Raw genomic sequence first — 72,089 nt, 5'->3', positions numbered from 1 at the left:
ACATTCCTCGTGCCAAAACATACATGAACTGTGCTGCTTTGCAGATCTCCACCTTTCAGGCTACTCATACTGTTACAGATGTTCTCTATGCATTTGGTGCACCAAGGGATACCTATGACCAAAACCCTTTGGCTGAAGAGAAGAGGCATTCTTACAAACTCACTCATGCAATGAAAAACATGGAAATTGTGGGAAGTTGCAAGCCTTCACTTCTGTACCATGTAAGTGAAGAGTATGTTTGACGGCAAGGGTAACCAATGTGGTGCTATCCAGATGTTGTGGACTACAACTCCCACCATTCCTTGTGCTTGGGCATGCTTCCTTTGGCACTGTTAATCTTTATGCTGTTGGCAAAATATGCAATCAACCTTCAGTATGCATAGCAGGTGCTCTGCACCTGAGCTTCAGACCCTTCCCAGACAAGGAGATTGAAATCAACATGTCAGAACCCACATCTAGCCAAATCAGTGTACAGGATATGCTGTCCAGTCAAAGGCAGGGAGTGATAGTTTTTTTAAAAAAATTGTTTGGTTGTTGTTTTTTTACATTCTGCTATCACCTTCACTTTTTACTCTGAAACTGCAAGGTCTAAAGCCATCCAGGTTTGTGCAGCAGCCATGGCTCTCCATCTTTCACCCTTATTTAGATTAACCATTGCAGGGACTAATAGGATTGGTCCGCAAGAGTGGAGAAGAGATTTTTCAACAAGCTAAGCATTAGTACATAATTGCATCAGGAGAAGGTGCGTTGTAATGTCATTAAGAACAGATCCCTCATTCGGGAAACCCAGCAGCGCATATAATATATGGCACGGGAGTCGTGGCAAGGTGCGGTGCTCGATGTCAAGGAGAAAGCTGCTTTCTAATGACTCAGACAAAGGCCTGTCTGCCAAGGGGGCTCTCATCCTTGAAACACTGTGGTGTAATGAGTAATCAGAACAGCAGTGTCGTAATGACAGCACATTCATATATACTAGAAGCACTTTGAGTTTATGGGCCAGAGGAGACTGGAGCAGAAAATGGTACCTGGTATTACTTTTTGCGCATTTATATTCACTGGCTACAAACATAAATCCCTCTCCTATCCTCTTTGAGACCGTCCTTCCTCCTACACCAAAGCCAGCCAGGGTAAACGACAACTTGACGTGCCTCATTTTAAATATGGCACTCACAATGATGGCCACCAACAAAGATGGTTTGAAAAGAGGATTAGACAAATGCATGGAGAAGAGGGCTTTTGATGGCTACTAGCCACAATGGCTGTGCTCTGTCTCCACAATGGAAGAAATGCTCCTGAAGACCAGTTGCTGGAAACCACAGGAGGGGAGAGGGCTCTGGTGCTCTAGTCATGCTATCAGGCTTCCCACAGATATGTGGTTGACCACTGTGAGAACAGGATCCTGGACTAGATGGGCCATTGACCTGATCCAGCAAACTTTTCTTATGTCTTTGTGCAGGGGCGTCTTTACCTGGTGTGAAAGGGGTGCAGGGCACCTGGGCACCGAATTCTGGGGGGCACCAGGAGCCCGCCGCTGAAGTCGCCTAAGCTCTTAACTATCTACCTGTTATGAAATAATAAATAATTGAGATCAAGCTAGAAAAACAAAATACATATATAACTTGTTGTTGTTTGGTCGTTTAGTCGTGTCCAACTCTTTGTGACCCCATGGACCAGAGCATGCCAGGCACTCCTATCTTCCATTGCCTCCCGCAGTTTGGACAAACTCATTCTGGTAGCTTCGAAGACACTATCCAAACATTTCGTCTTCTGTCGTCCCCTTCTCCTTGTGCCCTCCATCTTTCCCAACATCAGGGTCTTTTCCAGGGAGTCTTCTCTTCTCATGAGGTGGCCAAAGTACTGGAGCCTCAGCTTCAGGATCTGTCCTTCCAGTGAGCCCTCAGGGCTGATTTCCTTCAGAATGGATAGGTTTGATCTTCTTGCAGTTCCATATATACCTAGGTATTACCAAAATGTATACCTACTGTTTCACTAAAGGACCTTCGACTTTGTGCGCTCATTTACCAAAGACACGTGTACTGCGTCGGCGGAGGCACCTGTCAGACTCAATGACAGCACTTGTCAGACTCAAACTAAATTTGGGAGCACTGTCGGCATTTGGAGGGCTGGGAGGCCGGCTGATAAGCCCCAGCTGTGCTGTCTCCATCCATCAGCCCATGCTCTGATGTAAAGCCAGGGCAAGCAATTAGCAGAGTGTACCTACAGAAGTCAGGGGACGCGGGTGGTGCTGTGGGTAAAACCTCAGCGCCTAGGACTTGCTGATCACATGGTCGGCGGTTCGAATCCCCGCGGCGGGGTGCGCTCCCGTCCTTCGGTCCCAGCGCCTGCCAACCTAGCAGTTCGAAAGCACCCCCGCGTGCAAGTAGATAAATAGGGACCGCATACCAGCGGGAAGGTAAACGGCGTTCCGTGTGCTGCGCTGGCTCGCCAGATGCAGCTTGTCACGCTGGCCACGTGACCCGGAAGTGTCTGCGGACAGCGCTGGCTCCCGGCCTATAGAGTGAGATGAGCACACAACCCTAGAGTCTGTCAAGACTGGCCTGTACGGGCAGGTGTACCTTTACCTTTACCTTTTTACCTACAGAAGTAGGTATGAGGCTGTGAAAACATACTATTACTACAGAGTTATTACTCGTAAATCAGAACAAAGAAACATGTCGTCTCTCTCTCATGTCATCTCGGAGAGAACAGCAGAAGCTAAAGCAATACCCAAAAGGAAGTTCCCAGCATGCTGTCCTGGAATGTAAACAGACATGTGACACACAACAATTCCACATGCCTGTTCCTTAAGTTGAAATGGAAATGTCAACAGGCACTGGGCGGATCTTTGCACCCTGGCGGTGCATATGCTACAGACAGCCCTGTCATTGTGTTCTTAAAACAGTGCTTCCCGCTCCCAATGCCCCACCACTACCTTTGATGCATTAAACCTGCGAAAGGGGAATGATAGCATTGAAGACATTTCTCCCATTTTAAGTATTTTTAGGCCAAGCCAGGAACAGGGAAGGAGGAAAGGGAAGAAGTGCCAAGCTTCCACACGCGGTACTTTAACCAAGCTCTAATGGGAAAGAGCTGCCGAGTGCTGAGGGGCATGTGAGCTCTTCCATCCGGCTGCTGCCAAGGGCTCCCAACTCAGCTAAAGTAGGCCAAATGTTAGAAAGCTTTATTTCATTTCATTTCTGCTGTCCTCAGACAGTAATTTGTGAAATGGACTGTGGGAAACAGGGAGCGAAAGGACGTCACTGGAATTTAGATGTTTATTAAAGCTGAAAATTCTCCAAAGTACCAATAATTGACTGGAGGGGTTGGGGGGGGGATGACAGAGAGCTACCAGACACTTTCCTCAGTTGTCCCCCTCTCCCAGTGTCTCCTGCCAATGCTGCCCAACAACAGATTGGCTGGCACATGTATGGCTACCCACCACATTTTCGAAATGGTGTGGAAATATCCACGGGCATCTCACATTCACAAAGCGCCCAGCTAGAAGTTGTGGTGATTTTTAAATTCAGGTTCCCTCATGGAGCTTGGCAGGCTGAAGAAATGCTGAGCTGGCAAATTTTGCTTTCTTTTGGTTTCTCCTTTCCTCCTTTCCCCTGGTGTTTGGTGGTGTTTAAAAATGGGTATATTTAATCTCCCGTATCAATTGCGTGGACAAGTGGATGAAATGATATCCCCAAGAAGAGGCCTACACTGTACCACTGGAAGCTGATGCCCATAACCACCAGCTGTTGAAGGCTTGTGGGAGATGGACACTTTCAGGGGACACTAGATTCTCATTGACAGTTACCATTTCAGAGCACAAATCAAAGCAGATGATCTTCTCAGTGTCTTCCGATATTATGCTCATCCCCACGCAAATACATCATGTTACCACCTACAATGTACTTGCATGCTTTATGTGTCTCTCTAGCCAAGATAGCCCCCTGTTGATGGTAAAGTTTATCTTTGCTGATGCACTTGAGTACATGCCATTTGACTATACTGTTTTTGCTTGAAGTTCAAGCATTCGTCTTGGTACTTGAAAGAATCGCTTGTGTTCATGAAGTTTAAAATGTAACAGCAGGAAAGCCTAGGAAGTTAGAATGACCTTTAGATCTAAGATGGAACCCAGCTGTGTGTCACATTTGAGGCTGTCCATGAAATGCCAAAACTGTTGAGATAGCTGCCCATTTCTTGCAGGCATCCACAATATTCTCCAGTGAAAAACACTTTTCTCATAATCATTTATAACATATTCTTTTTAAAGCTGGTTATTCTTCTTGTAAAGAATCTGGTAAAATGCGGTCTTGACTATGCTACCACTCAATGGATTTGTAACTGGCTGACTGACCGAACCCAAAGGGTGCTCATCAATGGTTCCTCTTCATCCTGGAGAAGAGTGACTAGTGGGGTGCCACAGGGTTCTGTCTTGGGCCCGGTCTTATTCAACATCTTTATCAACGACTTGGATGATGGACTCAAGGGCATCCTGATCAAGTTTGCAGATGACACCAAACTGGGAGGGGTGGCTAACACCCCAGAGGACAGAATCACACTTCAAAACGACCTTGACAGATTAGAGAACTGGGCAAAAACAAACAGGATGAATTTTAACAGGGAGAAATGTAAAGTATTGCACTTGGGCAAAAAAAATGAGAGTCACAAAAACAAGACAGGTGACACCTGGCTTGAGAGCAGTACATGTGAAAAGGATCTAGGAGTCTTGGTTGACCACAAACTTGACATGAGCCAACAGTGTGATGCGGCAGCTAAAAAAGCCAATGCAATTCTGGGCTGCATCAATAGGAGTATAGCATCTAGATCAAGGGAAGTTATAGTGCCACTGTATTCTGCTCTGGTCAGACCTCACCTGGAGTACTGTGTCCAGTTCTGGGCACCACAGTTCAAGAAGGACACTGACAAACTGGAACGTGTCCAGAGGAGGGCAACCAAAATGGTCAAAGGCCTGGAAATGATGCCTTATGAGGAACAGCTAAGGGAGCTGGGCATGTTTAGCCTGGAGAAGAGGAGGTTAAGGGGTGATATGATAGCCATGTTCAAATATATAAAAGGATGTCACATAGAGGAGGGAGAAAGGTTGTTTTCTGCTGCTCCAGAGAAGCGGACACGGAGCAATGGATCCAAACTACAAGAAAGAAGATTCCACCTAAAGATTAGGAAGAACTTCCTGACAGTAAGAGCTGTTCGACAGTGGAATTTGCTGCCAAGGAGTGTGGTGGAGTCTCCTTCTTTGGAGGTCTTTAAGCAGAGGCTTGACAACCATATGTCAGGAGTGGTCTGATGGTGGTTCCTGCTTGGCAGGGGGTTGGACTCGATGGCCCTTGTGGTCTCTTCCAACTCTATGATTCTATGATTCTATGATTCTCAAATGACTCACAACCCCCACATAGCTCTACTGTTCTCATTAGTCTCACATGGTATCCACTCCTACCAGAATGGGGAACAACACATCTTCTGACCAAAGGACCAGTTCAGGGATGGGGAACTTGTGGCCCTCCAGATGTTGTCCATTGTCTCTGGAGGGTGATGGGAGTTGGAGTCCTACAACATCTGGAGGGCTACAAATTCCCCCTCCCTGATAAAGTTGAATGTGAGAGTGATGGGGTCCTTTCATAAAATGAGTGTTTAAATTTTCAATGTGTATCTGTATGCAAGTACCCATAAATGTGAAACTGGGGAGAAGAAGAGGAGAAACAGCTGGCTTCAAGCTTCAGACACTTCTGCCACCACAGGAACATTGGCAATGATAAATAATAGACAGATGTTCTCACTCTCTGAAAGAAAAACAGAGATGATGAGGGAACCAATCGTAACCACTTTCTTTGCTTACTGACAATAATCATCCATCTCCCTAACATAGTCTAAAACATTCAACTTTGGCCCAATTTCAAAGTGCAAGGTACAATTTGCTTTGTTCTTTAGCTAGCAGCTTGTCTTGTCTGTTTGAGTTTGCTCATCCTCTCTCTTCTTCAGGCACCTTTGTGGGTGGGCTTGCCTTCTGCTTCCACCACACTGTGCTTAAAACTTTTTTTAAAGTGCAGAAGAAGGGGAACAACACCTCGTCCAAACGTCACTAAGATAAGGAATGACAGAACGTCACCCCACCCTCAACATTTCTGAGAAATTTCTTCCACCTACGACTTTCCTTTTGTGAGGCAGCCCCCACAAACAGTTGCAAGCAGCTGGACCAAAACTTCAAGCCAACAATACCCTCTGGGAAATCTCACTAGTTTTACCAAAATCTTTTGTTTGCTTCCCTTAAGACCTTTCCAATGTTTATGTGCAGCACAAATCTCCCCAATTCATTGTGAAATTTCACATGGCTGGCATCTTAGGCATGCACAGAATTCTTTGAGAACTTTGACTAATCTGATAAATCATCATATCACCTTGCTCAAAGGTTCTTTTGATGTTTCACCTGAGGGGAAACTCCAGATTCACCATGAAATTATAGGGGCAACTCAAAAGCTACAGTTCCCTGCTCTAAAAACACACCATTTTCGCATTTCATTAAAACATGGGTATAATTTGTATGGAAAGTCTCTTGCTCATCTATCACACCCTAGGAACAGGCAAGACTCAAATCATCTCAATTTTTGGTACCACCTCTCATGAACTCATTTCAGTCAAGCATATTCAGAATAAAGTCTTTGTTGGCTGCACTTAGTGTCCTAAGCTGTTCAGGTAAATTTGTAAAGATATAGGCATTTAAATTTTGCCCATATGACAAAATGACCATTTTAATGAGCTGATGCAGACTATTCATCTCCTCTAACAGTCCTAAAGGCCAATCTTGACTAATTTTCTGTTAATAAATGAAGACACTCCCTTTAATTGCCATGGTACTTCATCTGCAGATAATATGTCTCTCTATTATCACCATATATTAAGACCTCCATGGTAGCTGGGGGGCCATACATAGACATAGTCTATTCTTCTTTTGTTAGAATAGATGTGTTTATTGTTTTCTGAGGAACAAAACTATGAATCATCATTAGAGAAGAAAGGTTATCTAACAAGAGGAAGAGAAAGAAGAAAAAAGGGAAACTAAGAAGTCTTATTTGATGTCAGACCAGACAAGCGGAGGCTGGTCTCTGGGGCAAATTGGGGTGTAGCCCTCCCATGTTGCACATGGTTGTAAGTGGGGCTTTTTCCAGCAGGAACTCACTAGAGGTCAATTCCGGCACCTCTCAGGTAGGTGCATGTTTCAGTAACTCATATAGTCACCCTTTCTGTGAACTGTAAGGGAGACACAGAGATCTAAATAGAGACTGTTATTTGTGGCCCGACATCTCTTTTGCTTGTATTTATTCTTTATTCAGATTTGTCTGGGCCAATGGCTAGTACAATAAAGTTATTTGGATTGGAACAAGGGAGGCATTCATGGTGAGTTTTGGCACCTCTTTTTCTAGAAAAATAGCACTGGTTGTAAGTATGATTACCGCAGCTCTGGTGAATGCAAGTACAACCCTAAGACTGATTTCTTAGGGAGTGTACATAGCATTAAAACTCTACCCTGTTAGGAAATACATTGCCCTGGGAACAGTGCTGGCGCCAGGCTGTTTTGCAGCCTTGGCAAGGCTAACTGCTTGCACCCACCACCCAGCTGCTAACTTCAATTTTCAAAACCAAATGTCTTGTAGAAAAAAACAAAGATCTGCCTTCAGGTGTCTTCTAAAAGTCAGGTAGTTGTTGATTTCCTTGACATCTGATGGGAGGGCATTCCGCAGGGCAGGTGCTACTACTGAGAAGGCCTTCTGTGTGGTTCCCTGTAAACTCACTTCTCACAATGAGGGAACCACCAGAAGGCCCTCGGAGCTGGATCTCAGTGTACAGGCTGAACAATGGGGGTGAGAATTCTCCTTCAGGTATGTTGCTGTTGTTGTTGTTTAGTCGTTTAGTCATATCCGACTCTTCGTGACCCCATGGACCAGAGCACGCCAGGCACTCCTGTCTTCCACTGCCTCCCACAGTTTGCTCAAACTCATGCTGGTAGCTTCGAGAACACTATCCAACCATCTCGTCCTCTGTCGTCCCCTTCTCCTTCTGCCCTCCATCTTTCCCAACATCAGGGTCTTTTCCAGGGAGTCTTCTCTTCTCATGAGGTGGCCAAAGTATTGGAGCCTGAGCTTCAGCATCTGTCCTTCCAGTGAGCACTCAGGGCTGATTTCCTTCAGAATGGATAGGTTTGATATTCCTTCAGGTATACAGGGCTCCTGAATTATGCTCAAGAAGTTATAGCTTTATTCAAAACGTTCTGGCAATCAGCCCAAGATCTGGGCTCTTACACAAACACAGTGGCAACTGGCTCAAAGGTTACAAACTGCTTGGGCTGTTGCTTTTCTGGTCAGCTCTAGGAATCCCTGATAATCTGCCAAAACACAATTTGAGACTTGCTCCATTCAGTCAAAGTTTGGCCTTTGCAAAATGTGTGCTGAGGCATTCTTGCTTTAAGCATTTTAAGACTAAAAAATGCTTTAAAAACACATTCATCCCTTGACTAATTGTTGTGATTTTTAGATATATCATGCACGCATCACTTCAGGCAATCTGCTCTAACAGTTATTATTATTTTTCTCTCCTTCTGCTGACTTTCAGGCTTTTCTGCAATTCACAAGCAAGCCAAAAAAAGTATGGGCCAGGGTGTGGGGTAAAGGACCCTGTCCAAAAAACTGGAACCTTTCCCCTCAAGAACAAAGGCATCTGAATCCACCTAGAAGGTAATGATAGAAAGCTGTAACATTCAAACATCTGTCCCATAAGATATTGTAAGGTCATTGCAGGATGTTAGTCTGTTTCCTAATTGACAAGCATTCACATTACAAGTGACACCATCCCAACTGCCACTCCGGCTGACATTCCCAGGATTGAATTAACTACAGCCTTATCCCTCAGAGGTGGCACCTGCATGTGAAGGTTAAGATTTGTTAGCAGAGTGATGGACACTGCCTTTGACAGTACTAGGCCTATCCCTGCTTTTCCTAAACAGCAAAGAGATGCAGTCATGAGCCTATCAGACAGCCTAACGCTAATGTGAAAGGATTTGTGTGCTTTGAAATTTCAGCCGGGCTGGCCAATATTTGCTTAGCACTGATGTACTCTGGAATCAGAAGGGAACAAGAATACATTTCTCTCTGTGTGTGTCTCTGCCGTTTTCTGCCATTCCATCACCCATTATTTCTTCTTGTTTTTGTTTTATATACCGCTTAGTTGCCAAAATGGCCATACATAAAAATATATCCACACATAATTAAAATACACAGTCAAAACATTGGGTGGTATCAAACGAATGTGTTCTGTCAGCACAAGGATTGCATGCCAAGGCCCTGCAACCCACAGTTCCCTAGTAGATAATAAACACACATACACAAGTATTTTGGTTTATGGGTTCAAATAGGCCACAACTTTATGGGTTACAGTTACAGTTTGAGCAGTTTGACTGAGGCATTGGATGAAGCCAGGCTATATCTCAACTCCTGCCCATCTAAGGGGAATTCACCAATAGGGGGAGCCCTATGACTTATATCAAATAGGGGCACCCTGATGGGTCCCCATTGGGGTTGTGGCATGGCCCTAGCCCATGTCCAAGCATCAGACAGAATCCACAACCCCGGATCCCTTTATGAGGAGGAGCAGGAGAGGGCTACAACCTCCCCTCCATCCAAACAAAGGCTTGCCCAATGCCTAACCTTACAAAGCTGTGACGATTGCTATCAGGTAGGCGAAAACCAAACAGCTGGTGCCAATTTGCCAAGTGGAAAAAAATTCCTACCTGGCCCCAACAATATGGCGGCCAGCAGTTGTCCATAGCAAGGTCATATATGAACAAAGCACAGCAGTCTTTCTGGTTGCATGGTGGAACACCCCCTCAGCCTCTCCACACCCCTAAAACCTTTCTGGGGATTCCCTCAGAGGTGTATTTGGGGCAGCGCAACCAGCTCTGCTGACAGGGCACTGAGCCTAGGAGGCGCAGGGTGCTGCATCTATGCTGTAGTGATTGGGCAGAATGGAAAGCAAGAGGCAAGGGGCAGCAAATTTTGGTCTTGCACAGGGTGCCACTGAAATTTGAAAGACCAAAGTCTGCCCTTGATTCCCTCAACCCTCCAGAGCAGATCTGGGCAGAGTGCAGGACACACACATGGAGAGGAGTGGGGAAGTTCCTGGTTGGAATTCATTAGTTGGACACTACCCATTAAAAACACCCATAATTAAAATGTACAATAAAACAAGCCCATTAAGAGAGCATAGCAATGAAGACAGCTAAAACAGTGCATTCAGTTGAGGCTGTGTACATGAAAGCAGGCCTGAGTCACTCCCAGTTTCATGGTGCCTCCAGAGGTTCCTCACTTGTTTTCTCCCAAAAGATGTGAATGGTTGTCATGCATTCCCCTGTGGGAAAGTGCTTAAGCCAGTGTGGCGTAGTGGTTAAGAGCAGTGGACTTGTAATCTGGTGAACCAGGTTTGCGTCCCCGCTCCTCCACATGCAGCTGCTGGGTGACCTTGGGCTAGTCACCCTTCTCTGACGTCTCTCAGCCTCACTCACCTCACATAGTGTTTGTTGTGGGGGAGGAAGGGAAAGGAGAATGTTAGCCGCTTTGAGACTTCTTAGGGTAGTGATAAAGCAGGGTATCAAATCCAAACTCCTCCTCCTCCTCCTCCTCCTCCTCCTCCTCCTCCTCCTCCTCCTCTTCTTCTTCTTCTTCTGCACTTGGGTGACTAAGAGCATACAGCAAAGACTGGGGAGAAAGAATTTCAAATTTCCCTATAGTGATGAATCTCACTGGCTGACCATATCTCAGCCTAACCTGCCTCATGGGGTTGTTGTGAGAATAATATAGTGATGGGGAGGTGGCCTTGAGCTCTTTGAAGAAAAGGTGGAATTTTGATGCAAAACTGGCACTGTGACCCTAACAGTGGGTGGACTGGTCCCCCATAGGGTGGATGCTGCAGGGTGGAAGCCACTTACCTACTGCATGGTCTTCAAAGCAGCATCACTGTTGGTGGCAAACATCAGCAGGATTATACTACAACACAAGGCAGTGCATGTTTTGCTAGTTGGGTTGTTTGTTTATAATTTTCTAAAGCCAATATCGTGCACAGTCAAGTTCCCCATCACAATGCTACCATCTCATTTATAGTTTATGGGTTAAGTAATTAAAATGTATTGTAAGCAAACTTTGAAGTGGTCACAGATCATGATAAAACATATATAGAGGGCTGAGTTATACTCTAAATGCTCTCATGTTATTTCCTCTTTAAGGTAAAAAAAAAATCACTTGCATTCACATTCTAATGTACGAGCACTTTTGGAATGTATAAACTTGCTGTTAAGAGAATCAGAGGGCTATTCATAGTGCTCATTAAGGTTCATAAACATGATCCTTCCTTTCAGCGTTTTTTGAGCAGAGTCACGTTCTCTGAATCAACATAAATGTCATATAATTACAGAGCAGCCATCTGCAGCTATGGGAAAATATTACTATTTACAGGATGCAGTTCGGTTTGTGAATATGATTTTCTCTGAGGATGAATGCAGGAATGGCTCGTTCATTGTTGTAAACTGTGGCTGGCCTACCGACAGCAAGGGGGCCTCAAGTGGCAAATGATGGAAGTGATTATTATCTGAGAAGTTAGGAGCTATTGCCAAAAAGTGCCCCCTGTCTCCTATTCCTCCTCTTTTCCTGTGTAGAACAAAGTACAATAAAACGTATGCTATGATGTCACGGTGTTCCACCTCCTGCCTCCTTTAAAAAAACAGCCTTCTGAAGGGGAGAAATGTAGATGTCATATATTTTGTTTTACTCTTTACTATAGAGTCTATATTCCCCCCCACCCAAAAGAGAGAGGAAAAGGAGGTGTGCAGTATAAGAAATCAGAAGAGCCCCATGTTAATGATATAAGTTTAATATGCATAAAATGTAATGCTTGTATGCACTGTGTTTGAAAACTTATGTAAAGAAGTTTGCATTCGGCAAGAGGTTTCACTCTGACAAATGCAGCATAAAAAGTTGGATGTTTCTGTTTGAGTCTTAGGTTCATTGATGACTCATCCCAGAAACCCAAGATACAGATTTTTCACTGCAGGAGGTGAAACCCGAGATATCAGCATCATCGTCAGCAATGGAGGCAATAGCAGCAGTGGTGGCTAAGTTCCAGGGTGGTGAACAAGGAAGTGGCTTAGTCTCTCTCTCTCTCTCTCTCTCTCTGGGACCAGAGAGTGGAAAGTCACTGACCTGTTTGAAAGACTTAGAGAAGACAGGATTAACCCTGTATTAAATATATTGAGGCAATTGCTTTATTGCAGGATGGAATGGATGGCATCCCGGTTCTCTTCCAACTATAACATTCTATGGCTAAAGGAAGCGGTTGACTTAACACTCTATGTCATCTCCCTTTATTTACATCGTCCTCAGTGTGGCTATTAGCCATGAGGTGTCTGTGGGGAGCATATAGGCCCCATGTCATGTATTTTCCCATCCACGTGTAATAGTAACTTGAGCACAGTGACCATCAAAGAAACATCACAGGGCAAAGGATTAAAAAGTAATCTCAGGGCTATGGCTCCGATCCAACACCCTGCCTCCCAGGCATTTTCATTTAAGAAAACAAAAAGAGCTTGGGAGATCTGATCATGTCATCTCTAGTTTGGCCCTGAGTGGGAGGCAAATGGTTCTTGACATGCAAATAAATGGATGAACACACATGGACAGAAAATGCCAACTCACAGTTTAATATCTCAATATTTTAATTAATTGGAGGTTTGCAGCAGTAGAATGCCTTGCCAATTACTTTATATGTAAGTCACGAAAGCAAACTGTGGATTATGAGTTATCAGTTTCAAGGTACAAATTGAGATAGAATTTTGACTTTCCCCTTTTCAACCATACAACTGAATCCTGCCAGCCAGTGCCCCCATGGCCTCTACATCCAGTATCTGGAACCATGAATTATCTATGGCCAATAACTAATAAAAGCATCACCATGTAGCACTGCTTGTGATGCAAGCAGAATGGTGATTGGCGGATACAATGCACATGGCCCAGCTTGTGGAAGCAGCACCAATGGAGTTTCAGCCATTAAAAAATAGAAGTGGTGAAAGGAATCTGGTTGCTGTTGTGGAAGAAATTGCAGATCGCTCAGTCGGTTGAGTTTGAGACTCAGGGTCATGGGTTTGAGCCTCTAGTTGGGCGAAAGATTCCTGTATTTCATAGATGACCCACACGGTCTCTTCCAGCTCTACAATTCTATGATTTTATGAAAGAGCCTATAGCAAGTGGTCATGGTGACAGCCATTTCAATGGAACTTTTGGGGTTGGGAAATTTAGATATCTGTTTGCTGAGACAAAATATGAAATATTTGCAAGACCCTGCTAAATATTCAGACCAAACTTTGAAGAAAAATTTAGTTAGAGAGGGATTCCAAGTTAGAAATCACTAGGTGGCAATTCTTGACTTGGGCATTAACAAAGTCAAATTAAGATTTTGTGATGTACTATTGATTCAGAACCTATGCAACTATCAGGTAAACTATCCTAATAGCACCTAAGTCCAAGTCTTTAGAGGCAGTAACAGTAGAGCAAGTAATGAGGTTTTTTGGGGGTGCGGGAGATGTACAGAGTAGTACAAGCGAGGTCACAATAAAATGGCTGAGTGAAGGGAATGCTGAAAGGAGGGAGGGAGATAATGGAGGAGATAAAGAAATTAGCATGAGAGAACTTTGAGGAAAATTTGGAAGAATAAATTAGTTCCATGTGCACATAACTGCATTGCAGCAGGGAGGAGTTAATCATGGTAGCTTGCTGAGGCAAAAGTGTTGGAGAAGGCTAGCCTTCACAACTTCTCTCTGTCACAAAATTGGTAAAGGCATAGCAACCTTTTCTTTTTAAGTCTGATATTGTCAGCCCTCTTCGTTTTCCCTCAGCTAAATCTCATGCCTCTAAAAGAACACAATTTTATCTCTTCTGAATACCCGCATGGATTTTCCTCTCCTTCGGTCTTATTAAAGATTGATATAAACGTTCAGTTACTTCAGGGCTGAGATTAAGGGCTCTGGGAGTATTAGCGCTTGACTATTATATCAGTGGATATACATGTCCTTCATATAAAAAGTCCAAATCCCTTCTAAGTTCCTCATAAGCTCTTGACCGCACTGCTAGCCCTAGGGGGGCTTTTGTGACTGACAGAAAACAGTAAGCAGTGAGAGGAAGTACATGACAATGAAGCAAACTATTCCAATTTCTGCTTAATTAAACATGCTGAGCATGAACTTGAAAGCTTGAGGTCTAGTGCCAAGATTTAGCCTGGAAGGCTGTGCAACCCTTGTAATTTCCTTTAAGTATAGAAGGCCCATAAGGAAGCAGCATCTACCACATTATGTTGCAGTGTGTTCCTCTCACCTCCTAATAAGTGCAGAAGTGGCTTGCTGTTGTTTACTGGAAGGAAGACAGAGAGGTCAGTGTGGTGCAAATGCACAAGCGGAGCCATTTTGGCACTCCTGAGAATGTGTTTGCACCACGCCATACTCCCCACTTGCCTTGTACCTCTCCCTGCCAGTAAGCAAAAGCCATGCCCCCTTCCATTACACACCATTACACACAAGTAGTTTTTCATTCTTCTTATCCAAGTGATATTCAGCATCCCACGGCTACTATGCATGCCCAGTCCTCATTAGGCTATTTTTTGTGGGGATCATATCACGTTGTGTTTTAGGGTAGTTGTTTTTTAAAAGATTTCTTCATACTACTGCAAATCTTGGGGTTCCCCCAAACATGCTGGTGCCTTATTTATTTTTCTCAATGAGCCCATTTTGGTTCTGCTTTTGTTGGCTCTCACCACCAGAGTTCATAATTATTAGTAATAAAAAAATTGTTAGCGGTAAGCGCTATGAAGATTGTTTAGGCATGGTATATAAATATTAGATACTAAATATAGACAGGGCATATAAATATGTGGTAAATCAGTATTAGTCATCTTTTGCCTTGCTAAAAGATAGTGTCTGCTTCACTCAGGAGCCACCTGTTTGATGTTTCTCGCTACTCCACATTCTCCAGATGAAGATACAGGCCCCATCTACACTATAAACTTAAAGCAGTATCAGAACACTTTCAACAGCTATGGCTCCCATCAAAGAACCCTGGAAATGGCAGTTTGTTAAGGGTTCTTAAAGTTGCTCAAAAATTTCTATTCCCTTCACAGAGCTACAATTCGCAGTGTGGTTAATCAATTTCTCTTCCTGTGGAACTATGAATGATAGCTCTCTGGAAGGGAATGGGAGTCTCCTAACAACTCTCAGCCTCTTAAACTACAGTTCCCAGGATTCTTTGAGGGAAGCCATTGCTGTCTAAAGTGCTATTATACTGCTTTAGATGACTAGTGCAGATGGGACTTTAGGAAAAGGTAAAGGGACCCCTGACTGTTAGGTCCAGTCATGGATGACTCTGGGGTTGTGGCACTCATCTTGTTTTATTGGCCGAGGGAGCCAGCGTATAGCTTCCGGGTCATGTGGCCAGCATGACTAAGTCACTTCTCGCAAACCAGAGCAGCGCATGGAAACGCCGTTTACCTTCCCGCCAGAGTGGTACCTATTTATCTACTTGCACTTTGATATGCTTTCAAACAGCTAGGTTGGCAGGAGCTGGAACCGAGCAATGGGAGCTCACCCCATCGCGGGTATTTGAACCCCTGACCTTCTTCTTAAAGCCCGAAGTGTTGGTTAGGCTCCTCTTCTGCCGAGAAGAAAAAGGACCAAAATGCAGAAGGTTGATATTCCTTGACAAGAGAGAAGGAAAACAACAGAGACAAAACGTTTCTTTTGCAAACTCATAAAAGGGGGGGGGGGGAATAGAGCTAGAAGTACAGTATATTGAAGGGATAAGTGAAATTAAAACAAAGTTATTTGTTCCCAATCCCACCTTCAGTATTGTTACAGAGTTGGAAAGTTGGGCTGTTTTGTGTAAATATGGATTCACTGTGGGACAGTGTTCAACGGAAGCTCTTTTGAGCGACAACACTAGGGTGTAATGGCTGCATTGAAAAGACTACAGAACTGGAAACAAAGGAGGGGTGGGAGGTCTTAAATAATGCAGCATGTGTCTTTTGCACAAGCCCCGTGGCAACATTCAAGCAAACAAACAAACACACAGGCTCTTCAGAAGTTTTTTCCCCCTTTTTATTCGCTGGTGGGTATCTTCAAGGTAGTTAAAAGGCTGCCACAGTCATGAGGTGAAGTTCAGTCATTTATTTATTTATGGGGCATGTGTGTATAGAGACACAGAGACCAATTAATGCTCCAGGAGGCCCCTTTTGGGGGCACACGAAGATGGCAAGGTCCTTTTTGGTCCACTGCTTCTGATATATATAGAACTGCAAACTCTGAACATGCCCACAGTATTCCTCTGTCCTGACAGAGCACCATGTCTAGCACCACCATTCTTCTTCTTCTGTTGCCTCCTGAAGATGTATCTCTTTGCCTTCAACAGTTGATTATTATTATTTTTTGTGGGACCAGCCTCTTGTGTTTGGCTTAACCTATGATGCGCTGCTTTTGTCGTAAAATGGTTTCACTTGTTTTTATAATTGTGTAAACCATTTCCCTTGTTTTATGTGTTCTGAATTGTATGATCACGTTGCCACCCTGGAACCTTATGCTGAAGGGTGGACAAGAAATCTCATTTATCAACAAATGATTCTTCCATTCTGCCTTCTAATGAGAGCAGGCACCAGCAGAACACAGTTACGATTTGGCTGTCTTGCACTGTTCCTGCAGTTAATGCGCACCCTTCCTTCTTTCCAAGTCCTTAATAAGCTTTTCTCTTTAACAAATATTTTAACACAGTATGTGAATGCTGATTATGCTGGTGTGTGTGTGCGCGCGCGCTTACACACACACACACGGTTTAATTGTTTGGGGGTTTTTAGTCTGTTGTTTTAATGAACTGTCTGTTTAAAATGCTGTTCACACTTCTAAAGTTTTAAATTATGTATTTATATCATGTATATGTTGTTTACATTTTGCATTTGCTGGACTGAAAATAAAAATCTAAATGGCAGGATGGAAGGGCATTAGACAGAGGAAAGAAATATAGGTCTTCCACCAGAGGGAAGATATGTTTGTCTCAAGTGAAATTGGCATAGGAAAAGCCCCAAGATCACTTATGCTTCTTTGCAGCTTGTTAAAGTGATGTAAATCCATTTTGGAACAAACAAAATGTCCATCAACTTCTCCTGCCTGTTGGGTTGTAGGACTTGCTTGAGTCATCTAGGTTTTTACAGTTTAACTTGTCCACTGGGCATCGCAAACTACACCTGCTAAAATCCTGCGCAACTATTAAAGATGCAGGAATCTTGTCCTCCCTTTCGTTCTAAGGGCATCACTGTCATAGCTCACACCCAAGAAGATTACCCTTCATGAATCTGGTAGACATTCATCAGTTTATTTAGATTATTAATATACTATCATTTGTATGAGCCACGGGCAAAACTTTACCCCAAAATCAAATAAGATAAAGATTAATATATAAAATACATAGAAATAGGGTTGCCATATCTCCAAAAGTGAAAATCAAGAAAGAGCTTTTTCTTTTCTTTTTTGCCTGAAGTTGTTGATATTTTTTGTTTTTTGATTGTTTTTTGATTTTTGGCTTTGGTTTTGGTTTTTAGGAGGGTCAAAGTTCTTGAGCTTTTTTTTTTTTTAGTAAAAACTACAAGAATCTTGGGGTTTTGGAACTTTTTAAGGCATTTTCAGCGTGATTTAACCACCGCTGCCAGTTTTCTAGAACATTCCAAAAAAAAATCCACGATGCCATCTTCAGAGGGAAATTCCTGGAAAATCAGAATGTATGGCAGCCCTAATAGAGAGAACACTCCTTAAAATACAGAACACAACAATGAGAATGTAATTCACACTTTCTGGAGCAATACAGTGGTACCTCAGGTTACATACGCTTCAGGTTACAGACTCTGCTAACCCGGAAATATTACCTCCTGTTAAGTACTTTGCTTTAGGATGAGAACAGAAATTTTGCTCCGGCAGCACGGCAGCAGCAGGAGGCCCATTAGCTAAAGTGGTGCTTCAGGTTAAGAACAATTTCACTTTAAGAACGGACCTCCGGAACGAATTAAGTTCTTAACCTGAGGTACCACTGTACACAAGCAGAAACCCAGCTACCTGTCACATTTGCACTTCTCCGAATATTGTGATGCGATACTCCAATGGAAAGATAGAGAAAGAGCAAATATTGGAAGAAATCACACATCAAAATGCATCTGTTGGTGAAAATAACACACAGATATGCATTACCAAACTTCTTGCAAACATTGTTGCATTAGGAGAAAGGTGTGCTAAAACACTGCCAGATGTTTGTGAGGCCTTTTAAAATATCAAAGGAATGCAGCTTGAGGCAGAGACATGGTGAACTGGATTTAAGCTTGGAAAAATAAACTCGGGGAAACTGAAATGAATGGATTCATCCATCCCCACTCTCAGCTGGGGAAGCATCTCTACAGTTCTCAGTATATAGGGATGCAGACAAAAAATAAATTTAAAAAAAGCGTTCATGTGGGCAGAGGAGCACAATTCATTTGACTTCCTTCTCTTCATCAGTGGAACTTGCTGCATCAGTCACTGTTTCCTGAGGTAGTGTAGGGCTGGTTGTTGTTGTTGTTTAGTCGTTTAGTCATGTCCGACTCTTCGTGACCCCATGGACCAGAGCACGCCAGGCATTCCTGTCTTCCACTGCCTCCCGCAGTTTCATCAAACTCATGCTGGTAGCTTTGAGAACACTGTCCAACCATCTCGTCCTCTGTCGTCCTCTTCTCCTTGTGCCCTCCATCTTTCCCAACATCAGGGTCTTTTCCAGTGAGTCTTCTCTTCTCATGAGGTGGCCAAAGTATTGGAGTCTCAGCTTCAGGATCTGTCCTTCCAGTGAGCACTTATTGAGCACCATTTCCTTAAGAATGGATAGGTTTGATCTTCTTGCAGTCCATGGGACTCTCAAGAGTCTCCTCCAGCACCATAATTCAAAAGCATCAATTCAGTCTTCGTCAATCTGGTTTCCTCCAAATACTATGGTTGTGACTCCAATAAGCCCCCAGCTCAGTGCCAAATTTATGTATAAGCTAAACAAACTATAGCTTAGGGCCCCTCTCTCTTGGGGGTCCCAAAAAACATTAAAGGGGAAAAAAAACAGATGTACATTTCCAAAATATAAGAAAAAAATAAAATAAAACCTACATACAGCAACAGTGTGTTGTGTTGGCTCCTATGATGTAAGTAATGGGCCCCGCCTGCTTGTATTAACTACAATTGCATTGTACAGGTTATAACAGTTCATATTAATAAAGCTATTTATAATTATTAGTAGTTTGCATCATATATCATTTCATGTTATAGCAAGTTTCTAGAGACTAGATTATGACTCTTTGTAAATTGGGTTTCTAAAGGAAGTTTTGTTATTGCCAAATGCCAATGTGTTTGCATTGTTAAGTTTGTTATGAATAAAAAATCATTTTAAGTTAGAGCTTGATAATTAATTCACTATTAATATACTTCTTCTTAATTGTATTTCAGTTCAACAATTACTTTGATAAAATACATTTTTTGTTATGTGCAAATGGCTTTACATACCTATTAGGTCCACAAATTACCATATAGCATATATTCAACACAAAAAACAGCAACAATTTGTTGTTGACAAAGGACAGCTGGACATATCAAGGGCCCCATTACATTCAGTAGCTTAGGGCCCGATCAAACCTAAATCTGGCCCTGCCCCAGCCTCCATGACCTTGCTGGCCTAGGGGACAGGTCTCCTTCATTGTCATCCCTCCCCCCCCCCCGCCAGCTATAAGTAAAGGGTAAAGGGACCCCTGACCATTAGGTCCAGTCGTGGCCGACTCTGGGGTTGCGGCGCTCATCTCGCTTTATTGGCTGAGGGAGCCGGCGTACAGCTTCGGGGTCATGTGGCCAGCATGACTAAGCCGCTTCTGGCGAACCAGAGCAACGCATGGAAACGCCGTTTACCTTCTCGCTGGAGCGGTACGTATTTATCTACTTGCACTTTGACGTGCTTTCAAACTGCTAGGTTGGCAGGAGCAGGGACTGAGCAACAGGAGCCCACCCCGTCGCGGGGATTCGAATCGCCAACCTTCTGATCGGCAAGTCCTAGGCTCTCTGGTTTAACCCACAGTGCTACCCACGTCCCTTTTAATAGGTTTACTTTGGTACAAAAACAGACAAATTAGAAGATGAAACAGGCTAAGTGTTTCATTGTTTCCTCTAAGAATCTGCACTCCCAAATTGCCCTTTGTTTCCATAAGAGCTAAAGGGAGGGAGATAATTGTGTTTAGAGCAATCTCTAAACAGTAAAGACCTTTTGTTGTTGTCGTCTTCAACAAGAAATCTGGTTTTCCAGGCAATTGAGTCCTCTTGGGAACATTTAGACAAATAAATCATTTTCCTATTGAAATGATGCTTATAAAAAAGAGATAATTTTGCAGAAACTTTTCTGACTTGAAGAGAAGCATAGGAGGCAAGTTATTTTTCGGAGTTTGTTTTTTATAGAAAAAGTAATATTGCTTGGATTCTTCATATACTTCATATATATGGTCTGGGCCTATTGCTCCAAATCAGTCCACTTTGTTTAAAAAGTAATGTGCATTTTAATCACACAGATCTGCTATGAGGTGTAGCCTGTTCGTTAAAGCTGTGTTGAGTCATTTGTTAGAACATGTGAACAGAAAAATTGGGGGGGAGCAGACTGGAAGCACATGCAAGCCTCATCCTCAACATCCTTGGATATTCTGACAGCTTTTCAGATATTCACACAATTAGTGGAAAGATCTGAAGGGTCTTTATTTTTAAAAGTATACTCATTTGAACACACTTAGCAAAACTCCATGTGTGATCAGAAACCTCTACTGCCTCCAGATTGTCAAGATATTGCAGGTGTTATTTTACTATATACCAGCAAGTTAAGGTTGCTCAATTAACCTGTTTTTTTTTTGTTTTTGTTTTTGAAAAGAAAAAGTTTTATTGGGGATAAGAAAAGCAGTAGGAAAAAGCACTAGAATGTGCACAATAAATATGAGGTTAGGTGACATCATTTTTAAATTTAATTTTACAAAATGTGTATGAATGAAACCATTAAGTTTCAGCTCAATGAAAAGGTTTCTTTTTAAATTATTTTTTATTAAACAGTTTCAACATAGCAAATTATCAATCCAAATAATCAAATACATTACTTTTTTCCCTTTCCCCCCTCCATCCCTCCCTCCCCCCCAAGCCCCCCTCTCTGATCTCTCTGCACATATTGTTCTCTGCATGTTATAAAATTGTACATATCCTTGCCTTATCTATCATGTATTCAACCAATAAATTTGTGGATGTTTATTCAAAACCTGCCAAGGAGCCCAGTTCATTTTGCTGCATTTTTAGGTACTTTGTAAAAAGTTCCCATTCTTCTTAAAGTCGCAGTTGTCCTTATCATGCAGTTTGTATGTCAGTTTAGCCAATTCCTCATAACTCATCAGTTTTTCTCACCACTGTTCTTTCGTTGGGATTTCCTCCTTCTTCCATCCTTGCGCTAGCAAGGCTCTTGCCGCTGTTGTAGCAAAGGTTTCTAACTGTACAAAGTTGCACAAACGGGGGGGGGGGGGGCATTCACATGTTCGTTCTAATCAGCTAAAGATTGGGGCACGGACAGTGGGGCAAGCCAAGGCATGGTATGCTGTGTGGAGCCTCTGCTCAGCCTCCCCCTCAGTTGTAGGGCGGCTGAGGTGGTGGGCAGACGCAAACCCCACACTGCTTGATGAAGCAGCGCAGCGCTTGCAGGCAATACACCCACCTGCCATCTCCCAAATTCCCTTGGAATTTGCTGCCAAGGAGTGTGGTGGAGTCTCCTTCTTTGGAGGTCTTTAAGCAGAGGCTTGACAACCATATGTCAGGAGTGCTCTGATGGTGTTTCCTGCTTGGCAGGGGGTTGGACTCAATGGCCCTTGTGGTCTCTTCCAACTCTATGATTCTATGATTCTATGAGATGCATGGCTCAGGCACGCTGCAGGACCCGCAGTGTGGCACCTCACCTAGCTACCATTGGCATAGGATGGGGGGTGCGGTGGGTGCAGGAGTTGGGGGTTTTTTTTCCAAAAAAGGGTGTTGTGAGCCCTTTTTAAAAAAACAAAAAACAAGAACAGATTTTTGCCACTTTGTCACCCCCCTCAGTGATGACACCCGAGGCAGACCGCACCCACCACACACCCCTTCCTACACCACGGGGCACTGAGGGTGGGGTTTGCTATGGATCCCGGCCTGCATTCTGTTTAACCCTTCCTGCGTTAGGGCAAATACCTGGACATGGCTCCATGACTCCAATAATTCCTTCACCTGATTTTGGAACACTTTTCAAGTATGTAGTAATTAAAAGGGAGCAATAGTTGTAATTTGAGAATGCTCTAATCCCTATCAGCAGGTGATGGTTACTCAAAAAAGGTATTTAATAATAATAATAATAATAATAATAATAATAATAATAATAATAATAATAATTTATTTATACCTTGCCCATCTGGCTGGGTTTCCACATCCACTCTGGGTGGCTCCCAACAGAATATTAAAAACACCATAAAACATCAAACATTAAAAACTTCCCTAAACAGGGCTGCCTTCAGATGTCTTCTAAAAGTCGGATAGTTGTTTATTTCCTTTACATCTGATGGGAGGGCATTTCACAGGGCAGGCACCACTACCAAGATGGCCCTCTGCCTGGTTCCCCGTAACCTCACTCCTCACAGAGATGGAACCTCCAGAAGGCCCTGGCCCTGGACCTCAGTATCTGGGCTGGACAATGGGGCTGGACGATGGGCGGAGGCCGTTTAGGGCTTTAAAGATCAGCACCAACCCTTTGAATTGTGCTCAGAAACGTACTGGGAGCCAATGTAGGTCTTTCAGGACTGGTGTTATGTGGTCTTGGTAGCCACAGTGAGGGAATTTAGAAGTATATCCTTTACTCATGTGAAGGCTCTGATTCATGGAGACATCATGTGAGGGCCACTGACTGTATGAAGCAGCAGGGCGTACTGGTTAAATTTTGGTTCTTTCACACTGTCGATCTCATATTCCATATCAAATATGTATAAATGGTTGAATAAGTTGTCTTTATTGGCAATGAGAAGATGGATGGAGCATCAGAAACTGGGATAATTGGAACCTTGCAATTAATTCTTCCTCATCCAATCTTCACCGCTACCCTCTATTTTCCTGTTCTGCTCTCTCATTAGTCTTGCATTTTGTGTCTTGAAAACATTATTTGTAATTTAATGGGGGAAATATGCCTAGGGGGAGTTATACTGCATTTTTTATGAACACACTTTTATTATTCTTTCTATAAATGCTTGTACGTTTACCTACAAATCTCCATAAATTGGAAGAAAATTCCATGTACTATAAATAACACAAATTAATTTAGGCACAAAATTGATGCATATCTCTCTCTGTGTACCCCCACCCCCACCCACGTACAGGTGTGTGTGTGTACATGCTGCTACATCACTTGTTTTTTACGTTTGGCTTTGTCAAACTTTTACATGATGAGTTGCTATGAGGTGCTGTATGTTCTTCTCCTGGCCACTGGGAGTCAAGCTATAAAGCGATGTGTTGATCTTAGTACTGGAGATTTCCTATCAATTCCTGGTTATTAATTAAATCAGGGGGGAAATGTGACCCTCCTTTGAAGCTGTGACTTATGTAAGTTAAGGCAGAGATAGACAGCTGGAGGTCTTTGCCTCTGGGAAATCTTTTGAGGGCCACATGCCAGTGATGAGTGGAACCAGAGGCAAAAGTGGGTGGAGTAATGAATGTAAATTTCGTGTTTGCACAGTAGGCTAGTTTCTACACACACACACACCCCTTCTCACCCTCCATCCAGACATGTAAAATGCATTATCAGAGTTCAGTGACACATTCTAGCCTGGCAAAAACATTTGGAGCTCCAAGGGCCTTCTGGTGGTTCCCTCCCTGAGAGAAGTGAGGTTGTAGGTAACCAGAGGGCCTTCTTGGTAGTGGCGCCCGCACTGTGGAATGGCCTCCCATCAAATGTCAAGGAAATAGACAACTATCTGACTTTTAGAAGACATCTGAAGGCAGCCCTGTTTAGGGAAGTTTTTAATGTTTGATGGTGTTTTAAATATTCTGTTGGGAGCCACTCAGATTGGCTGGGGAAACCCAGCCAGATTGGTGGGGTATAAATAATACATTATTATTATATTATTATTATTATTTTAAAAAAGGTAAAGGACCCCTGACAGTTAAGTCCAGTCGCAGATGACTTTGGGATTGGGGACTTTGGCGCTCATTTCGCTTTACAGGCCGAGGGAGCCGGCACTTGTCCGCAGTTTTTATGGGTCATGTGGCCAGCATGACTAAGCCGCTTCTGGCGAAACCAGAGCAGGGCACGGAAACGCCGTTTACCTTCCCGCCAGAGTGGTACCTATTTATCTACTTGTACTTTTTGGCGTGCTTTCAAACTGCTAGGTTGGCAGGAGCTGGGACCAAGCAACGGGAGATCACCCCGTTGCAGGGATTCGAGCCGCCGACCTTCTGATCGGCAAGCCCAAGAGGCTCAGTGGTTTAGACCACAGCACCACCTGCATCCCATATATTGTTATTATTGGGGCACAAAGCATGGGCAACAAGGGATGTGGCCTGTGGAGGGTTCAGAGGGTCAGAGTTAAAGGAGACCTGGAGGGCCACATTTGCCCCTTCATTCTTGTGGCTTCACCACTGTTAGGGGAAGTCTTCCTACCGCCCCCAGCCCTAGCAACCTTTGCTTTCAAAAATATTGGCTCTGTGAGTTGGACCAGGGACCAGAAACAGGGAAGACAGAGTGAAAAAAGAACCTGCCTGGGTTAGAGCAGGGAACAAGTCTGTTGGGATATGTGCAGAGCATGAAGGAATCTAAAATCAATGGTGAAAACTGTGTGTATTTGTGGGGGGGGGGGGGTTGTTTGTTTTTTAAATCCATCCAGTCATCCTCAGAAATAATTCAGGGAAGATCTGTATTATAGCCCAGCCTAAATCTGTGTCACATTTCCACACCTGAAGATACAAGGAAGTGATAATAAAATTCTCTTGTTTACTTGCCAGGGTTGTTGTTGTTGTTGCTGCTGCTGCTGCTGCTGCTGCTGCTTGCTGTTATCTGGGAGGCTTTCAGGATATACAAAAACATAATAAATTATGGAACTGAGTCTCCTGCCATTAGTAAGTGGTGATCTTTGAGTCAACAGAGGTGGCCTAAAATTACCCTTTGGCAAATGGTTACGTTACCCACAGTCACCTCGCTTTGCCAACAAGAATCTCGGCACAGATTGGTTATGGAACTTAATAGCTTCCCTCTTAATTCCAACTCCATGTCTTCTCATAATTAACAATAAATAGAACTACAACCACGTTCTCCTGAAAGTTGGAGGTGATACGGCGATAATTAACAGGATTTGTGATGCTTCCCATTCTCATTTGGCTTATTAAGTCTTAAGGGTACAAACTTCTCATAATTATAACAGGTGAGAGAAAACAGACTTTTCATAAAGTGTGTGCTTGAATATTAACTCATGCTTTCTTCATTTTGAACAAAAGATATTTTGGGGGGGGGGTCTCCCTCCTCTTCATGTTTTTCACCTTTACAGTTGGTGGCTCATCAAATTCTGGAATACAAAGAAACAATTTGCACCACTGAGTGCTTGCAAAATGTAACTATGGATGTGATTATTGTATCCATCCAAGATACAACAATATGTATCTCACGTACGACTTTATTCACTCCAATTTTATTTCATTCTGAGCTCTTATTTGGTTTGCTAGACTGGAATAAGTCACACAATGCAAATCACATGAGATTTATTTAGTTCCTATGGTTTTCCTTGGGTTTAAGCATATGTAAGTAAGATAATCACCCCATTGCAAAAAGAAGACACAGGTCCCTAGTTCCTTGTCTTCATTTTATTATTATTTTTTTCCATTTTAAAGAAAAACACAATACCCACAATCCAGTTAAACCAAACCAAAAAATAAACAGGTAATATAGTTTTTCTGCAGGCAGCTTTCAGCAGCTGATTTAATCAAGAGATTCTTATCACTAACAAACAGTTCTAACAATAATAAAGAGCTTCCTCATTCACGGCCAATGAAGTCTTGTTTTTCCCAATAATTCATCCACAGTTACCATCAAAACAGCTAAGGCTGCAATCCTGCAGCCACTTATTTAGTAGCAAACACTATGGAATCCCATGAGACTTTAGAGTAGGCTCTATATGCTATGTGAAAAGGTACTTCCTTTTGTCCTGATTCTTCCAACATCCAGCTTCATTGAATGTCTCTAACTTGACTTCTCCAGTTAGAAGGCTCTTGGACCTCTGCCAGAGACTCTGGAAAACTGCTGTGAGTCTGAGTAGACTCAGTAGACAATGCAGGACTCAGTAGTGATCAACAGAGTGATCACATAACACCAGTCCTGGAAGACCAACATTGGCTCCCAGTACATTTCCAAGCACAATTCAAAGGGTTGGTGCTGACCTTTAAAGCCCTAAAAAGCCTTGGCCCTGTATATCTGAAGGAGCGTCTCCACCCCCATCGTTCAGCCTAGACACTGAGGTCCAGCTCTGAGGGCCTTCTGGCCGTTCCCTCCCTGCAAGAAGTGAGGTTACAGGGAACCAGGCAGAGGGCCTTCTCGGTAGTGGCACCTGCCCTGTGGAATGCCCTTCCATCAGATGTCAAGGAAATAAACAACTATCTGACTTTTAGAAGACATCTGAAGGCAGCCTTGTTTAGGGAATGTTTGATGTTGTTGCTTTTTATTGTTGTTATTGGTGTTCTATTGGGAGCCGTCCAGAGTGTCTGGGGCAACCCAGCCAGATGGGTGGGTTTTAAATAATAATGGTTTTTAAATTATTGTTATTGTTCACACGGTTTTCCAGTACAGAGGTCACTGCTGATAACTGAGTGGAGCACGAAGTGGCAGGGAGGTTGGTACAGAGTGGTTGCAGTGGTGAAGCCAATACGTATGACTCACCCAACACTTCCCCTGCACGACACCAACCTCCCCACTACCTTCCTCCAGTGTCTTTCCCTCTCCTCCGAATTTTGTGATGCAGCTTTGCTTCAAAAATTGTCTATAAAAATGTGTCTTTCTTGGGGGAAATGCATATGAAAATGTCTGTTTTAGGGGGGAATGCATTAAAAAGCATTCCAAAATGTATATTTCTGGGGCAGCTATGCATTAAAAGCACTTTTTAGGGAAAGTGCTTGCAACGGTGAATTTTTCAAGCTGTTTTAAAAATAATAATAACCAGAAAACAACACTTCTGATTGAACATACACAAAGCTGATGTGGAATAGCAACGGATAGGATTCATCCACACCAGGCTAAAATGATTTACATAGGACACAGTGAAGTGAAATCTAAAGTAAATGGGATGGTGGACAACACTGTTTGTTTAATCTCGTTCAGCTATGTGATGATGCAACTGAGGACAAGTTAGTATAATTTAGACTCAGAGTATATAGGGTTCTTCAAATATGAACAATATAAAATCATATTTTAAAAACTGTCCTGAAGGCTTCATATTTCAATACTATCAAAATATTCACAAGGAAACAGTTGATTCAGTATAACTATGTATATTTATATATATAAACACAAACACATTTTAGTGATGTTAATTTTTTAATTAGAAAAAAAAACCTTGTCTGCTGTCCTTGTTGTATTAGAATTTATTCATTTTGCCTCTTTTCACAGTAGCTGATATTGCTATAGTCAATGTATAATGCAATTAATAAACTGAACACATACACTATTTAATTGAAAAAGTAAAGAGAAATTAATTATGGAGACACGAAACTAAGTTATGCTCATGTCCTGTAATTTGCCAACAGTGAGAAATGTGATTCTTACATGATAAATGGACATAGGTAAAAACTACACGCCAATTTGAAAAGGATAAATGGCTTTCTCTGAATTCTGTGGTTTCATCAAGTCAGAGGTTATATCCAACTTCTGGCTGGAGCAAGCCAGTATAAGATTTTATGAAGGGCCATGAATAATTCTCCCTTCCCCCTCCCTTTCCCAATTTTTCCTTTCAATATGACCCAGCTCCCAATGCTAACATATCTGATTATTTGCTTCTATGCAAGGGAAAATTGTGCATGAAATGTAGCATTCATTCAACACAATGGAAGTAGGTACAAAGGATTGTGATTTGTAGCCTTTGTACAAAGTTATTCAAGTGATTGTTAAGATGCAGGTGTTTGGTTCTAATCAATGCCAGCGATAGTAAGATAGTTACCAGTTGTATGTTGTCTACAGCAGCCGCTTCCCCATTGAGCTGACTGCAGCCATTCACCATGTCTGGCTCTGTGTTTGACACTCTTCCTCCCCCACCTCCTCTGCCATTTTCCCAGTCTCAAGTAGGCAGAAAATACAGGCTGTTTATGGAGCCTGAGACGAACAGCCATCGTACAGGGCTGCATTTGGCTTGATGGGTTATGTAAAATCACTTGTATGAGCCAATACTTTGCATGATAAAGAAATTGTGCTTTATGTGTAAAATGACATGGAGGAGGGGGAGAAAGGTGCCATGAAACATGAATAGAAAGTTTACTTTGCTATGATTTATTCAGTGTATATGCTCCCACTTCTGGAACTAGGATTGGAGCTCCAGTCAATTGACCGGTTAAATAATTTCAGTAGACCATGCACGCCAGCTCCTAGGGGCTGAGGCAGTTTTGCCCCACCCCAATGTTTTTGGTTTTTTGAGGGGGCTGGGCCCCCTCAATGTTCAACTCTGCCCCGTGGCTCGTCGTGACATCACATGATGTCACGTGCGTGACACCAGGACATCGTGCGATGTCACACGCATGGTGTCATGACATTGCGTCAGAAGAGGAGTTTGGATTTGATATCCCACTTTATCACTACCCAAAGGAGTCTCAAAGTGCCTAACATTCTCCTTTCCCTGCCTCCCCCACAACAAACACTCTGTGGGGTGAGTGGGGCTAAGAGACTTCAGAGAAGTGTGACTAGCCCAAGGTCACCCAGCAGCTGCATGTGGAGGACCGGGGACGTGAACCTGGTTCCCCAGATTACGAGTTTACTGCTCTTAACCACTACACCACACTGCATCAGGCCCCCTGAATCAACTAGAGAAGATGGAACCTCTGTAGTCGACCAATCAACCAATCAACTATTATTTGACTGCAGTCAAATTCTGCCAAATGTTACATAACACCAAGGCATTATTTGTTAGCAAGAGTCAGGGTCAAACGTAGAACCAAATCAAGGCTTTCCCTACAGCCCACCTGCTACACTGGAGGTGGCTTTAGACAAGAGCGACAAGCAAGACATCAACGACAAAGGACATTGTCTAAGACTGCCAACGACTCCTTTGTGCCTGTTGCAGGATCCTAGAGGTATAAAGGCCTGAACTGTGGTGTAGAAAAAAACGTTGTTGTTGAAAGATCCCAAAGCATATCTGGTTCCACACAGGTGTGGAAACAGCAACAATTGCCAGCAGTTGAAGAGTGGCAGTACAAGGTTATAGAATATGCAGAAATAGCCAAATTAACCCGTAAAATTCGACAACAGGGTAATGAAACATTCCAAAAAGAATGGAAAAAAATATTTCATATATAGGAAAGTAAAACCAGTAGAAATGAAACAAACCTCATAATGGGAAAATACAAGGAAATCTATTGGACAATAACAACAATAAGATGTAAAAATGTATAATGTGACCAATGTAACTAACAGTATTTGTAAATGAATACAGACTGACAACAAGAATTGTATATATAGAAAGATTTATTTGTTTACAGACATTTTATGGACAAAAGAAGAATTTTATACAAAATGGATAAAGACAATGAGAAAAGTTAGAGATGACATAAAAAAGCCAGAAAAAGGTAGGAGGGAAGTCAGCTCTTAGGAGCAAGTACAAATGTAAAATGTAATGTAATATGTGTATGTATAGTATGTAATTAAAAAACCAATAAAGATTATCATGAAAAAGAAAAAGAAAGAACCCAAAGCACTGGCCATAGGAGCCAATTCCTAGGGAACATCGCCCCTTTAAAATATATAAAATATTTCAGAGGGTTGGCCCCCAAAGCTTCTGGGCATTCTCATTCAAATGGTGTGTGTGCACTACATATTGTGATTGATTATGCAGAGATTATGCTTACCTGCCCCCCCCCCATATTTTATTCAAGTTGGCACCACACACACTGGCTGAAGTATTCTATTTTAATTAAATATTTTTAAATAGGGTTTTTTGGGGGGGATTGCTCCCCCTATTCTGCCATTGTTTTGGTGCCATTTTGTTTGACCTGAAAGAATATTTCCCACCCTCTTTTCTTCCCAGCCGTGAGCTGATGGGCCTCCCAATGCACATTAAACTACTCACTTTTTAAAAATTCCTTGCTGTGTGCTGATGCACATGCTAATGTGCATTAGGAGGCTCTTTTTAAGCCCGGTTTCTGTGCACTAATGTACATTACGATATCTTTTAAGCCCCATTGCCATGTGCAAATGAGCATAAACACCTGGATTTAGAAGGACAAAATAATAATAATAATAATCTGGAAATCTTCTGGTGAATATTCCTTTCCCTTCTAAGTACACAGTGAAAAATTACATATCAGAAAGGAAGTGGGGGAACTTTCTGAGGGGAGAAAAACTGTGGATGAAATTTGCACCCCTCCAGTTCCAGTCATCATCAGTAGCTACTCAAAAGCCTTACTTTCAACCCTCAAATCAAAGCGAAAGAACGTCATCACACAACCCTGCTGGAAATAGGCATCTAACTGGCATCTGTATAAGTGACTGAGCAAGGAAGTCAGCCCCCATCAGAATTACTGACAGAACTGACTCCTGGGAAGAATGCCCGATGACTCTCAGCACATCAGATCACTGTCTCCTTGCACAGAACCTCATTGGCTTCAACTTTCGCCAGCTGTTCTCTCAACTCCAACTGTATCGTTTTGGGGGGTTAATATATCCAGGGGAGAAATGAATGTATTAAAAACACAGCTCTTGGCAAATAGATGTTATTCTCTCTCCCCCCCCCCCCGATCTTTATTGCTACAGTGACAAATGTGAGCAAATAAAAGGGAAGTCAGCAGATTTAATGGAGAGATTTCAGGCAGTCATTTAATTCAGTGTCTCATAAAATCTTACTCTCAAAATTAATTGGATATGAACACTGTCACGCAGAGCGAAAGCTAGCTTAAGGACCGTTTGCAAAGCATAATGCCAAATGACAATCTCGCAACTTTGGGGAATATTGCAAAGACTCTCGTCTAGGTCTGGCCTTACTGAATATTTCAATATCCTCAAAATAGGAAATAAACAGAATGCTAATGAAGTTCACAGATCAAAGCATTTGTGTGCGGGAAAAGACAATGAAATCCAATTTGGGAATTTGGGAATCAACCCCTCCTGGGGCAGTTTAATGCAGGAAACATGTTCATATTGTTTTCCTGTGAGATGGGGTGGGGGGTGGGGGGGTTCAGATGCTGTGCGAAAGCTGCAGTCCTATGTACAAAGAAGTTAGTCCCATTAAACTATTGAACTCAGAGGCAAAGCCCATTTACAAAAAGAAAGAAAGGGGGGGAAAGGTTCACTCCTAGTTAAGTAGATATAGGAGTGCAGCCACTGTCTCTTGAATAAATGTATAACTACAGGCTCAATCTCTCTGCTCCCATGTTGTCACCAGCAACAAGACAAAAATATGATCCTGGCTATTCCTCTGTGGAGTTGCCAATTTGCTTGTTCCAGACAAGCTCCTGTACCTTTACAAGCTCAATGAGAATCATACAGCAAGCGAGGGACAAGGCACATGCTCCCTTGCTGTTTGCCAAGAAACTATGGATACAGGAGTCCAGGAATGTAGTGACCATTTGGCAACCCCACACACATTTATTTATTTATTTTTTTAAAAAATCCCCTTCATCCCAGATGCTGTTCCTTCAAAACTTTAACTTTACCATGGAGGGTGTTTCCGTGTTACTAAGTATATATGGGTCCTTTTCTCCTGCCCTGATATGATCTGCTTTCAGAGGTTCTGAGGATGGGAGTCTGATGAGGTCAGAAAGGGAGTGTGCTCAGGCAGGTTTCCTGAGGGTGCAGGCCTCTCAGGGTGCACCAGTGAAATGGTTGCTACTGCCAAGGGGCATAAAGCAGTCAGTTGTGGGTAGAATCGGGGTACAAAATCAATTCAGTTCATGAACCTACCTAATTCACAATATGCAAATGGAAACACAGCTATCCTTTGAAATTTGCCCACCTCCGAATTATACAACGCAGGCAAGTAACATGTTCCAAAAGGCACATATTAGAGTAATATGTGCATTCAGGTATATGCATTAGTGAAACCAACACACAAAAGTGCGTCATGTTAGGGGAGATTGTCTTGCAAAAATGTGTACATTAGGTGTAAGGTAAAGGTAAAGGGACCTCTGACCATTAGGTCCAGTCGTGGCTGACTCTGGGGTTGTGGTGCTCATCTCGCTTTATTGGCCGAGGTAGCCGGCGTACAGCTTCCGGGTCATGTGGCCAGCATGACTAAGCCGTTTTCCGAGCAGCGCACGGAAACCCTGTTTACCTTCCCGCCGGAGTGGTACCTATTTATCTACTTGCACTTTGACGTGCTTTCAAACTGCTAGGTTAGCAGGAGCAGGGACCGAGCAATGGGAGCTAACCCGTCGTGGGGATTCGAACCGCCAACCTTCTGATCGGCCAGCCCTAGGCTCTGTGGTTTAACCCACAGAGCTACCCGCGTCCCTTACATTAGGTATAATTGCATCCAACATATGGATCGTAGGACAAGGTTCCACTAAAATGCTGGTGAATTTTCATGAGGTCTTTTTTTTTAATGCAAACTGATGTGGAGGTCTGAATTTAAGACTGGAAAAATGAGAAAATGAGAGAAATGGGAATTGACAGATTAACCCACCCCAGTTGGGGAGGGGAGGGATGAGAAAGGAGGTCCATTTTCAACTGCCTGGATGCTACCATGCAGAGCTGACCTGTCAGGCAAAATAGCAGTGAACAATTGTACATGTACACTTGTTGTACATGTTCAAGAGGGGCAACTTAGTCCTCACAGGAGCTGGTTAATTAGTGTATGCAGTGTGCCCCCAAACTGGCTTAGATGTGTCCCTTCTCTACCTTTTATAGCATGACTCTGTACCCTTGATTCAAACCTGGATTCTCTGCATGTAAAATGTGAGGTGTTCTCCACAAAAGACGTGTCTATTTCTCATTGGCTGTTGTTGTTTGCTGGGTAAGAAATTACAATGTGATGTTTGCCAAGTGGGTTTCAGACCCAGGAACTCCCTCTATTTTGCCTGTGTGCATGTGTTTACACCAATAAGACTTTTCTCCTAAAGCTATTGCCTCAGCAGGTGGCGGCATTTCCATGAGAATTGTGGCTGGAGAGGGACGGATTAAACTTCTCCTCCCCATGTTCTGTGGTCCTGGTGATAATTAGCCTCTCCTCCACACATAAACCAACACATAGTACTGAAAACCTTTGACAAAGCTGCATACTCCACATGTAATGAAACATGTAGTTTCCCCATATTTGCTGCATGGAACAGAACATTATCGCAGGATGTTGGAACATGCAGTCAATCAAGTCGATTTCTTGATGTGCTTGACAATTTAGGGAAGTTAATTTGAAATAAAATCCTCACAGAAATTATTCAGTTCATCCATATATATATATTAATTAACTGTTAATTTGTATTCTGTTTAGTATTATCAATATTATATTTGTCATCATCCAGTGATAGGGTGGGGGAGGAAGGAAATATAAAACCTATGCAGTGGTCACGAACCTCAGGTTACGAACTTAATTTGTTCTGGAGGTCCATTCTTAACCCGAAACCGTTCTTAACCTGAGGCGCACTTTCACTAATGGGGCCTCCCGCAGCCGCCACGACACTGGCACGCAATTTCCATTCTCATCCTGGGGCAAAGTTTGTAACCCGAGGTACTACTTCCAGGTTAGCGGAGTTTGTAACCCGAAGTGTTTGTAACCTGAGATACCACTGTACTTCTTAAAGATATTTCTAGAAATCAATCATCCATAGATCTCACAGAATTTACCCATTGTAGACCAGTGGTGGCATACTGGGCCTTCTCAGTAGTGGCACCCACCCTGTGGAATTCCCTCTTATCTGATGTTAAGGAAATGAGTAATTATATAGCATTTAGGAAACATCTGAAGGCAGCCCTGTATAGGGAAGCTTTTTAAGGTTTAAAGCATTCCAAATGTGGCTGCACCAGAGACTTATACATATGTTTAAAAAAATGTTTAGTGTTTTATTATGTTTTTATATATGCTGGAAGCCACCCAGAGTAGCTGGGAAAACCCAGTCAGATGGGTGGGGTACAAATAATAAATTTTGATTATTAAATTATTATACTGCCACACACACGCATATAGCGAATGATTCTAACTCTGGTCTTGCACCGACCATTTGTTGCAAGCCTATACGCCAAAGCATCCTTACTGGGAAGGAAATTTGAGGGAAATCAATTGAATTTCATTTGGCAGACTATTATTTGTAATTAAAGCATTTTAATTAAAGGTTACCATGGGTCAGAAAGTGTATTGCAAAGGAATTAGAAATTGCGGCCAGTTATTTCACAGTGGGAATGAAAACTGAGCGAGGAATGCGCGTTGTTTTCAACGTGTTAATTGCTCTTGAGGTGGGCTTGTTTATGACGTTTATGGATGGCTTCTTGCCTGTGTTGAAAACATCTGACCACCAGTAATGAGGCACCATTAATTAACTAAAAGGCAGCAGGAGGTTAGTGGAGGTTGCTCATTGCCTCTTCCCCTCATTTGTTTTTTATATTATTCATGAGCAGGGCAGATGGGGCTATTCCTGGGCAGTGAGGACTCCCTTGCACCATTCATCATTTGATTGCAACCCCATTAGGAGAATATGAATTGACCCAAAGTCACTAATCTTTTTTTAATAAGCCTCATTATTTTTCAGAAAGAAGCAATATTTTATTATGGCTCTCCTTGGAGTTTCTGCAGAGTGTCCCGTTCAACCAAAAAAAAAAAAGAAAAAGCCAAGAATGATTATTCTATCCCAAGAAAATTGTGGATAAAACAAACACAAGAAGAAGTCTCTTAAGAATACAATCGGGCCGGAACTTGGATGTTAACAGAGAAGTGTGGCTGCTCCACAAAAATCAGCAGACCTGGACCTTATAATGGAACAAAATCTGACATGCAGGATCACGGTACTTGGTGTCTCCTTACCTTGACATAGAGATGGGTAAATAATAATAATAATAATAATAATAATAATAATAATAATAATAATAATAATTTATACCCCACCCATCTGGCTGGGTTTCCCCAGCCACTCTGGGTGGCTTTCAACAAAATATTAAAATACGGTGGTCAATCTGTCATTTGCAGTTTCTCTCATTTTCTCATTCATTTTTCCATTCTTAAATTCAGATCTTCAGAACTCTTTTGTTTTGTTTTTAAACAAACTTCATGAAAATTCAACCGCATTTTCGCACACATTTCTCCTAATAAACACATTTTTGTATGTAGCTTTGGTTATTATCTGTGTTTTTGGCAAGCCATTTCCACTAATATGTTTGTTGCATGTTCTTTTCCCAAATATGTGCACTTTTACCTCACAGATGCCTACTTGTTTTTTATGGTTGGAGGACCGCACTGCAAAATTTGAGGAAGTGTGAATTTTGAAGGGCAGCTATCCTTTGGTTTGCCAGTTGGTTTGAGAGTGAATCAGCTAGTTTTCTCATTAAAATGCAAACAATATCACATTTCTCTCCCATTCACTACCACGATGCTTTCTTTGCAGAAGTGGGGAAACTTGTAAGACAGTGATGGTTGGTTGCGTGACACATTTTATGTTTTATGGGGAGAGAGGGTGAAGTTGTTGTGATTCAATATATGGAGATACAAAGCTTCCATCTACTCAAACCACATTCACAAAATACATTTAAGGCACTATGGTGCCACTTCAAATGGTTGTGGGTTGCCCCAAAGAATTCTGGGGACTGCAGTTTTTAAAGAGTGCTTAGAGTTATTAGGAGACCCCCTATTCCCCTCGCACATACGTTCCAACATTCCTCAGATGAAAATAGGGACATTTCGTGGAGCCTTGTTAACTATGCCTACTTGACCCCCCATTTTTGCCCCCCGCCCGAGCATTTCCTGTCAGAAGAATGGTGCTCACTACCACCATTACACCAATGGGAGACAGCATGCACACCCTCCACCATCCTAAGAAAACCCTTTAATCATTTTATTTTATTTTATTATTCATTGGTGGATTTACAAAAAGAGAAACACACACTAATAAATAACTTTTAGAAAGGGGCAAGATTAGACCGCCCTGTGGAATGCCCTCCCACCAGATGTCAAAGAGAAGAACAACTACCAGACTTTTAGAAGACATCTGAAGGCAGCCCTCTTTAGGGAAGCTTTTAATGTTTAACAGACTACTGTATTTTAATACTTTGTTGAAAGCTGCCTAGAGCGGCTGGGGAAACCCAACCAGATGGGCAGGGTATAAATAATAAATTATTATTATTATTATTATTATTATTATTATTATTATTATTATTAGACCCAGACACACAAAGCATTAAACAAAAACAAGACTCCTTACTCCCTGCTCCATTCCCCCTTTCTTCCAGCCCAGGGTGGCCCTGTCCCAGGGAGAGCCAGTGTGGTGTAGTGGTTAAGAGTGGTAGTCTTGCAATCTGGGGAACCGGGTTCGCGTCTCCGCTCCTCCACATGCAGCTGCTGGGTGACCTTGGGCTAGTCACACTTCTCTGAAGTCTCTCTTTTTTTATATATATAATATTTTTTATTTTAACGATCAATAAACAGACAATACAAAAAAAAGTACAGAACAAAAAACAAAAACAGCACATACAAACAATATAAAATACAGTGTACAAGAAAAAAAATTAAAAGAAAAAGTTTTAAAAAAAAGCAATCATTGTGTCTTTGCATTATTTAACATTAACCTGGGTCTGCGACTTCCCCAGACCTTCCCACTCTGTATTCTAGATCTTATATTCTGACAGTAAATTCTTTCCCTCTGGCATATCTTTGGTTCAACTCAATCTTAATATCTTAACATAGTTACATTTCCCTTTGTCTTAAAACATTAATCTTTCTTAATCATTAAATTTTATGCTAATATTCATTTAAATTCAGTCTGATGTCCTCAAACATTCTTTACACTTCTCTGAAGTCTCTCAGCCCCACTCACCTCACAGAGTGTTTGTTGTGTGGGAGGAAGGGAAAGGAGAATGTTAGCCACTTTGAGACTCCTTAGGGTAGTGATAAAGCGGGATATCAAATCCAAACTTCTTCTTCCTCTGCTTGCACCTCAGAGCTGACACATCGCATGGGGCTGGGCCTCAGCTTCTGCAGCCTCTCCTCCTCACCTGCTCTCCAGCAGCAGCTGTGAGCTGCCCAAGGAAGGAGACCTGCAGTGGCGGCCATGGAGAGGCAACAGGATGATCCCTCACAGCCACCATCACTCGGGACAAGCACCGACTCATCCTCCTCCCTGAGCTCTGCACTGGCGGTACTGGCAGGGAAAACAGGGACTTTCCGGGATCTAATCAGAAGCAGGGATGCCTTTTGTAATTCCGGGACTGTCCCTGGAAAATTGGGACACTTGGAGGATCTGCTCACAAAGCTCCTGTTCTCAGAGTTTCCTGTGGGGAAGGATTGACTGAAAAACCACTGGCCATTACATCTCTGTTGGATCGCCATGAATGTTTAAAATGGTATCAGACTGCTTTAAATGTATGATGTGAATGTGACCTGCGTCTGGCCTCTGAGCCCCTGAGTCCAATTACTCTGTACTCTAGCTGGCAGGAGTTTCTCTACCATCTCAGGCAAAGGTGTTTCCTTGTGCAGATATGAAAGCATGTTCCCTGGAGATTCCAGGGGTTTAACCTGGAACCTTAGACATGTTCAGCATATGTTCCACTCCTGAGTTATGGCCCTGGTTTCTACAAGCTTTTGAAAAATATAAATTCCACTTTCCCAAGGTGAACAGATCCTGGCAACAACGTAAGTGACTCTGTGAAGAAGACAGGGCTTGGTAAAGAGGACAACATGAGATTTAAGATGTATGGTTTCTGTGCACGCACATGCACTAAAACACAGAGAACCACATGGAAGCCACTTACCTATGGTGTTCTCCAATATATGAAATGTGTGCATGAGCTGGTGCTGTACTAAATCGGATATCTAAGATAATTGTTGCCCATCTGAAAATGACTGGCTTGTTCCTGCCTCTTTCTCGGGGCACCTGAGGAATTCTTTGGCATCTTCATTTAAGCTTCTGAATACCAGTTGCTGGAAACCTTAGGAGTAGAGAGTGCTGTTGTTCTAAGGTCCTGTTTACAGGTGTCCCATAGGCATATGGTTGGCCAATGTGAAAACAGGGTGCTAGCAGCTAGACTGATGACTGGGAGCGGCCGCCAGGACCATATAACACCAGTCCTAAAGGACATTCACTGGCTCCCAGTCTGTTCCACACACAGTTCAAAGTGTTGGCGCTGTCCTGTAAAGCCCTAAATGGCCACGGCCCAGTATACCCGAAGGAGTGTCTCCACTCCCATAGTTCTGTCCGGATGCTGACATCTGCCTCTGAGGGCCTTCTGGCAGTTCTCTCACGGTGAGAAGTGGAATTACAGGGAACCAGGCAGAGGGCCTTCTCAGCAGTGGCACGCTCCCTTCAGATGTCAAGGAGATAAAGAACTACACAACTTTTAGAAGACATGTAAAGGCAGCCCTTTATCAGGAAGTTTTTAATGTTTGACATGTTATTATGTTTTTATATGTGCTGAAAACTGCCCAGAGTGGCTGGGGAATATAAGTTGTTGTTGTTGTTGTTGTTGCCATTTGTCTGATACAGCAGAGCTCTTATTGTGTTCACTAAGAGACCTGAGATATTGTTCCGTGAAACAAACATTGCTTCATTTACCTATGACTGTTGCCCGGGGTTCCTTGCAGCTCTCTGCTTAGATGGGAGCAGTACGGAAGAATCCTGGAATGCAACAGCAATAAAGCATGCAAAACAAAATGTGTGCCTGATCTGTATTCAAAGACTGGAAGAAAAGAACTCAAGCATGAAGAGTATGCCCTGTGGGGAGGGCAGCTGGAGTCCATGCAACTTTTTACCTTGGGTTGCTTATTTGTTGGGCCAAATTATATAATGGGCGGGATCCAGGAGTAAAGCTTTTTCCCAGAATTTACAAATTCAGGCTGCAGATGGAAAATCCTGTTTGAATGCTTTCTCATTTTTAGAAAAATCCTCCCTGAGTATACAAAATGATTCTGTCACTGGGATGTGCTGAGATTTGCTCTAAAATATTGCCTTTTATGTTCTTCTCCTCCACTCCCCTTTTCTTTCTTTTTTGGCAGAAGTTTTCTTTCCAGGGAAGTGTTCACAAACCTGCAGTTTCCTGCCTACGGCATGTAATGGTGCTCACATCTCAATTTAAGTTGGCCCCATGCCAAGGGTGGCCCAAGGCATTTCGGCAAATGAGGCAAAATGCCCCACTGCTGCCCCCGCAGTGGAGGGGACATGAGGCTCTGCAAGGGATTCCCCTCAAGGAAAAGCCCTTGCCAAACCTCGCCCCCCTGCTGGTGGAGGGATTCGGTCATGGTTTCTCCTTAAGGAGAAGTCTTTGCTGAATCTCTCCTTTCCTGCACAGTCGTGAGGGCTTTGCAAGGGCTTGAGAAGTAGGAAGAGATCTGCTGCACAATCTCTCCCAACAATGCCACCTCTGCCGCTGTGCCACTTACCTCTGGCACTGACATATTGGCAAAACCTATTTGGTGTTTCGCAACTTTCTGACTAGTTGCAGGACCGTAGCCAGACCCAGCAGAGTAAACGCAGAATCCACGGAAGCAATTGGCGACTTGGCTGCAGACAGGATAGACGAAACAGGAACCAGGAACTTGTAGTTAGGTGTTTATTATATACAGTGGACTATTTACAGGAACAGAACTCAGATCTCCAAACTCTGAACTAACACATTCCAGTTAAAGGTAAAGGTAAAGGTACCCCTGCCCGTACGGGCCAGTCTTGACAGACTCTAGGGTTGTGCGCCCATCTCACTCAAAGAGGCCGGGGGCCAACGCTGTCCGGAGACACTTCCGGGTCATGTGGCCAGCGTGACATCGCTGCTCTGGCGAGCCAGAGCCGCACACGGAAACGCCGTTTACCTTCCCGCTAGTAAGCGGTCCCTATTTATCTACTTGCACCCGAGAGTGCTTTCGAACTGCTAGGTTGGCAGGCGCTGGGACTGAACAGCGGGAGCGCACCCCACCGCGGGGATTCGAACCGCCGACCTTTCGATGTGGCTTTAACCCACAGCGCCACCCGCGTCCCTCAACACATTCCAGTTAGTAGGCCATTAATTATCACTCCCTTGAGAGAGCTTGACCAATCAGGGAGCCTCTGTTATCACCAGGCAGACTTACTCCTTCAGATTGCCTTCTGGCTATCTGCCAAACCTTAACTGACTCTGTGTGAGTAGCTGCACGTACACAGTTTCCCAACATGACGCTGCATCACCTGCCTCTGCTGGCATCACTTCCACGCGGCTCTCTGCAGTGCCTTGGCACTGATTTCCAGCGCGATCTCCCAAGATCTCATCAGAATCTCACAACATGTCTCTGTGAGATCTCATGAGCTCTTAGCAGATATCAGTGCCAATTCTAGCACCACTTTTCCAGTGGCATTGAGCAGGTGGGAGCCCATAGGGGCCTGAGGCAGCTGCTTCTCCATGCCTCATCACTGGGTCAGCCCTCTCCCATGCAGAGGGAAGACAAGACCACAACAGCATGAGATGGTTGTATTAAAAAATGCCTGTCCTTTTGCAGTTTATTAAGAACTCTTTCTACTCATCCTCTTTTCAAACAAAGCTTATTTCCTTCCGCTAATCCATAGCTTTAAACTGGCAAAAGTTCAGTGAAAAACTGAAATGGCTCAGCAAATCTAAACCTCTGTTTTATACTTTTCATTTGAAGTCATTACTTCAGCTACTATAAAACATAAAAATTTGCTTACTCACCTTTGTCATTGTCATTATCATTACCGTTATTATTAAAATTTGTATATCACCCTTCAGCCAAAGATAACAATATAAAAAGACAAAATGGACACTGTAGCAATAGTTATGAAAGGCATTCTTTCATTAAGTTCTGCAACAGGGATGAAAGCTTTGACAAGATTTGTCTTCAGACGGCATGAGTGGTATTCAACTACATTTTACACGAAGCTGACCTACTAATATTTATGAAGGTAACTTATTTAGGTTCCTTAGTTTCAGTAGGTCTATTCGGAATGAGACTTAGTTGAACACGGCCCTCTATGTACTGCCTGTCAACAAAGAGAAGGAAGCAGACATTTAAATACAGATGTGAGGAAGAATAGCGGGAGAAAGGTAAAAAATCATTAATACTAATATCAGTAGTATTCTATTATAATGTTCACTGCTTCAGGCAAGCAACATCAGCATGAGGTCACAATGGCCAGCCTCTCTTCCCTTCAGACTGCCAGCATCAACAGCATTAGGTTATAAAGGCCAGTCTCTCTCCTTCATGCATGAAGGACACAAAGGCCATTCTCCTTCAGGCAGGCAGCATCAGCAGGAGGTCACCATGGCTGGTCTCCCTTCTTTAGGCAGAAGGCACCAGCATAAGGTCACAATGGCCTGTCTGTTTCCTTCAGACGGGCAGCACCAGCCTGTCACAATTACCAGTCTCTCTCTGTCTTAGGAAAGCATCAGAATGGTCTGACCTTCTGGTTAGCAACCTCACAAGTAGCTCACAATGACACGGGTGGCGCTGTGGTCTAAACCACTGAGCCTCTTGGACTTGCCAATCAGAAGGTTGGCGGTTCAAATTCCCACAATGGGGTGAGCTCCCATTGTTCTGTCCCAGCTCCTGCCAACCTAGAAGTTCGAAAGCATGCCAGTACCATTGCAGTAGGAAAGTAAACGGTGTTTCCTTGCACTCTGGCTTCCATTTTGCCAGAAGCGGTTTAGTCCTGCTGGCCACATGACCCAGAAAGCTGTCTGTGGACAAACACTGGCTCCCTCAGCCTGAAAGCAAGATGAGTGCCACAACCTCATAGTCACCTTTGACTGGACTTAACTGTCCAGGAGTCCTTTACCTTACCTTTTACCTTCACAAGTAGGTTGCCAAGTCTCTCCTTCAAGCAAGCAGCTTCAGGATGATGTCACAATGGCCAGTCTTTCCTTCAAGCAGGCAGCTTCAAGATGAGGTCACAATGGCCAGTCTCTCCTTCAAGGAGGCAGCTTCAGGATGAGGTCACAATGGTCAGTCTCTCTCCCTCCCTCCCTCCCTCCCTCAGGCAGTCAATTGGGCAGGTGGCATCAGCAGACAACAGTTTCTCACTGGGGCAGGCAGAAGCAGGAGCGTGTGGACACAGTTTGTTCTATTTTAGGTGAGCATAGCCTCTCATTCTCCTACTTGATTGTACCTATCATTTGAGTCAGCAGCAGTGTGCGGTCAGAGCAGCTGTAGGCAAGGAGAAAGGGAAAGTTGACAGGCAGGTAGTAGTACTCCAACCATTACCATAGTGTTCTTCAACCATGGGTCCATGGATGTTGTTGGACTACAACTTCCATCATCCCTGAACATTAGCTAATCTGGTTGGGGATTATGAGAGTTGAAGTCCAACATCAGGGTACACAAAGTGTACACTTCCTCAAAAGTGCTTCAAGAAATTAATGCATCCATTCAAGTTCTTTGACATAACGAAGGAGGCTTGAAAAAAAGCAATTGACTTCATGTCACAGTCATGAAGCTTGTCAAGATTGACATTTTCTGTTTTTTCATATAATCTGATGCATTTCTCTCCCCGCCCCAACTACAATTTAATCATTTGGCATTTATTCTCAGGGGAAGTGTAGATGTGGATCAAAAACAGTTTTTAAATTAATATTTGTAAATGCATTCATTGATTTTTGAACTCTATTTTCTGTTTTCTGTTTTAAAAAGAAAAGCTGGGTAGTGCTGTTCTTTTATCATATGATAGTTTATTGTTTGATCTAGTTTTTGATATTTACCTGGAGCTCTTTTCATATTTTATTGATGTTTGCTACATTGAATAATCCTTGGACTAGAATAAAAGAAGGAGGAGGAAGAGGAGGAGGAGGAGGAGAAGAAGAAAGATTGGATTCATTTCAAATGTGGACACATTGCCTGTGCTTGGCAAAGTCCTTTGCTCCCCCTCGCCTTCTGAGGTAGTATTACAGGTAATGGGTGGGCCAAGCACGTTTCCTATACATCCATCTATCCGTATGTCATGGAAGTTGCTTGTAGTCTAGACAGAGACTAACGACAGAGAAAGATGACAGGCTGGGCATATATAGACCTCTCATTTATGGTAACGCCCTTTAGCTCTGCCTGCATACACATCCAGAAACTCATGGAGAGTGAGAGAGGCAGTGAATCCGTGTTCTATGAATAGAGTGGTCTTATGTCCTACTCTGCAGAGGGCACTTCTCTGTTTTGAAGGACTCTTTTGAAGAGTCCTCCATTTGAAGGTGTCCTCTGTTAGGGCTGAGAAGAATTTTCTCCTTGAGTCATTTTGCGGCTCTGTGTTCATATCGCCAAGGTTTATTGCCATTGGCTACTCTCAAAGCGGAAGATAGCAAAAAGGATGTCCCCATCTGGCAAAACTGTCTTTGAGAACAGACTAAGGCTGGTTCTTCATGGCAGAGGCTGCCTGGTCTGCTTTCACTTTAAAATCCCTGGAAGTTATTGATTATTGTCCCCTCCTTCCTTTTCATTTATCTTCATTTATAACAATTTAGAATGCCATTGTTATTATATGCGTAATTGGCATCTCCTGATAAAAATAGGTCAGATCGGAGGATTTTCAAATTTGCTGACTATTAACATTGGTTCAGGGAGTGCTGTGCATAATGGCTATAGTATATAAAATCAATAAATAATTACAGCATAATGGGCCTGCCTTTTTAATGGCTTAAATTATAAGCACGGGTTTGCAATGTGCACTCATGTCTTAAGGACAGTGGTCCCCCCTCCTCCTTCTGGCTCCAGCTGGGCCTTTGAAGGGCAAAAAGAGGGATGAATAATGTATCCCAATTTGGGAACTGTCATATGCAGCAAGCCACCAATGGCACATACCAGATGACCTCAAAGCTCTTGACTCTGCGATGAAGATGGACTTGAAAGGCATCATGGTGCAATGGTTAAACAGGGCATTCATTGGAAGGTTGGTGACACACTCAGAAGCACTTCCTACTTCCCCATAGCTCATCAGATGCAAGACGATAGTCCCTGAGTTCTTGTCTTACTCTAGCAAGGTGTGTCCAATTAACAGAACCCAGATAGAAATGAGCTTTGTTCTCAATGGCTCCCACTTAAGTTTTATGGAACAAAGTAAAAGAGTTCCAGTGTGGTCAATAGACTGAGGAGCAGAGTTAAACTTACCCACCCCACAGTCCAGGCCATGAAGTCACCATAAGCAGGGAGCAGATTTAGCCCTTCATAGGAATGGGGAATTGGTAGGTGTGGCGTTTGCCCATTCGTTTGAAAATGTCTGTACAGGGGAGAGAGAAAGGGTTAAAAATGTAGACCAATAGGAAAGTCGGAGGCAGAGCCTACCCATTTATAAAAGGGCTTAGCCCGAGGTTTGAGTGTGGTTGGTTGGTTGGTTTTAGTGGGTTGGTTGGTTGGGAAAGGCAGTTGGAAAAGCAGTTGGCAGGCAGTTGGAAACAGAGAGACAGTGCAATGGGTTCTTGTGTGAGGGGAGGTAGAAGAGATAGAGACAGGATAAAAGAAGACTAAGAAGGTAATGAATAATGTTTGGAATGCAGTTAAAGTTTGTTTGTGTCTGCAATAAACTGCACTCTTCTTTGTTAACTTGAGAACATGACTGAGACTAAGTGATTTACTGGGGAGGACCTGGTTGGTGGCAACAGATTAGTAGTGTATGGGTCAATAGTCCGTGAGATGACCGGGGGCTCCGTATGAATGCCACAGTAGGTATCTAGTTATTATAAGACTATAGTTTCCATTAACCATGACCATTGACTATGCTGGCTGAGGCTGATGGGAGTTGGATCCCAACAACATCTGGAGGACCACAGGTTGCCCACTCTTGAGCCACACCACACTTGCATCAAACATTGAGGAAGCACACCAGAGGGCCCATCACTACCACAGGGTTTTGGAAATATGACAAAGTTGCTTGTTTTAAACAGTTTTGGATTTTGCAAAAGAAAAAAAGAAAATAAATATATTCCTGCCCACCTCACATTCATCACAGGCAATTTGTTATTATCAGATAATGACATCTTTTAAGCAAAATAATAGCGTCTCACAGTCAGGCAGTAAGCAAGCAAGCCGCATAAGGAAACTGTTCATTATGGAGCTCTGCGGCTAGTATATTACATGAACAAAACACTGGAATTCTTCACTTCAGTCTGAAAAGCACGAAATCCTCAGTGATCTGAGTGGGGCTGGAGTCCATGTGAAACATCTACCATATGTAACACGTGTCTCTCCCCCCCCCCCCAACAATTAGCTAGGGAAATATAGATATAGATATATACTGTGTGTGTGTGTGTGTGTGTGTGTGTGTGTGTAGTCAGTATACCATGCAGAATATAGGTGCAAAGTTGCTCAGGTTGGTATCATAGCAACAAAACTAATATTCTAGCACCCTAATTTGCATATATGGTGTGGGGGTGGAGTAGTCTCTATTCTTAGATTCAGATTTAGTAGATACCAGCAATTGATCATGTGTCAAGGGTGCTTCCAACCCTTTATTGTAAACAAAAAAAGAACACCATCACTTCTGCAGTTCTGGATACCTGCACACACCGACCTAGCATCTAGGCAGCTACTCCCAGGTCCACAATCTATGGAGCAGTTGCAGCAACTGGGGACCACTCCCCCTGCACCAGTTTATGTACCATCCCCTGACAGGCTGCATGCACCTAGCCAGAGACTATGCCTGTGTAGAAGCTACCCCTGCTCTTCCTGCTTCAGTTCTCTCCTGGTTCTGGGAGACAGTGGTGCAGGAGAAGGTGGGGAAGCGCCCAGCCTTTCACTTGCCTGTCCTGCCTCTTCCTCCAGTTCTGAAGCCCACCCCCCGCCTCTGATTCTCGCCTCCTGTCTTGTACAGGCCCCCACAAACCACGGTCCCCCTCTCCCGAGTCAGCCCACTTCCAGCAGTGCACACTCGCCAGCGTTCTGCCAGTCCCTGATGTCATGAAGGAAACAGGCTCTGTATGCATTTAAACCTTTTGTTACACATTGGCATGTGTTGATTCATTTCAATATATGCAACTGTAAAGTTGCCAGGCCATATTCCCTCTCCTTTTCCATGAAATGCTTCCCTTACACATCTCTAGCCATTGATCTCCTCCTTGCAGATCCAGTAATAGGGCATCCTATCCACAGCAATTCCTGCAATGAAGTTACCTTAAGGCATGGGTAGGCAAACTAAGGCCCAGGGGCAGGATCTGGCCCAATCGCCTTCCAAATCCGGCCCGCGGACGGTCCGGGAATCAGCGTGTTTTTACATGAGTTGACTGTGTGCTTTTATTTGAAATGCATCTCTGGGTTATTTGTGGGGCATAGGAATTCATTCATTTTTTTCATCCAAAATATAGTCCAGCCCCCCACAAAGTCTGAGGGACAGTGGACCAGCCCCCTGCTAAAAAAGTTTGCTGCCCCCTGCAAGGTGTTATGCCTTACAGGGAATAGTAGGAAACATGAGGGTGTGCATACAAGGCCTTCCTCAATTTCCCCCTGCATGCCAGGCTCTGTGTTGAATTGAGAAGGTCCACAGGAGGCCCTAAAATGAGCTCATCTGGAAACAATTGGAAAATTCTACCTGACCCTGGGCTATCTGAGTTCCTGGTTGTGTTGATGCTTCTAAGCATATCCCTCTGAATATCTGGCACAGAGAATGCCAAAGATAGAGTGCCTGGGGTCTGATATCACCCCACATGTTGAACATTATCTTTTTAACAAGCAAACCAACCAATATGGCTGCTAATCACACAATCTGAATAATGACTAAGGGCCCCTCAGACATCTTTTTTTATTTTTTTTGTGTGCATGGTTATATCTGCTCATGGGATGCGGGTGGCGCTGTGGATTAAACCACAGAGCCTAGGACTTGCTGATCAGAAGGTCGGCGGTTCGAATCCCTGTGACGGGGTGAGCTCCCGTTGCTTGGTCCCTGCTCCTGCCCACCTAGCAGTTCAAAAGCACATCAAAGTGCAAGTAGATAAATAGGTACCGCTCTGGCGAGAAGGTAAACAGCATTTCCGTGCGCTGCTCTGGTTCGCCAGAAGCGGCTTAGTCATGCTGGCCACATGGCCCAGAAGCTGTACCCTGGCTCCCTCGGCCAATAAAGCGAGATGAGCGCCGCAACCCCAGAGTTGTCTGCGACTGGACCTAATAGTCAGGGGTACCTTTACCTATATCTGATCATGAGTGTATATGGGCAGTTATACATGATCTCATTTTTAATACTGTTTATATCTGCAAAAGTTTTGGGTCAGACACACTGCTTTGTTTCCAGCTGGTGCTTGTTGCATAGCTTCCTGTCGAAAGCCTGTATTTTTTGTGCCACAGATCTTCCGGGGCAGAGGGGTTGTCCCACTTTCTTTGTGCTATAGTGCAAGAGTGCCCCTCTGGATGGCAGTAACACAGCAACGTTGGGAAAGCATCACAGAACAACTAAGGAAGCAGAACACGGTGCGGTATAAATCTGCCATCAATTCATCAATGGCATGTTACAGGATACACCCACATAATAAACACCAGTCTGGAGTGGCCTGAGGGTAAGGTCATTTTGCATGCAAAACATACAGGTATGTCCTGCAATTCAGCTCCAGACCCTTCCCATGTGGCTTAAAGAAATTTTGAAATGGGGCTCTTCCACTCTGTAACCACATTCAGAGATCCGGCTAGTAAACTATTAAATTGATATCCCCCAGGAAAACTCTGTCTGTCTTTCTGCCCCTTTTAATGGCTCCATTTTACTGATGCATGTGTGTTTCAGAGTGACAATAACCTGCATAATACTCAGGCATTAGGTGAGAAAGCATAAACACAACTCACACTGTTTTGTTTTGCTGAAAAGCTGGGATGGCTGCCAGGTAATGCTGCACTTTCTATGAAGTAGCACAGCAGAGCCTTGCATACTTATCAAATGGAAGTGGTCTGTTTCAAGGAGACATTTCTAGCTGTGCTTCCCTTCTGCTTCCTGTGTGACTGTGTGTGGAGGGGGTGCTGCTCTCCAGCTTGGGAGTGCTGATTCCCCAAGTGGAGAAGCTTTAAAGAGTAAGATCTCTAACCCAGCCCTTTTAAACTGTTTTAGGATGGAGACATGGACTTAGGGCATGGGAACCTGTGGTCCTCCAGATGTTGGATTCCATCAGCTCCAGCCAGCGTGGCCTATGGTCAAGGGTGATGGATGCTGTAATCCAACAGCATTTGGAGTGTCACACACCTGTTAGCTCCACCCACTCACCAAGGCTTAATATATGCCAAAAGGCACCAGAACTCAGGCTAGGAGTCATGCAATACTCAATAAAAACACCTGGAATATAGTGAAGAAAAAAATATGATCATCATGGATACTGTACAGCTAATTTAAAACATAAGAAAACATATGTACATCATTGCTCTTTGTTGTTCTTATCGATGTGATGTTTTTATGGGAAAAAAATTGAATACACTATATCAATGCCGGGACTAAATCTTGGAATAGATGAAGAAAAGTAGGGGAATACTGCTGCCCTTTGGTATTTTCCGCCTGAGGCATCAGCCTTACTATGTCTAATGGTAGGGCTGGCTCACTACATCCAAATATCTGGCAGCTCATCGTGGTAAGGATGCAATGAGGCTTACTCCCAGGAAAGCATGCATAAAATTGCAGCCTTAATGCCTCCATGGAGGATTAGAGAGCCTCCAAAGAGTACAGAGTGCTGTGAAATTAGCTTCACCTGCAACCACCTTCCATGCTTTAATTACGTTTGTGAAATCTCAGCGACACATTTCAAAATTCTGCGGAATGTAAAGCAGTTTATGGCTGGCAGGTGTGTCTAGTTTGCGTGCACCAGATAGTTGGCCTGTGAACAATTTGCCAACTCCATTTAGCATTTTTTTGAAATTTAAATAACATGCTATCATCTTTGAATATCTGGGGAAACCCCATGGAAATAGAAGAGCTGGGTACACAATTGCAGGCAGGTCTGAAGAAAGAAAGCAGGAAGTGTCAGGACTGGTGCTCTGACAGCAAGCGGGAGCAAGCGCTTCAACAGCAACCTGTACTTTAGCAACAGGTTGCAAGACAGAGTCAATAATTTCATAGGACCCTATAGTTGATAGCTGCGATATGACTCTGGCCATCTCTAGTAGTAGTGCTACAGCAAAGCAAGGAGGAGGGCAGTAATACTCTTACCCAGTAAGCTACCCACACTGATGCAGAAACTAAAGTACATTCATTCATTAGTAATTGGAGAAAGGCTATAGCTCAGTGGTAGAACACATACTTTGCATTAAAAAAGCTCATGTCCAATCCTTGGTCTTTCCAGGTAAGGCTTGAAGAGACCCCTGTTTGAAGCCCTGGAGGGTTTTTGCCATTCAGTGTCAACAATACTGAGACAGATGGAACAATGGGTTGACTAAGGCAGCTCCCTATTCCAGTGTGCATGGCATACTACAGAGCACAAGATGGCAAGTATCTGTCCTGAGGGAGCTTGCGCAGAAACCAGGAGGTCAAATGGTCCCCCCATATATCTGTTAACTGATAGTGGCTGAGGAATTTTGTATCTTACCTACTGGTGCCCAGTGAATGGTCCGCATGCGTTTGGTACTATTGTGCAGACTCTTAACAGATTTAGCCTGAGGAGGATCCTGACCATTATGACCACCTTGTGAGTTGCATTGGGCTTTCCAAAGGAAATGTTGGCTAGAAAAAGTGCTTGATCTGTTTGCCTTTTAAGCATTGTGTTCTTATTTTTAACATACAAATGTGTTAGATGAACTTATTAACACAGTTAGCATGTTGACGTCTACTCATATACTATCAATTTTGTAAGCTGCTGGGTAGCCCAGCTTCAGGGTTTCACTCCCGAAATGAAAATAATTGAATTTCTCTCTTGACTACACAATGAGAAGAAGCTGGATAAATGAGTGCTGTGAAAACATGTTATCTAAGTACAGGGGGCTTTCAGATCCTGCAGAATGTACTCTCTTGCAAAAGTAATTGAAGGGAAATAAATTAGAAAAGCAGACAAGGGAGGCTTAGGCAATCTTAAGCAAAGTAATGATTCATATACTTAATGGACAAGCGCCTTGTTGTGCTACTGTCAACGGTATATATGTGTACGTTCTAAAGCCACAAAGATGATCCATATAACTGGACGTCATCACGTCTAAAGAACAGCATCGGTCAACATTAGTATTTTGACTATACTGTTATAAATCTAGAAGCAAGTTCAATCCCGCCACATCACAAAATTGGCATCACCTATCTGTATGGAGCATATGCTTTTGAGTAATGTGAAGCAGGGCTAACTGCAGGTGTGGAGGGTGGTTGGCTAAGGGACCTCTGGTCGGACTCATCCTACATCAGTGACCTCCCTAGCAGGCTTACATGGTAGTTCTGGGCTTAGGAGCACTTTGATATGCACCAGCCACCATTTTAATTTCCAATAATGCCCTCAAATGTGGCAACACTTTGGGCCTTGTGGGAAATGAAAAGGGCCACCATGATAATTTCCTACAGTGAGGTGGATTGATGCAATACCAGCGGCACTACAGAAAATTAAAATAGTGGCTAGGCAGGCAGCACTGATTGGACAACTCAGGGCAAGACTCAGCAGTTGGTCTTGCTGGGACCTCAGCAGTTGCGTGATGACGATGCATGTTAATGTTGAGCCTAGTATGAGGCAAGTGGCAGAGCAGGGCTACCATGTAGCACAGTGAAGCATTGTGCTTCAGGCAGCATGGGGGGCATGAATACATAAAAGAACAGACTGGTATCTGAATAACAGAGCACAAGGCTTTGTAACATGTGGGCCCTACCATAAGAAAGCCACCATTTGGGGCTCTGCTTGAGGCAGTAAAATATGTTGAGCTTTCTGAATGACCCCTCAATGAGAAGAACAGTAGAGGGTCATCCCTGGCTTTCATAGAACATGCCTGAGATAGCAATGCCACAAAAGGAAGCAGGAAGTCAACACCAGTGCCACTGTGTCTTTTCTTCACAGCAGAATTGTGAGCAAAACGTCAAGTTTTACACAGGAAGACTCCATCCATTTGCCTTCCCTGCTCTGAGGACTTTCCAACTTTAAGGTCCAGGTAGTGGAATGAAATAGGTCTCAAGCTGTGAGCATGAGAATTCTGGTCTGGAGCATTCCCCTTCCCTTTTTCTGTTTCAGGTGAGGACTTTGGTAATATGGTAAGGACAAAATCGAGTGTGTGTGTGTGTCCCATCCCCATTTCTTATTTTCACAAGAATTCATTTGGATACAGTTGCGTTTTTATGGATCTTCTCAATAGGTACCCATATAAATATTGGATGGTGGTGATGATGAGGGTAGGCCCCCTTGGTTCAACACCCTGTGTGGAGAAACCTCCCACAGCACCCTAAATCCAGTGCTGATCCCTTTTCACCCATATGACAACTCAGTATTCCGTCAAACAAACAGGGAGCAAACAGTTGCAAACACAAGAGAGACACAATATGACATTCTTGGGGTTGGGTACACAGTACATTTCCGAGCACAATTCAAAGTGTTGGTGCTGACCTTTAAAGCCCTAAACGGCCTCAGTCCAGTTTACCTGAAGGAGTGTCTCCACCCCCATCATTCTACCCGGACACTGAGGTCCAGCACCGAGGGCCTTCTGGCAGTTCCCTCACTGCGAGAAGCCAAGTTACAGGGAACCAGGCAGAGGACTTTCTCAGTAGTGACACCCGCCCTGTGGAACGCCCTCCCACCAGATGTCAAAGAGAACAACTACTACCAGACTTTTAGAAGACATCAGAAGGCAGCCCTGTTTAGGGAAGCTTTAAATGTTTGATGGACTACTGTATTTTAATATTTTGTTGGAAGCCGCCCAGAGTTGCTGGGGAAACCCAGCCAGATGGGCGAGGTATAAATTATTATTATTATTATTATTATTATTATTATTATTATTATTATTTGCACAAACAAACATCATCTGCCAAGAAAAGCTGAGTTCAGTGACCTGCCTAAATTAAGCAAAGGAGCATATATTTCCTAAATACATGGCACAAAGAGTAAGAACAGCAACAAGCTGTGCAGAACAGTTGAGCACCCATCTCTACATGTGATTCCCCTCTGGCTTCAGAGATTTCTCCAGGCACACTTTAAAGCAGTGGAAGGTGCCACTGGGCAGAAAGTATCTGATGGTTCATTAATGAACTATTGGAAACTTTTGCTGGAACGCTTCCAAGGATGCTGGACTAGGAAGATCTTGATTTCATCCAACCTGTAAGGCACTTCTTAAGCAAAAGACCAAACTGAGGTTCACTTAACATAAATTAGTTATGACTTAACTATTAAGATATCTGGGTTAGGTACTCTTGCTTTATACATTTAAAACTCTCAGGGATTTGGGTGAAAGAAAGAAAAGTAGACCCCAAAAGACTTGAGTCCACCCTCCTAACATTAAAGCCTACCTTCAATGTAAACTTGCTTTTCAGAGACAAAAGTGGGGAGTCTCAGGATGCTGTATTTTCAGAATACTAGTACATATCACACTTGCAGACATTTGTGGGATGCACTGAGCTCTGGCTGGCTTCCTGATTCTAAAATAAAAATAAAGGTGTAATGTCACTTTGATGATGTTTTGCTGTCTGACTGATCCACTGAGGGGCAAACTACATGTTACACAGAGTACCATGGATTTTCTTTTCTTTTAATGAGAAGCATCTATAATAAGAAGTGAGGAGCTTATGCCTCAGCTGATGATGAGGATAGTCCTCACTTTCCCCCCTAAGTGATGGTGGTTTCTCACAAAATGGCACCCTCCCATGTCACTTCTCCCACATGCATAAACACACACACCCCATGGGGGAGGGGATGCACATTCCTGTATGCCTGTAGAGAGAATAAATAGGATCAATGCCCAATTCCAAGCTAAAAACAACAACAACAACCCTCTCCACCGACAGCTTCAGATTGCTTGCCAACCTTTCTTTTTCTTCTAATGCTAATGTCTCCCTGTTATCTGTTCCGAAGAAATCCACACTGCCTCTGACAGCCTTTTTGCTAGATTGTTTCCCTTCGATAATTCAGCCTCCACCATGTCATGAGTTTGGAATCCAAGATTTCCTTCTGCCCCCGAAGTCTAGATTACGAGGTGAGCTATAGGTCTGGGTGTTAGAAAGGAATTTCTCTCTCCAGCCTGAAGCAAAACATTTCTAAATTGATGTGAAGAGGTAAAAAACAAAACCAGCAGTATTTTTCTGATTCGTTATCACTGGCACACTAAGATTTTAATTGTAACGTAACATGTATAAGGACCCTAACAACGGTATGTTCTTATTTTTGCCATCAACATGTTTTGCAAGCATTGATTTTCTTAGGAAGCAAAACACTCCCTCAAAGAAACAGGATGTTGTGCATTATAGAAATGTCTCCTAAATTTGCTTGTTTTATGTTTAAATGCTTTCTTTAAAGAAAAGTATAGCTCAAAGGATGTGCATGTTGGGTATGTTTTTTTAATAGATAAAAAAAATTCAATACATTTGTGTTTTTTTCTTGCACCCATGGACTGAACTCTCCCTGTTACAGCAACAGTTTTCCATTGTCCTGTAAGCATTGTCTACCCACCAGCATGAAGTGTGCCCTATTCCCCAGTGAAAGCAACCAAAGAAGGTTATTATAATGTATGCCAAATCATTATTCAAAATGTTGCAGATAATTTCCCCATCATTTTCGTGTTCCTATGGCAGCATGGCGCAATCTCTCTCCTCCTACATAAGGCTCTGTAGAACAAGAAAAAGATTGCTGTAATCCTTTTCTTCCCATGACACCCGAGAACTGTAATCTTCTTGCTATGTTAGTGGTAAATTCCTATCTGTTAATGTCAAGCCTGACTTTACAAGGAAAAGTTCTTGCAAGCCTTCATTGTATTGGTAAATAGCTATGGGAGGTTGAAAAAAGTGGGGGCAGCCCAAAGCAAGGCTGAAGATTGAACCCTAAGCTATAATTCAGTTGTGAGTTTGACATGCCCTTTTACGTGGGGATTTTAATTGAATTATGGCCTGTTATACCATTGCATTTAAGGGTACTCATGCACAAATTTAAGGAATATGGAAATGCACTACATAGTAAGCTGCTTTATACTGATCCTGATCATTGATCCAGTTGTAGTCCAAAAATCTGGAAGATACTGTATAACAACAACAACAACAACAACAACAACAATGGGATATTCAAATAGCCAGCATAGCTGCAGATCAGCCTCAACACAATGGTCAAATGTTATTATTTTATTTAAATGGCACAACTTAATCCTTTCCACCCCAAAGTCTCAGCAGCGGTAACAAAAGTAAATGAGTATTGTTTGGAGAAGACCAACAACAGATTTTTTTATAGCATTATCCAGTGCTTTTTTTCAAAAAAAATAAATGTTTAGGGGTACTCTCACTTTCCTACTCATATTGAAATACTGCCCCTCAATGAGGCCAAACTTAAACTCACAAAATGTTTAGGGGTATGTGTACCCCTGTGTACACCCCCCCTAAAAAAGCACTGGCATTATCTTCTCCTCTCCTCAACCTTTTCTATTTTAAAGGAGGCAAGGAGAAGGTTTATGACAGGATATTACCGGAGGAAATGTGTGTGAAACAGACATCTTGATATGGAATTTTCTGCCTAAGGTACATTTTGTTCTTGAATGGCTCATGTGTGGTATTACCTAGATCTCACTCTCTGTCTTCATTCTCTTTCTCTGTTGCCCCCTTCTTTTTTAAGATGATAAAGAAAATGTGCAAGACCATTAGATTAATGCAAAGATACGGATGAGTTGGCTTTAGAGGCAGAGAAGTTAGGGAAAACAATGTCCCTATAGCAACCATAACTCAGCCATGGGGCACCTAGAATGTCTTTTGGTACTGCACAGGATGTTAATTTCATAGCTCTGTCCTTCATTGTAGAGTGTGACCAAGATGCTCTGGGGCTCAGGCTGATAAAACAGTAGACTTGGATGGCCTGACTTCAGCATGAACTGCGTCAATAAAATAATAAAAATGAAAATCCACTCACACAACAGCTCTGTCAGATACAAAGAGTGGGGCAAAGATTCTAAAATTTATTTGGGGAGCAATATGAACCTCTGATCTGCTGTAGCAGACAGAGTTTGGATGCTGCAGAGGTGCCCCTCCCCCTGTCCCTGCTAAGTTTCACCTGTGTGGACCTCCACCATTGTGAAGATCACAGTTGCATCCACCAAAAGTGTGGGTGGAAGTTAATTCCAGAGGAAACCCTTGAATGAGCAATGGGTGATGAGAGGGATGCAGTTGAACAAGCCAAGGATCTGCTGGATGCTAAGGCAGCCCTGCTACTAGTGATGGACCCAGTCTGGACCTCTCTATTGTGCTAGCCTGGAGTGCACACAACAAAACATGGGACAGAACCACCCCACCCCATTCACTGTGGGCAGTGCAAACAGCAGGGCTTCGGATACAGAGGAGATTTACTCTGCTACTATGTTCAGCCCTCCACTTTCCTAATTTTACCCCAAAGACTTTTGGGTCAGACTGGAGTTGTAACCCGTTAGCGATGGGCAAACCTGTCAATTTTGGTTTCTCACTTTTCCACAATAGTTGTTGTTGTTTTTAAGTCCTCATGAAAATTCACCAGCATTTTAGTGTTGATTTCTCCTCCCATATACATTTTTTGCATGCTGTTTTGCCTAAAAAACACATTTTGTGCAAAACATTTCTCCTAAGAAGTTATTTTCAGTCATATATGCATTCATGCCCACACTTTATTTGAATTTGTGTACACATGACTTGGTTGAAGAACGGCATTGCAAATTCAGAGAAGTGCCAATTTTGAAGGATGGTTGCATTTTGAGTTCGCTTATTGTTTCAGGTAGTATAAATTGGGTAAGTTCAGTGCAGACTGAATCAAATTCATGCCCCATCCCTACCTGTTAATTGGTGTAGCCTTTTACCTAGTATCTAGGGCACACCAACATCATTTTAGGGGTATCTTTGACAAAAACGATTCATGGGTGCACATCATGATTATAAGAGGAACTCAATGGGTGGGGGGGGGGGAATGGGTGCAGCCATCACTGCAATTTACATTCACGAGCTCACAAGAGTTCCAGTGAACTCAGCAAATAAACAGACAGAAAGCAGAAATGAAATGAGGTCCCACCAGCATCCAATCTCATTCATCGTGGTTTGTTAACATAACAGAAAACAGACTCTTTTCCATCAGTGGATGAGGATGTATTAGGTCGGAAGGCATGACAAAACCTAAAGCTCTTAAACCCCCACACTCCTTCTTTTATACTGTCAAAGGGAAGGGGGAAAATGCCATTAGGAAAATTCCAGAACTTTAGGTCTGTCTCGTCTTGTAGAGGTAATGCCTATTGGAAATGGCATTTGCTTGTGCTTCGAGAAGGCTCCATTTGCAGCCATTATAGATTTGTTCCAGCAATTATGTCTTCACCCAAAGCAGCCACCTTTAAATCCAGAGTAATCTCTGGCAAGGCAAGGTAGGAAATTCTCCTGTGCACGATTGCGAGGACTGTGAGTTAGGAAATGCTCCGCTCATTGTTACAGGCGGCAGAAAAGAAAAAAGGAGCAGACTTTCAGAGGCCTCTTCCGAGAAAGGATACAGGGCTCTGCACCCTTTGTGATGCCTTTAGGAGGAAATAAAGTAATGTGCGCTCAGTTACATCAGTATCAAAAGGAGAGGAGCAAAAAGAGCTGAGGTGACAAATGGGCTGCTTCATTCAGCAGTATACTTCCCAATACTTTGTTCTTCCTCAAAGAGGGAGATGACATATTCCCCTAAACACAAAAGGTATATGTCAGCAGGCAGGCTACACCCGCTGAATACACTTCTCTGAGAGCTCCATTGCTGAAATGCATGGGAAAGGAAGAAAGTATCTTCCGCCCTACCCCACCCCATCCTGTCAGTAATTTATATAGTACTTGGTCGAGAGACTTCCTCTAGGTGAAAGCTGTTAATTCAGTAGCTGGTGTGATGCTCCCGTGCCAGAGGCTTGCAAAAAGAGTGCATTTTGGGTGGTGAGCCACAAAACCATTGTTGCTGGCAGTGTGACATCATCGCAAGGCATCAGAAACTCCTGGAAGGGTCTGCAGTAGCCGCAGAAACTACGTATCCCAGGCTTCCTCAACCTCGGCCCTCCAGCTGTTTTGAGACTACAATTCCCATCATCCCTGACCACTGGCCCTGCTAGCTAGGGATCATGGGAGTTGTAGGCCATAAACATCTGGAGGGCTGAGGTTGAGGAAGCCTGGCTTATCCCTTAGGAAAACCTGTTGGTCAGAAGAAGAAGAAGAGTTTGGATTTGATATCCTGCTTTATCCTTGGGATATTCTCCTTTCCCTTCCTCCCCCACAACAAACACTCTGTGAGGTGAGTGGGGCTGAGAGACTTCAAAGAAGTGTGACCAACCCAAGGTCACCCAGCAGCTGCATGTGGAGGAGCGGAGACGCAAACCCGGTTCCCCAGATTACGAGTCCACCACTCTTAACCACTAAACCACACTGGCTCCCAAGGATATTTGCAGCAGCTGTTACTCAGGAGAACCAGCTGGCTTCAGCCTTCTTAAGCAGAGCTTCCAGCAGCAGTCAGATGTTGGTAACAATGCCTGTGTTTCCCAGCCCTACCTTGCTGCTTCCTGATTTCTGCCTGGACCCTTGGCTTTGTGATTATTGGGTTGTCTGACTATGCAGATTGCTGTTTGCCCAACCCTAGGAACAGCCCTGACTTCATATGTTGACCCTGCCTCCAGGCTGTACAGTAAGTGACTTTACGTTCAGTGATTGGATAGTTTTCGAAAGTTGTTACAGTAACAAGGTACTGGAGCTCTATATAAGCAGGCTGACTGAGCCCTTCAGCTCAGTTCAGTTCTTGCCTCAGAATAAAGAAGAGCTGTTTGAAGAATTGCTGTGTCGTCTGATATGTTCGCCCACAACTTAACACTGGTGACGAGGATGGGATGGATGGACATCAGAGCACAGCCAGATGCAGCCACCCTCTGAACTGAGCTGAATCACTGAGCTGAATCACTGAGCGAAATCACTGAACATCACTTTCGATCCTTCATTTGCATAACTATCTACAGTATCCCCCTGCTGGCCCAGGGTGAGAACTTCAGTACATAACACTACGTCCTAGGAAGAGTCCTGAATACTACACAGAGAGGCCTGGAGATCACAGGTCACACCCCTGACATAGACCAAGGGCAGCTTGTGACCAAGCTAGACACAACCCCTATCCATATATGGTAGTCCACCTAGACTTCTATAAACCAACAACTATGCTGCCTGCCTGCATCTGCAAAATGGGGAGATTGACAATCAGCTGGCAGGTCACCCTTGATGGCTGGCTGGGCTGCATTTGGCTTGGTGGCTCACCAGTTGTACACATTTAAGGTTGAACTGCCAATTTTTTCCCCTGATAGGGCTCCTGGGCTTTTGACATGACAGCAGAAACTCAGCTGGTTCATATTTTCCTGACCCAAAGATACAATATGGGATTGGCCCCACCAGTCAAAATTCAATTGGGCATGCAGCCCCTGAAAGCACAGGGTTAGGCAGCCCTAACTCAAGACATCATGAATGCCAACCTTGACAAAAGGCAATTAGCTTATTCTGCCAGACTGGCTTAAGCCATTGCATGCTTCCCTGTGACAATAATTTAGCTGCAAGATAGTTAGCTACAAACAATAACTCAGTTGTGTGGGTTGTAGTGCAATACGTGGCAATATTTTCCCCTTTCCCCAAGAATGCAACAAAGATTATAGAGGGCTCATTTGAGCTATTTGAAGTAGTGATGTATGTAACACATCAAAGGCAGTTTAGGAAATGAAAATGACAAAGAAGAAGAAAGAAAAAGGGGGGCACTTCCCACACAAACATGTCATTTGCACTTAATGGGGCTATTTTAAGTTAATTTTGGCACTGCATTAAACTAACTACACTTGTTGACATTTATAGCGTATCTGAGAGAAAAGTGTGTTTTTTCTATAATGAAAGCTCTTGTTTCACTCTCCCTCTCCAGCCTTCTAATAATAAATAATTAACTTAAATAAGGCATGCACAAACGCACACGCACGTACACACACACACACACAATTGCTTTGCCTCCCATATAGCAATTTGAGAGTGCAGCAACCTTGTCAAAGCGCTGAATTTCTCAAACTTTTTCAGCTTGTCTCATCTTCTACCCTGATAATATCAGGCATTCATTTGTGAGGGGAGGGGACCAAAGCTCAGTAGCAGAGTGCATGCTTTGGAATACATAAGAACCTGCTTTTAACCCCTTGTCTCCTCAATGAATGCAGGAATGGGGTATCTCCATTTGTCTGCAGGACTATAACTCCCATCATCCTTGACCATTGGCCATGCTGGCTGGGTCTGATGGGAGTTGGAGTCCAACAATATCTAGAAAGCCACAGGTTCCCCATCCGTGAACAAAAGGTTTTCAAGTGGCAGAACTGAGAAAGCTTACACCATAGAACCAGAAAAACCACTGCTATTCATGGCAGATAATACTGGTCTCAGTGGAGCAATGGCAGGTTCATGTGCTCATGTCTCTCTATAGTCCCCTAAGTACGCACAGACCAACTGAGGCAGTCAGATAGAGTTTCTTATTTTTAATAATAATAATAATAATAATAATAGTAATAATAATAATAGTGCCTCTTTGAGAGATATTGTCATTTAACTGATGCAACATCAGCAATCTGTTACTATGCTTCTGAAATGTCAGTCAGCATGCTGCACTAATTGATATCTCATTAACACACTACAGTGGCATTGCTTGACACCCATTCAACATCTAAACAGTCCTTTCAACTTTATTACTCTAATAAGGCAGTAATTGTGTGCTCATTGTTTCTGTAGTTTTTGAGATAAGGCCATGCCAAGCGTATATCCAGCTCTCATTACGCTCACCGAAGCTCAGTCAGCTCCATTGGAGAGATATCAATATTTAATTAATAATAATTGCCGTTGTGCTGCCAAACAAATCACTTGTATAATTCATGGTTAAAGGCAGTTAAAGGAAGTTTGCACAAAATGGATATTCCATGCACAGGCAAAGCAGTGAGTTATTAGTGAAACTGGGACATGAGAAAGGCTCTGGAAGTGGGCCTGAAAGTGCTACAAAGGGTAAGGTAAAGGTAAAGGTAAAGGGACCCCTGACCATTAGGTCTAGTCGTGACCGACTGTGGGGTTGCGGCGCTCATCTCGCTTTATTGGCCAAGGGAGCTGGCGTACAGCTTCTGGGTCATGTGGCCAGCATGACTAAGCCGCTGCTGGCGAACTAGAGCAGCACACGGAAACACCATTTACCTTCCCGCCAGAGCGGTACCTATTTATCTACTTGCACTTAGACATGCTTTCGAACTGCCAGGTTGGCAGGAGCAGGGACTGAGCAATGGGAGTTCACCACCGACCTTTTGATCAGCAAGTCCTAGGCTCTGTGGTTTAACCCACAGCGCCACCCACGTCCCACAGAGCAGCACATGGAAACGCTGTTTACCTTCCTGGAGCTCACCCCGTCGTGTGGATTCAAACCGCCGACCTTCTGATAGGCAAGTCCTAGGCTCTGTGGTTTAATCCACAGTGCCCCCCGTGTCCCTGCTGCAAAGGGTAGGGGGTCATAAATTAGCCTATCAAAGCCTGTTGGCCATGATAGCTATGGTCCACTTCAACTTTCAGAGTTTTCATGCCTTTGACTACCAGTTCCTGGGAATCACATTGTGGTGAAGTGTTGTTATGGTCAGGTTCTGCTTTCTGGCTTCTCATGGGCACCTGAGAACAGAGTGCTGCACTAGATGGATATTTGACCTGATACAGCAAAAGCTTTTCTCATGTTCTGTGTCCTGCCCAGCTCATAGACATCTTGGAAAGTGATAGAGAGGTGCCTAGCATTAGCAAAAACTTCACAGGAACTCTGCAGAATCAGGTTGGCCTAAGGGTCCATAGCTCTCAGAAACCATTGTGCAGGCCATTTGAAAGAAGAGGACTTGATGCCTGACTCCACCTCCAAGGCCGGTTCAGATTCCTCAAGTAAGTAACCAGAATCCACAGCTCTATCATCTTACCAACCACACCAAGGAACTTTCACTACCCTCTAAGTTGCTGGAAGATAAGACAGAGAGTGTTCTAGAGGCTACAGTGCTGGTCTCCAAGCCCTTGTGCAAGCTCTCAGTGAGAGGTGGGCTTTGGGCATTCAGCTTTGCTATTTTGATGCTCAGATGAGCTCAGATCACTGTCAGATCAACAACTAGCTAGCCTAGGAGCTCTCCTTGGTCCTGAAGAGCCTGCCTTTGCCACCTGAGACCATTGCTTTTCATATCTGCTTCTGGCTGCTGCATGACTCCTCTTCAAAGTTATTCCCTTCCAAGATCAAGCCACTTCAAACATTTTAAAACAGGTGGCGTATAAATGCCCACCATTACTTTATTGAGGCCTACCTCCTATGGACTCACAGGCTGGCAGGAACTGGACAACCTGAGTGAATGGATGGGAGACCTAATTGAATATCAGCTACAAAAACAATCCCATTTTAGAAAGCAAGTTTGATGCCATAAAAGCTACTCAACTGAAATGAACTGAACAGAGCTTTTGTCTGTGTTTTGTTCTCAAGAATGTTTTTAAGCCAAACATGATACTTGTTATTTAAACCTTTCTTATTTTAAATGCTTCCTAGCTCCTCTTCAACAGGGATTATAACTGGAGTAGTGGCTTCTTATGAATCACAAGAAGGATCTTTCAGTTCTGCAGTATCAGAACAGGAATAAAGCCAAGTATAGATCCTATTTTCTGAACTTTTGATAAGGAATATATTTTCTTCTTGGGAGGAAAGAAGACTGGAGCTAAGAGCAAAGAGCCCTTTTGAGAGGCCCTACCTCTTTTCCCAACCTTTTAGATATGGCAGTCATTTTGCATTGTTCCATGCCTCCATTGTGGAAGCCTTTTTGTAACTGGTGTCCATAACATTTCCCCAGAATTTCAAAAGTACCCACCAACCCTAAAAGGGTTAGCAACTTGATTTAAAATTGGCATTCCTGGAACAGAAAACAATACGTAGGTGCACAACTGCATAACAACAACTGGAATATATAAAAAAGGAGATTTCCAAGGCGAACTATTTTGAAGTGCAGATATGTAATTACTTTTTCTGATTTGATCAACAAACTACTTAAAGTCTGTTGGCATGCATTTCCTTATTAGCAGATTAGTTACAGCTTCTCCCACTCAAAGCTGATGGGTGATGGGTATGCAGCAATAAATAAGACCTTTAAGTGGATTTAAAATCCACTGTAATGAAATAAAAGTTGCACGTTGTACTGTGAGTGGGTTCTTTAACTAACCCAGAAATGGAGATTCCTGTCATCAGATAGTTCTGCATTAAGCAGGATCATTAATGCTAAAGTACAAGCTCCTTCTCTTTTATGTGTAAATGACAAAACAGAGATAAGTTTAACACTGTTTAGTTAAACGTTCTTTCGTCTTCCTAAGCAAGACAGTTGGGATTGCAAGTTCTTATATATAGTAACTCATCAGAGATGAAAGACAATCAGCCCCAGCACCTCCAATTAAAATAAATGTTCTCTCTCTCTCTCTCTCTCTCTCAATGTTTTATTTCTATTTCCTTATTTATTTATTTATTTATTTATTTATTTATTTATTTATTTTTAAAGCTCTTCTAATTTAGACCTCTCCACTGCAGTGCTGTTGTGGCTCACTGCATTTTACATCCACTTGCAGACAAATTAAAGGGGCAGTCCTACACACACATTTACCAGGGGAGTAAACCAGTCTTGCAGTTAAGCCCATAAAAGTTACTGTCTTGCAAAGAGGAAGACAGTGAAGAAGAAGAAGATAATAGTGTTCTTCTCCATAGTTTATCAGGGATACAGGGATGGAGGGCTCAGACTGTTTTGCAGCTTTACATTTGTATGCCAAAGGTAAAGGATGAAGGATAAAGTGCTCCATCCTTCCTCCACCACAATACTCATCCAAGGAATTGCTTGTTGTCTTTCGTTACCAGACTTGCACTTAAATGCATGGTTGGAGCACATAGCACTGAATGCAATGGGATGTAAATATGAAAGGGATCGTGCTATACATGTGGGAATAAAACTGGAAATGCCTACCCTCTTAATCACATCTTTCACCCGCTTCCTGGAAACTAACTTTGAGCGATTTGCAAGCAATATTTTTTTTTTTATTTAAAAAAATGGAACATGTGGGTCAGAACTTGAATTCAGCTCAGCAACATGCCAGAGTGTTCTAAAGTTTTGTCAATGTTACACCATTTCCTTAATAAAAGACGCATCCAGCTATTTCACCCAAGCATAGTAGGGCTGGCATTAAGACTTGCCACTGTGGGGCATCTGCCTAGGTCTTGTTCTTGCCAAGCATCTTCTGATGACCCTCACCCCAAGCCAAGCTTCTTGGCTCTCCTCTTTGCTTTCACTGTTTCCCCCCCCCCCTCTATACGTAAGTGAGAAGATGGATCAATAGCCTTCCTGTGCTTTGCATGCTCTCTCTGAGTGGTTGCACAAGTTGGGTCCACAGGGCAAGGAAATGGGCAGTAATGATGAGGGCAAGGAGGACATGGGTCCATTCAGAATAGACCTTCCTCTGCAGCCTTACATGAGAATTTCCCACTGTGCTTGCTTCTGAGTAGACATGCCCAGGATTATGCTACCAGTATCTGAAAAAGTCCCTGGTTCATAATGCCACAGTAGCTGTGAACTCTCTCCAGAAGGTCTCACATAAACTAGTGGCTTCTTCAAGCCTTAGTCCAGGGTCAGCAGTGTATGAATAATAATTCTTTTGCAAGGATAACTGAGATAATGTATTTGAGTAACACTGAACACTTGAAATACGCTATATAAATGCTAAGTATTTTATTAAATGAAAGGGGAAGTGATCATGAGGCCCTGGGTGGTATTAGATATGAACAGTATGACCAGCTGAAGTAATAAGAGATCTTGAAGGTCAACAGATTGAGATGCAAAGCTGCTGCTGGTTTTTTGTTATTTGCCGGCTAGGCCTGAAACATTTCAAAACCAATTTATTTTTAATGTTCAGCTGCTCTCCCCCTTGGGTGTCCAACCAGATTCTGATCACTTTCACAGCTGAAAATAGGGGAGGAGGGAAATTGAGCTGGACAAAAACTAAAAAAAAAAAAGGGTATTGCTGCGGTGAGCAGGATCTGTGGCAGTGAGATGAGGCAGCAGTTATTAGGAGGTGGGGTATCATGTTGAAATGGTTCTCAAGCAAAATTAGATGCTGACCCAGTTTCTAGAGGGTTTTGGTTATGACATCATCACTGAAAGTTTCCAACAATTTTATAGCTGAAGCTATAAATGGGAGATTCTTCTCATTTCCTACCTTTGCACTTTGAAATATTGGCTATATTTTGTGAACTCCAAAATGGTCTTGGGCAAAACTAAGTTATTGTCCTGGCACTTAATATGGCCTAAATTCCTCCACTTATTTAAGAGAACAAAGTGTCATTTCCAGTACCAGCTTAATCATAATAAACTGATATTTGGCAGATCCATTGGATCATAATTTCACAAACTACATTGCCAATAAAACTGGGGTGAAAAGTCCTTTTAAAAGTCGTAAGAATTTTATTCTAACTTCTTTCAAATTAATATTTTTTTTTTTAGTTTCTGACATATACTATCTAGTATAACATTAGATATAACCCCTCCAAATCTACTAGATTCTTGAGAATGCACGAGAGCTTCCCAGAGGCATATAATGGGGGGGGGGTCTGTGGCCCTGGGTGCAATTTTGCAAGGGGATGCAAACAAAGTCCCCTACAACAGGTTCCTTCATTGGGGCTTGGTTCCAAGTGAGAAGGAGCTGCACCTTGGCTGCAGTGCTCATGCCTGGTCACAACTCTGCTCCCGGGTCAGATCTGACCCAGTCGAGGAGAGCAGGAGGAGAGTGGGCAGCAGCTTCCTCATCCCTGTTCTCCCCTGTACTGTGACGCCCAAGAGGGTGCCCTTCTCCCCCCATAGGGGCACACCCCACCCACCCACCCACCCTGCACAGCATGGGCATATGCTCCCCTGCTGGAGCTTCCCTTGTGAGCACACAAGAAGAGCCCAGCTAGATTAGATAAAGGTGCATCTAGTCCCTCATTCTCTTTCCACCAGTTAATTCTGGAAAGCTTACAAGCAAGACATGAGATCAACAGCTATTCAATAATAATAATAATAATAATAATAATAATAATAATAATAATATATTATTTATACCCCACCCATCTGGCTGAGTTTCCCCAGCCACTCTGGGTGGCTCCCAATCGAGTGTTAAAATCAATATAGCATTAAATACTACAAACTTCCCTAAACAGGGCTGCCTTCAGATGTCCATGACATCTGAAGGGAGGGCGTTCCACAGGGCGGGCGCCACTACCGAGAAGGCCCTCTGTCTGGTTCCCTGTAACCTCACTTCTCGCAATGAGGGAACCTCCAGAAGGCCCTCGGTGCTGGATCTCAGTGTCCAGGCTGACTAATGGAGGTGGAGACGCTCCTTCAGGTATACAGGACCAAGGCTATTTAGGGCTTTAAAGGTTAGCACCAACACATTGAATTGTGCTTGAAAATGTTCTGGGAGCCAATGCAGATCTCTCAGGATCGGTGTTATGTGGTCCCGGCAGTCACTCCCAGTCACCAGTCTAGCTGCCACATTCGGGATTAATTGCAGTTTCCGGGTCACCTTCAAAGGTAGCCCCATGTAGAGTGCATTGCAGTAGTCCAAGCGGGAGATAACTAGAGATAACTATTCTCTTTTGTTTGTCATCAGAAAATTACTTCTCCTAAGAACGGAGAGTCCACTTAACATGTCTAATAATTGTTGATGGATCCACCTTCCATGTTCTTCTTTCTGGCATAGCTCCTGTGCTTCCAGTAGCAGCCAGGAACAGGTAAATTAAGTGTGAACAAATAAAACTGCTCTGCCATTTCTTTTCCAATTTTCAGTGTCAAAGTGGTTTTTTTATTATTATTCAGAGACTGCTCTTCTCATGAGGTTCAAAAAGATCACAGGAAGTTCAGAAAATTAGCCAAGGAAACTGAACCTTAAGAGAGAAGAGTAAACCTAGCTTCAAACAAGTGTCTACTGCCCTTCTGACTGGTCAAGAGGTTGGGACAGACTCTCAAAGTGTTCCTATTTTCCAGGGGTGTCCCTGATTTAGAGAAGCCACCCCGGTTTCTGATTTTATCCTGGAATGCCCCACCTTTTCTTAGGATGTCCCTATTTTCATTGGATAAATGTAGGGTATGGAGTTACCTGACACCCAAGCCATCTGAAGACAATTCTGTATAGGGAAGTTTTTTAATGTTTTATTGTGTTTTTATATATGTTGGAAGCTGCCCAGAGTCCTTGGGCAACCCAAAAAGATGTGTATAAATAATATTATATCATTATGGAATGGGACATCCCTATTTTCATCAGAGAAATGTGGGAAGGTATGTTGGGATGGAGCATTGGAGTGATGTGTATAAGTGAGGGAGGCAGAGAGGTAGAAAAAGCTGGAAATCAGAATGAAAAGCCAGAATGAAAAATGCTGCAGATGATCCAGATTCCAGGGACAACAGAGACAGAGCTGAAAACAAGTAGCCTGGAAACTGCACTGCCAAAGACCTAGGACGAGCTGAAAGAAAATAGTATCTTGCTAGCTTTTTCTGGAGTTGAGAAACCATCTAGGCTATCTTAGGATAGATGTGTTTTTCCGTATTCATTTCAGGTTCTAATTGTTCTTAGGGCCTTTCTCCATTCACAATTTTTAGTGGAATTGTTGCTAGGCTTTTTGATATGTGGCATGCTACCACTTTATGTCATTAAAGTATTCTGAAATAATGTACTCAAAATCTGCCTTTTCTCTACTGCCTTTTTTTTAAACTTTTGTGAAAGATCTAGACTGGATCCTCAATATGTTCATCTGTGTAGAAGGTGTACAAGTGTTGTCCATGTTTCTGTGAGCAGGGGGTGGACCGGGTGGGGTTCATAGTCATGGTTTGGGAGACAACTGCTTTGCATCACCACCCTCTGATCAGTGCAAGCTGCCATTTTGCAAGCTCAATTCACAGGAGAGATATGGCAGATAGAGACATTGGTGCTGGAAGGTGCAGATCAAGTCAGTCTATATGATATATTATATTAGAATTTGCATATATCATATTCGTCAAGCGTTCCGACACGGCAATACAGTCATCTAACAATGCTTTCAACCAGTTCATCATGAGGTCTACGTCTCTTAGTATGCTTAAAATAAGACGTGTGTTTCATATCGCCTCCTTTAAAAGCACATTTTCCTTGAACACATTCATCTCATTTTGAAAAGTGTCAGCATTCATTTTATAGCTGGGGGTTTCAGCGATAGACTAGTTGACTAGTTCCCGTGGAGAATAACAGAGACAGCAATCTTTATGCTCTTGCTGGGTTAGATATGGAGTTTCTGGAAAGAAATAGCCTTGGAAAATAAACTAGTGGTCATGAATAGAAATGAGTTATGTATGCACCATACAGTTCTTTTCAAATTATCAGCAAACAAATAAAAGCCAGTTCCCTGTTATGAAGATTGTCTAATCTGATATCATGCAGTTTCCCTCAGTCTTTGTGGATAGCAACAAGTTTTAGGCTGGTTTCAATATGAGTTTTTCACAGTGCAATCTATATAGCAGACTTCCCTGACCTGCTGACCTCCAGGTGTTTGGGACTACAGTTCTCATCATCCCTGAACATTGGTCATACTCTCTGAGGCTGGTGGTAATTGTACAGTAGTGGCCAAAATTGTGGAAACCTTTTGGGAAAAGTGTATTTCTGAGGTTTGATGGCTCATAACACCACTCTTTTTTGGAGTAACACCATAAAACTATATCAATGGAAAGATAATTTAATGCAGGATGCAATGCAACAAAGTTTGTTCAATTATCTGTATTCTATCAAAAGTTATAGCCAAATAGCCAGAAAAAGGAAGCACAACTTGCTTAGGTTGATATGCAGTAGCTTTCCTTCATCTGAATGTAGCCAATGAGCATGAGAGAGCCATTCAGGTGTTATGAGCCATCCAACCTCGGAAATACACTTTCCCCAAAAGGTTTCCACAATTTTGGCCACTAGTGTAGACCAAAACATCTGGAGGGTCCTGGGCTTGGGGGATATTGCTAGGAAAATAGGAATCTGCCTTAGACTGAGTCAGAGCATTGGTCCATCTTACTCAGTATTTACATTGACTGGAAAGTGGCTCTCCGGAGTTTCAGGCAGGAGTCCTTTCCATCCCTACCTGGACATACCAACAATTGAACTTGAGACCTTCTGCATGCGAGGAAAGATGCTCTGCCACTGAGCCACAGCCCCATAGGATTTGATGCCACCACAGTATTCTGTTGTCTTGTAATGCTGGAGGCTAAATTTCGAAGCTAGGACTGTGATGTGGTTGTGGCCACAACAGTTTCTAATTCCCTTTGAAAGGGAGCTAGGCAAATGGATGGTTTATAGATTCATCTCTTAGAAAGAACCGCTAAATGGGAAGCAACTTCTGCATGTGGATGTTCCTCATTGGACAGCGGTGGGTATAAATGGGTGGGTATAAAGGGCATGTGCCTCTACACAGAGATCCGGCTATTAGTATTGGAGCATTTCTGATTTACGTTTAAATCTCAGAAGGGTAAACAGTGCACGGCAAATTCCAAGAAACATACCAAGCTCAGCTTAATCAGCATTCCCCTAGGGGTTCAGCACTAACAATCTATAATGAGCCTGGAAGATTTAAACTGGATATGATGAATGCAAACTACACTAAACCTTTCTGTAAGGAAAATTGATACAAGCTGTCACACATCACGAGCCGATTTACATGCAGATTTGGGTGCTGGCTCTCCTTTACTGTCCTTAAGCCTTTCAAATGTATTTCCAGAGACGCAATCTTCCTCCGATTTGTGTGTGTGTGTGTGTGTGTGTGTAATCTCTTTACATCAGAGTGAAATTTACATGATCTTTACTTCTTTTTTAAAAAATAAAAAACATAACAAAGAAAATAGCTGTCAAGGGCAGAGTCAGAGCTTTTTTCTGCAGGAACTCACTGGAACTCAGTTCTGGCACCTCTCAGGTAGGCACCATTGCCATTATAAAAAAAGTAAGGGAGGTGTTCTAAAAAAATAGCACTGGGCAGTGTGTGTGTGTGTGTGTGTGTGTGTGTGTAGGCAGAGGAACTGCCATATCCATAGTGCTGTCAGATTCTGCAGCCAGGTTGTAGGGTGAGAGGAGGGACACATATTTTTTTTTTTAATCTTCCTTTCCATTGAGTTGGGTCCTTTTTGAATTTATGTTGGGCAAAGAGGGTGTTTAGTGTCCTTGCAGTTCTATGTCTGCCACAGAACAGAGCCAGTCCAGCCATGGGGCAGAGTGAAGCAGGCACCTCAGGTGGCATAAGCACGAGAGGCAGTGCCCTTTTGAGCACCCCACCCATCCCACTGCTTCTGCCACCACTGGAGAAGCAACCCAGGTAAGGAAGACTTGGGTGGTAGCAGAGCGGCCAATGTTCCACTGCAGAGCATTGTTGCTTCTCTCCCCCTCCCTGAGGGGTGGAGGGAAATCCACAGCAAATCCTTGCAGAACACCTCCCTCTTGCCAAGTCTTGGGGAGAAAGAGGCATCCCAGAGGCATTCCCCACCCCTGGCCCAACAGTGAGGCTTTGCAAGGGCTATTCCTTGAGGGGAAGCCTTTGCAGAGCCTCACATCCCATCCTCCCACATCATGGGGGTGGGAGCTTGGCATTTTGCCTCTGGCACTAAAATGTCTTGGGCCACCGATGTCCCAGAATGCCCTGTTTTGGTGCCCATCACTAACAGAACTGTAACCTCCAGCAGGAGGATACAGTGGTGCCTCGCAAGACGAAAAGAATCCGTTCCGCGAGTCTTTTCGTCTTGCGGTTTTTTCGTCTTGCGAAGCAAGCCCATTGGCGGATTAGCGCTATTAGTGCTATTGACAGTTTAAGGGCTATTAACGCCTATTAAAGGCTTAAGGGATTAGCGGTTTTGCTGCTAAAATGCTTTTAGCAGCTTAGCGCTTCAGAAAAAGGGGTTTTGGAGCGGAAAAAACCCTCAATTTTTTTTGTCTATTTTCGTCTTGCGAAGCAAGCCCATAGGGAAATTCGTCTTGCGAAGCGCCTCTGCAAACGGAAAACCCTTTCGTCTTGCGGGTTTTCCATCTTGCGAGGCATTCGTCTTGTGGGGCACCACTGTATTTCTATCCCCAGAGCTTTCCTTATGTATACAAAGGGGCTTCCAATTGCTTAACTGCCATCCCACCAGTGGATTTCCACCTCCACCAGCAGAGATTCTTGCTCTTTCCTGTGTCTCCTCAGCTGCCTTTTCAGCCAGCTGTAGAATTGTCCTCTCAAACTTAGTATTTTCTTGAAGTGCCTCTCTCCCTAAAATTCACATATATGTACAAATGAACAGACTGGCAGTGGTGCTGGTGGGGTGAAGTAAAATGTTTTACTCTCTTAAGAAAAGGAAAGGTCACAATACCAAAAAAAAATTTAAAATATTTCCTGAATGGGAAATATTATCTGTGGATGGCTCCCTGACAATTTAAGGATCGGGATGTAAGCTGAAGTTCAGCATTCATTAGCTACCGCTGGAAAGCAAAGCAAAGCAGCATAAGCCATTAAAATGGTCAAGGGCTACTTAAAAACCATTACTGGCCGGATGCACTTAGTGCCCACTCCCAGTCAATCTATTTCCTTGTGATGTCCACTTGCTTGTGCAGTTTCCATAGCTATGATGTGGGCCCACATGCACCCAGGGGCAGCTTGGACAATTTCCCCCTGTTCTAGGTTTAAAAAATAAAATAAAATAAATTCTCACATTTAGTTGTCTGCAATGGGAGACAGTACTTCCTCCTTCAGTCCTCCCCCAATTACAGCCCTTTCCCTCATCCATCCAAGTGGTAGAGTGATTAGCAGGGACAATTAATCAGGTGCATTGAGGGGAATGGGACTGCAACTGGGGTATCTGCACATATTTTTCTTAATTACCACTTTGCTCCTTAATCTCAGCAAGAAGCAACAACACACACACACACACACACACACACACACACACACACATTTCACTAAGATTTATATGCATCATTATAAACATTTTTTTAGCATAATATTATGCACATATACAGGGACGCGGGTGGCGCTGTGGGTTAAAGCCTCAGTGCCTAGGGCTTGCCGATCAAGAGGTCGGCAGTTCGAATCCCCGCGGCGGGGTGCGCTCCCGTTGCTCGGTCCCAGCGCCTGCCAACCTAGCAGTTCAAAAGCACTCTCGGGTGCAAGTAGATAAATAGGGACCGCTTACTAGCGGGAAGGTAAACGGCGTTTCCGTGTGCAGCTCTGGCTCGCCAGAGCAGCGATGTCACGCTGGCCACGTGACCCGGAAGTGTCTTCGGACAGCGCTGGCCCTCGGCCTCTTTGAGTGAGATGGACGCACAACCCTAGAGTCTGTCAAGACTGGCCCGTACGGGCAGGGGTACCTTCACCTTTACCTTTTATGCAAATATACACTGTAGTTTCTCTGGTGCTCAGTATAAGAGGTGGTTCCGATGCAAGCAAAGCTTGATTAGGTTTTATAATTCCATGTATAAATCTGTTTAAAACAGATTCCTGTTCCAGTCCTAA

General features: G+C 43.3%; 1 long non-coding RNA gene across 1 annotated transcript; it reads right to left on the bottom strand.

Annotated features, from left to right (window-relative positions):
* Positions 1-42,452: 42,452 nt before the first annotated feature.
* LOC310677356 lies at positions 42,453-58,166 on the bottom strand. Its single transcript, XR_014511121.1, has 3 exons — positions 58,040-58,166; positions 52,838-52,966; positions 42,453-42,648 (listed from the first exon to the last, which is right to left on the bottom strand). It is a non-coding gene; the product is annotated as an uncharacterized lncRNA (long non-coding RNA).
* Between the last annotated feature and the right edge of the window lie 13,923 nt (positions 58,167-72,089).

This window comes from Podarcis tiliguerta (genome assembly GCF_965153285.1).
Source record: "Podarcis tiliguerta genome assembly, chromosome: 5".
Classification (NCBI taxonomy): domain Eukaryota; kingdom Metazoa; phylum Chordata; class Lepidosauria; order Squamata; family Lacertidae; genus Podarcis; species Podarcis tiliguerta.
This window is presented reverse-complemented; position numbering and strand designations above follow the sequence as displayed.